The 52,283-nt window shown below is 55.8% G+C and overlaps 5 protein-coding genes across 7 annotated transcripts in view; 4 read left to right on the plus strand and 1 right to left on the minus strand.

The window, feature by feature from the left end:
* The first annotated feature begins 368 nt into the window (after positions 1–368).
* AVPR1B (arginine vasopressin receptor 1B) lies at positions 369–2,570 on the plus strand. Its single transcript, XM_072845033.1, has 2 exons — positions 369–1,347; positions 2,263–2,570. The coding sequence occupies exons 1-2, from the start codon at positions 369–371 to the stop codon at positions 2,568–2,570; spliced, it is 1,287 nt and encodes a 428-aa protein (XP_072701134.1).
* A 2,800-nt stretch (positions 2,571–5,370) lies between these two features.
* RHEX (regulator of hemoglobinization and erythroid cell expansion) lies at positions 5,371–10,639 on the minus strand. Its single transcript, XM_072844829.1, has 6 exons — positions 10,241–10,639; positions 8,419–8,530; positions 7,710–7,798; positions 6,700–6,813; positions 6,259–6,320; positions 5,371–5,929 (listed from the first exon to the last, which is right to left on the minus strand). Exons 1-6 carry the CDS (start codon positions 10,455–10,457, stop codon positions 5,723–5,725), a joined length of 801 nt encoding a protein of 266 aa, XP_072700930.1. The 5' UTR covers positions 10,458–10,639; the 3' UTR covers positions 5,371–5,722.
* Positions 10,640–15,924: 5,285 nt separating this feature from the next.
* Positions 15,925–18,630, plus strand: CTSE (cathepsin E). Its single transcript, XM_072844663.1, has 7 exons — positions 15,925–16,042; positions 16,996–17,114; positions 17,205–17,404; positions 17,673–17,795; positions 17,888–18,029; positions 18,136–18,234; positions 18,466–18,630. Exons 1-7 carry the CDS (start codon positions 15,925–15,927, stop codon positions 18,628–18,630), a joined length of 966 nt encoding a protein of 321 aa, XP_072700764.1.
* A 3,847-nt stretch (positions 18,631–22,477) lies between these two features.
* Positions 22,478–26,342, plus strand: RAB7B (RAB7B, member RAS oncogene family). 3 transcript variants are annotated; one of them, XM_072844929.1, is made up of 6 exons: positions 22,478–22,636; positions 23,727–23,788; positions 23,940–24,066; positions 24,359–24,574; positions 24,963–25,088; positions 25,572–26,341. In XM_072844929.1, the coding sequence occupies exons 1-6, from the start codon at positions 22,625–22,627 to the stop codon at positions 25,650–25,652; spliced, it is 624 nt and encodes a 207-aa protein (XP_072701030.1). In that variant the 5' UTR covers positions 22,478–22,624; the 3' UTR covers positions 25,653–26,341. The 3 variants fall into 3 exon arrangements, with proteins under 3 accessions (XP_072701030.1, XP_072701033.1, XP_072701032.1); XM_072844932.1 differs by having other exon boundaries at positions 22,624–22,734; positions 25,572–26,342; XM_072844931.1 differs by lacking the exon at positions 22,478–22,636 and adding an exon at positions 22,772–23,004 and having other exon boundaries at positions 25,572–26,342.
* A 17,936-nt stretch (positions 26,343–44,278) lies between these two features.
* The window catches only part of SLC26A9 (solute carrier family 26 member 9), a 13,713-nt gene continuing 5,708 nt past the window's right edge, over positions 44,279–52,283 (plus strand). Inside the window, exons 1-11 of the mRNA XM_072844717.1 lie at positions 44,279–44,403; positions 45,415–45,554; positions 45,885–45,995; positions 46,281–46,456; positions 46,911–47,075; positions 47,672–47,824; positions 48,209–48,291; positions 48,573–48,720; positions 49,456–49,569; positions 50,051–50,128; positions 50,460–50,555. Coding sequence (XP_072700818.1) covers positions 44,279–44,403; positions 45,415–45,554; positions 45,885–45,995; positions 46,281–46,456; positions 46,911–47,075; positions 47,672–47,824; positions 48,209–48,291; positions 48,573–48,720; positions 49,456–49,569; positions 50,051–50,128; positions 50,460–50,555 — 1,389 coding nt within the window. The remainder of the gene's footprint in view (positions 44,404–45,414; positions 45,555–45,884; positions 45,996–46,280; positions 46,457–46,910; positions 47,076–47,671; positions 47,825–48,208; positions 48,292–48,572; positions 48,721–49,455; positions 49,570–50,050; positions 50,129–50,459; positions 50,556–52,283) is intronic.

Below are 52,283 nucleotides of genomic sequence, written 5' to 3' on the forward strand. Positions count from 1 at the left end.
GAAATGGGGATTTGGGAACGTTTAGTGCAGACGAGAGGAAGACCAAGGACTGAACCAGGGGCTCTTGCATCTCTTTGCTTATCGGGAATATTTGCACAAAGCAGCCCAGCCAGAGAGGGGAATCGCAGCCACGCAGCACAGGATTAGCGTGATGTTGAGCTGTACAAGGGAGAGGAGGTGACAACCTGCACTGGTGGTGGGGACCGCAGGAGGAGGCATGTCCAGCTCCCCCGGCCAGGGGCAGAGGAGCTGGTGCAGGGTTGCTCAGGGGCAGCACTGACCCCGAGAGCTCAGCCCTGGGGAGCCAGGGAAGGGTTTAACAGGCCATCAGAGACGAGCGTTAGAGCTGCCTGTGCTCCTGCAAAGGGATGGAGCCAGACTCGGGCTGGAACAGCACTCATCGCATCTGGCCTGGGCACAGCCAGGGGCTGCTGAGCCCCCAGACCCTGGCAGGGGACCCCAACCTGACCCTCTTGCACACCCGGGATGAGGAGCTGGCCAAGGCAGAGATCGGGGTGCTGGCCACCATCCTGGCTATAGCGACTGCAGGCAACGTGGGGGTGCTGCTGGCGATGTACCGCCTGAGGAAGAAGATGAGCCGGATACATCTCTTCATCTTGCACCTGGGGCTGACCGACCTGGGTGTTGCGCTCTTCCAGGTGCTGCCACAGATGATCTGGGAGGTGACGTACCGCTTCTTGGGGCCGGACCCACTCTGCAGGGCAGTCAAGTACCTGCAGGTGCTGAGCATGTTCGCCTCCACCTACATGCTCATCGTGATGACGCTGGACCGCTACATGGCCGTGTGCCACCCGCTGCGCACCCTGCAGCAGCCCAGCCGCCAGGCCTACGTGATGATCGGGGCTACATGGCTGCTCAGCTGCCTGCTCAGCCTGCCCCAGATCTTCATCTTCTCCCTGCGGGAGGTGCGCCAGGGCTCAGGGGTGCTGGACTGCTGGGCAGACTTCAGGTACCCGTGGGGAGCCCGAGCCTACATCACCTGGACCACACTGTGCATCTTCATCCTGCCTGTGGGCATCCTCACCGTCTGCTACAGCCTCATCTGCTACGAGATCTGCAAGAACCTCAAGGGCAAGACCCAGAGCAGTGCCCCTGGCACGGGGGGACCCACGGAGGCTGCCCCTCTCGCTCCCTCCTCCTCCGAGAAGAGCAGGCAATGCCCCAGTGGGCAGCCCTCACGGGTGAGCAGCGTGCGCACCATCTCCCGTGCCAAGATCCGCACGGTGAAGATGACCTTTGTCATCGTGGTGGCCTACATCGCTTGCTGGGCGCCGTTTTTCAGCATGCAGATGTGGTCGGTGTGGGATGAGGATGCTCCTGATGATGGTGAGTAGTGGTGGGGATGCTGGGCTGCAGCCTGGAGCAGGCACAGAGCATGCCCATTGCATTTTTAACAAAACAAGAGCTGTCTTATTCTGTCATTTTTAAAATCTACAGATTTTTAGGGGAAGGCTACAGATTTGCTCCCCAGTAGTATTTATAGAAAACTGTTTGCAGAGTCAAATCATCACTTTCACCAGAAAAACTGCTGAAAAGCAATGGCTTCTGACCATCACCTGTAGGGATGTGTAAAGATGTTGTGGGAACATCTTTGCCATGTGTGTCATCTTCCCTCATGTGGGAACTTGCTTCAGGAGCTGCTGTGTTTGGTATGTGACTGCAGGGAGGGTTTTAACTGTGCCTGCTGCTCCCATCCTCTGCCGGGACTGCCTCGCGGAGCAGCCGTGCTGCTGGAGCAGGTTCTTTGCTTATAGCATCGAGTGCCCCTAAGGCTTTTGCTGACTCAGCTGCAGAGGTTTCAGAAGTGGATTTCTGATTTCATAGGTTAACTTTTTCTGGAAATTTTCAGTAGCTTTCCTAGCCTGTTTGTGGGTAGAAGGAACTTTATCCAAGATTTAAAGGCCTCTGGGAGATGCTTTGGCCAGCAAACAGGCTGAAGGAAGGTCCAAAAGCTGCTGGGTCTCATCTCCCGGCACGCTCCCCGAGGACGTGCTCCAGCACATCCTTATTACTGTACATCACCCATCTGCACCCCTCAGCCAAGGGTAGAGCCCGGCTCTGCCTGCCACGCTGCAAACTCTCCTACCCAAAGAAATGCCAGTCAGATGGGACAGGAATGGGACAAAGGACACGTGCCCGAGCCAAAAAGAGCCCCCAGCATCCTGCCCATTGCACACTGGGACCCTGCCCAGACCATGCCCAGCTTGGTGGATGTTTCAGCTCTCTCCCTTGCCTTCCCAGAGTCCACCAACGTGGCTTTCACCATCACCATGCTGCTGGCCAGCCTCAGCAGCTGCTGCAACCCCTGGATTTACATGTTCTTCAGTGGGCATCTGCTCCAGGATGCAGCACGCTGCCTCTCCTGCTGGGGTGGCCCCCGGCCGGGGCTGCGGAGACAGGCCTCCACGGGGAGCCTCTGCAGCAGGAAGACCACCATCCTGAGCCACAGCCACCACACCAGCCCCACCGGCCTCCCCCTGCACGGGGGCAGCACCAAGGACTTCTACCCACCCTGCGAGGAGGTAGCGACCGAGTCGGGCATGCTCTAGGCTGCAGCAGCGGCCAGTCCCCAGGCACATCCCTCCACTGAGGACAGCTGCCACCAGATGTGACACCATGAACATTGTCACTGCAGAGGTGTCTCTCCCCAACTGGCAGCATCTAATTTTGCAGAAAGCTGGGGGCTTAACCCAGAAAGCCTCACTGTCCATCTTGTCCTTGTGTGCTTGCTACTGTGCACACTGCATCTGCTGCGTGCAGCGGGGAAGATGGACAGAGCCCCATCAGCCATTGCCCGACCACAGCATCCACCTCCCTTGTACGTTAGGAAGCGTCTCACGGCCTGGCTGCTCTCCTCCAGGAATGCCTCACAACCCAGGTATCAGCCGGGGGTTGCTGCACCAAGGTGTCTTCCTGGAGGGACTCGAGCGTTGGGTGTTTAACGGATGCCAGCAAAACAGCCTGAGCACAGCGAGAGGCAACGTGGCTACATCTGCTCGAGAGCTCCCTGCAAGCAAGTTACTCATCTCCCATCCTCAGGGCTTTGCTGGCAGAGCAGCAAATGCAGACACAGCTTTCCCACGCCCTGGGGCACAGCACACTCCCTGCTGCGCTGCACAGCATTGCCTTCTGCTGACAGCCAGCTCTGGAGCTGGACCCCCTGCCCACCTCCCTGGGGACAGGGACGGGGCTGTAGCAAAAGCCACGGGGCAGAAACGTCCCCTCCTGTTGCGGACAGCTGTCCTGCTGCCGCACAGCGGCATTGCACTGCGCTGGCGCAAGCATCCGAAATGCAGCACTGACACCAAAGAGCTGCTCGGAGGAGCCCTGGCCCAGCTCCAGCTTGCCCAGGCAGATCCTGCCTTCCTCCGTGCCCCGGCACTTTCCATCAGGTTTACTCGCAGCCCCCAGCCGCTGTGCAGGGCTGCTCCGTGCTGTTCAACAGCTGCTGCATCCCATTAAAGAGCTGCTCTCAAATTGATGCTGCTTTTGTCTTATTTAGCAGAGATCAGAGTGCCGAAACCGCCCAGGGCTCCGAGATGGCTTCAGGGCACTTGGGAGCACAGAGGAAGGGCGGCCGGCAGCCAGGAACAAGCCATGGCCTTGCAGTCCCTGCCCTTCTCCCTGTGTGTTGTGGGTCTCCCAGAAGCTGTTTTGTTTAAGAAAAAAGCATGAGCGAGGCAGGCAAGAGCATCCACTTGCTCTGGGAGTCGAGCTCAAAAGCTGCTGATGGAGGATGTACAAGTGCCCCAGAAAGCAAGGTACCAAATTCCCTGCAAGCAAGGTGTGTTATTCTCTCTATTATCACAGGCTAAATCTGTAAAAATAAGACCTTAAGATTAAAGTATTTTGAAATCTTAAATTGTTTTCACTTTTTAATCACCAAGCATTTGAATCAGTTTTTCCAGAAACTCCCACTAGCTGGTTTTGACCTCACCTCCAATTCCATAAACCCAACTCTCCTGGCCTTTAGCAATGTTTCCCAGAGATTGTTTGGGTTTTTTAACCATTTTCCTTCATGTGCCCTTCAAATTGGGCCAGATCTGCACAACAAGGTCATAAAACCAGAAGTGCCCGACCTCAGAGTCCTCCCCAGGATCAATACCAAATCAATCATCTCACAACCTTTCATTAAAGCACATCACTGCTGAGCCGATTTAAAATGCACTCGGGGCAGCTTCATCCCTGATAAAGGGGGGCTGTACCAGGAGGCAGCAGCTCCAGCAGCCTAACAGAGCTCCCAGCTATTGCAGGGTTCCCCTTCCCCAGCACTTTGAAAGTTTATTTCTTGAAAAATCATAGGTGACAAAATGCAGAGTGATGGGAGGGAACCGGTCCCCCTCTGCAGCAGCAATTTGCTGCAGCAGAGCAAGGACAGCGAGCCCCAGCCGCAGGCAGGGCTGGCCAGGCACCGGCTCTCCAAGACCCTGGGAGCATGAAGGTGACCTGACAAATGTAATCACTGACAAGCAGGGGAAGTAGCACCTCTGAGAAGATAACAGCCTTCCCAGCATATTCAGTTCACAATTCCAAGCTTATCTCTGCAAGCTAGAGAGCCCCCAACTCAGTTTTCTTAGAGAAAATTACAGTGCTGTACTCCAAGTCCCCTGGGAATTAAACTAATACCTAAGGAAAATGTGAAACATGGTGTCAGACCACAGGGGGGACAGTGGCATGTGCCCCAATGAGGGCACTGACCCCCCTGCAAAGCTCTGCTGGGTGCAGGCACCACTTGGCTGGGGAGAGGCCACGGCACCCACGGCATTTGGCACAGGGACAAAGCAGGAAAAGCAAAAGGTGTGAGACAGAGAATAGCATCCCTCCCCACGAGACACGGAAGGATTTGACGTGCTTACGCTCCCATGGAGACCTGTGGTGGAGACCTGTGCCCCTTACAGCCCAGAGGGACCAGCAGCCAGCCCAGAGCCTCCAGCTGAGGAGGGGGGATATAAATCCCTGGGAAGCCCTCGGCCGTTTGCCAGCTGGGCTGATGACTACGGCCTTCAGCTGGGGGAGGAAACTCCCCAGCATGGCCACCCTCCTTCCCCGGCCCTGGCATCCCCCTGATGCGTGGCCGGGGGGTCAAGCCACCCGTGCGGCCACCCCAGCCCCAGGGACAGCTCTGAGGGCAACGGGGACTTGGAAAGATTTTGAGCATCAGAGGAAAAGGGGTGCAGGGGAGGGCGATGAATCAGGGCTTGCCGGGCAGCGCAGGCAAAGCCGGTGGAGGAACTGTATTTAAAAGTATTTTATGACAGCCATCAGCAAAGAAAGCATCGTTTAGAGGAGATGCCAGCCAGTCTGGGTGGATATTCTGAAGACCACTGCATTTCCCTCCCCAAACTACATCCCATTTTGAGGGGCAGGGGGGGATTTTTCATTTGCTTTCACGAAACGAAAAAAGGGCCATCACATAAAACTGGAGAGCACATTTCAGCCTGGGTAGGAGGAACACTACCCTGCGCCGTCCCATGCTCAGCAGCCTTCAGGAACAGTGGTGCATTTAAGTAAAATACCAAGCAAATTGTATTGGCGGGTTAGAGTGTTACAAGGAATAAAAGCTGGCAGGCGTCAGCCTGTGCCAGGCGCTGACCGAGGCGAGGGGAAGGGAAAGCCCTGGTCGCACGGCTGCGAGGGCTTCGGGCATCTCCCCGTCCCGGTGGCCGTCTGACCCGAATCCCCGCCAGCAGCCTCCCGGGAGTCACAGCTTCACCTCGGTGTACTCGATGGACTTGGATGCCACGGGGCTGGAGCAGGTCCAGAAATCTGCTTTCCTCTTCTTTGGGTCCACGTTGACGTAGTCCGCCCCAGTCTTCATGTTCTCGTAGTCCCCGACGGAGCCCGGCCCGCGGCCTTTTCCCGGGAAGACCAGGGACGTGTAGTTGAGGTTTTCTTCTGGGCAAGGGCCCTGGAGAAGCAGACACGAACCCCAGGTCAGGCACCAGCATCCACCCGGGGTGGCTTTGCCCTTGCACCCACACGAAGGCGCGTAGCCGTTCAAGGTGCTCGGGTTGTGCCCAGGGATGCTTCCCTCTAAATGGGGGACGTTGCGTACGGCAGGTGACAGCCATCGCCCCAGCCTCGCTGCCGGTATTTCAATACAGTTCGATGCATTTGCCCCCCCATTGCTGCCCTGTGAGTCTCGAGCCGGGCAGGAGCCGTGCAGACACGGCACCGGCACCTCCGCTGCTGCGGCTGTGGTTGCTTTTGGCAAAGGCTGTCTGCCCGTGGACGTACCTGTGGGCAGGAAGGGCTGCTGTCCGAGTCCTCCGAGGTCTCTGAAGACGTGTCGCTGCTCCCTTAAAAACAGGAAACATTACCACCTCCATCGCTACTTGGGGGGGGTTAAAGGAAAAAAATAATCAGGGAGAAAAAGCAAATGCACTCGAGAGTGAAAATTGAAAATCCAAAAAGCATCAGTGTGATCCCTCCCTTCTTCATCCCCCTGCCCGCAGGGAACTGGGCAGGGAAAGCCCGGAGGAGTCAGAAGGCGACCGGAATTGCGAGGGGCTGTCGCGCCTGCCCTTTGCCCGGCCGCTTGCTCCCTCTTCCACCCCCAGGCCAGCAGGCGAGGGCCTTCACAGCTGGTTAGGGAGGAGAGTATTGCACAAATGCAACGCCATACATTTATATTCACGTGCCAGGACAAAACCCCCTTGCTGCAGGACCCCCCCTTACCTATGTAGGTTGGTCTTTGCACCCCTTCCCCTCCCGCTGAAGAGGTCGGACACTGCTGGGGCTGCGCTGCAGGGCTGCTGCTCGCCGGCTTGCTGCAGGAATGGCTGGCTGCAACTGAGAGGTGAGTTAGCTCCCTGCTCCAGCCCGAGATGCCGGCTGTGTCCGATGCACCCCCACGCACCATGCCACATGGACCCCCCCCCCCCGAGCCCCAGCACTGCCCCACAGCAAAGCCAGTTCAGCGCAAGCCGCTGGCACGGCAGTAATTACTGTTATGTATTGGAGCGGGCAAGTATCTATCAATTCAGTTACTGAGATGATTAAGTGCGTGCCCTGTTCTCCTGTGATGAAAGATTCCAGTGTTAAATCACGCCATCAGGGCCTCTTCCCGTGCAAGTTCGAAATTAGTTTGACCCACGGGGCCAAGCAGGGCTCGTTTATGTATAAATGTGGGCAGCAGTTTTGCGTGAAAGATTTTCCTGCTGGAAATTGTAGCTTCATCTGAATTAATATTTTGCAAATGGATTCTGATGGTATTTTACTAATTTACCAACTTTACTAACAAGAGCAATAACAGAAAATGTTTTTGAACGACAAAAGGCTGTATAACCCTGCCCCATACTGCCCACACCACTTCCAGCTGCTCGCACAGCGGCTGTCGGGGCAGCCTCCCCCCGCCGCAGCCTGGCCCCCGGGCACGGCGCAGCGATGCTGGTGGATGATCCCTGCCCCGACCCGTTCCCGTCCCACGCCGGTGCCCGGCCCAGCCGGGGGTCCGGCGGGTCCCTGGGGGGGCCCCAGCTCCCGCCCTTGCCCTCCGTGGGCTCCGCAACTGCGCCGGTTGCTCCCCGGAGCGGGAGCGAGAACCAGACCCAGAGCAAGGACTTGGTTGTGCTTTACAAACCGGGGGATGTTTAAGCTTTGGGCAAATGACTTGCACCCTCTGAACTGGACAACTGCGAGCGGGAACGAGGAACACAACAGGTAAAGCCGACAAGACAGTAAATTACCTATTTTCCTGCTGAGCATGATGTAAAGTGTCAGCAGGAGGAGAGCATATAGGACCAAGGTGACAGCCGAGATGGCAACAAGCACCCACCTGAACAAGAGAAAATATTTTGTTTAAGTGAAATTAAAAAAACAATTATTTAAATCTTTCAGGTACTGTTTGGCTGCCATTGCTTCAAAGCATGTTTCAGAGCAAGTTTTGCTGGTACAGTTTGTCATTTTGCTTTCTGTCTTTAAGGCAACGTGCCCAAAAATCTCGGGCTTCATTTTCAAAAATGACTAGTGCTCCTTGCACTTCATTTTTGGGTGCCCATCTTAAGAAGGGTTTTCAAAACCCTCATTGCCAGCGGGGGGGTGCGCAGTGCTTGCTGGAAGAGAGAAGTTACCAATGTGGCTCCCGCCACCATCGCAAGCCCTTTCTGAGCCTCGCGCCTGTGTGTCTGCCAAAGGCGGCCATCCCGGGACACGCCGTCATTGTCCCCAGCGCAGCAAAAAGCAGGCGCGGTGTCACCGGCGACGGGGGCTGCAGCATCCCCACACTCGGCCGCTGCTCCCGCACCATCCCCGCAGAGCCCGGCCGAGCGCAGACAGAGAAACCAAGCAGAAAGGTGCCCGGTAGCAGAGGTTATCCTTCCATCTTAGAGCATCTCCCTCACTGCAGGAGGGCTGCGAAGGGCCACCTGCGGCTCTAGCCCGGGGCCTTGTACTCACCACTCGCAAGTGCTCATCCTCCCTGCGAGGTGTCTCGGCGGTCGGCGAGATGCCCGGTGAAGCGCTGGAGGTCTCGGGGCGGGGGGCGGGGAACAGAGAGAGGCAGCTAGCCCTGGTGGCAATGAACCAAAATGGTCCCATTGAGCTTCCCGCGGCTTCGCATCAACTGAAGATCAGGCTCACCACTTGAAAGCAGTGGCCCGACATTGCAGACGTAAAATAAAGGTACCCAGCCTTCCCTCTGCGCGAGGCTCTTACTGTATGTGCGATTCCTTCTCGTACGCACCCCTTACACAGCCACAGACTCTCCCTACCATTATCATGAGCTTAACGGTTTTATACCCTGCCGCCTCAGTCATATCTGATACTTGACTGGAGCTTCTGGGCTCCACCGCAGCGCTGATAGTAACAAGAACTGAAATTTATTCTTCTTGCTTTAATTCGCTCTTGTGTTTCTTTTTTTATTTTTTTTTAAATCCACAAAAAATATTTGATAACTATAATCCGGAAAAAAAACCAAAAAAACCCACAGAAGAAAGTAACCAAAAGAAGGCCACAGGTTTGGTGTTGGCCTCTTGCATGGTCAAGGTCCACCCAGAAAGGCTGGGGGCCCTCCAACACCTCTGCATTTCAAACACCTCGGATTTAATTTTAGGTGAGCGCTTAAATCCTGTTGAAGTTAAGGGGACTTAAGGCACATAATTAGAAAACATATACGCCTGAACTGGGCCCCCTGGCTTGGGACTTTTGGCCATAATATTCAAGAGATTTATAATAAAGGACGGCAATCAGGGGCATGCATTTGGTGAGCTTTCACTTGCAAAAAAGCACTTTAAATTTTCACTCGATGCCTATATACTTACTGTTTATAAATGGCTAACAGGGAGGTTATCTTCAGCTAAAGCTTCGATACGATGATTAAAGGAGCCATAATAATATGACTGATAGACTGATAGATAGATTGATAGTTAGAGCAAAGGCATTATCCATCCTATGGATCAGATTCTATAATTTCTTCTATGACACATTTCTAGGAGTAATTCATCAAAAGCTTTTCCAATAGCCTCACCAATCTCCTGTGAAATTCCACTTACCCAAACAGTTTGGCAACTGCCAAGCTAAAAGTCCATTTCTTGCTGGAATTTTCCCCCTCCCTTATTGAACTGATCTGTCCCCAGATATCCTTCTCAAATGGCTGTCATTCTTAAATGGCTCATTTCCTATTGTGGGGCAGGAGACGCTGCTGCAGCAGATAACAATCTGAAAAATGAGCTGTTCAAAAGGAAATTGCAAAATAAGACCCAAATCCAAATATCAGTAGCAGGCAGCTTCTTTGCTGAGATGGGGTATGGCGAGATTGAAGAGGTGATATGCATATGCGTATTGAAATAATCTGTATTGAAGATAACAGCTAGTAAGATGCTGGCAGCACATGTACTTTTTTGGTGTATCAGGTAACTTGCTGTGAGCCTCCCTCCCTCCAGCCCCCAGGATATTAACCCTTTCTCAAGCAAGATGCCCTATAGAAATCAAGGCTTGTAAAGAGCTCCTACACGGCTGGTTACCGAGTAGTGAATCCAAGACGTCTCCGCTCGATCTAAATGTAAGCAAAATCACGGGAATGCCTCAGATTATTTTAATCCCATTTGAGTCAGGCCTTGCTGCCCCAAGTTAGGGCTAAAGCTCAGGCTGGCAGCGATGCACGCCTGCAGGCATCCCTCGGACGTGGACACCAAACCCAGCTCTCGTCCTCATGACCCCTCTGCTTTCCGAGGCATCGCGTGCAATGGCCGGTGGCGTGCAATATCGAGTAGCGTTTTACCTGGGGGACCAGAGCTTTCCGCACCTTCCCTTTTGCGCAGGACTGGGGCAGCCGGGGCCTCGGAGGGAGCAGGAATTAAGAATGTTTCGGCAGCATTTTCGGTGGCCGTGCAGTCGCAGGGGTCCAGCAGTGCAGAAGCGCTCGCCAGCTCGGTGCCGGATGCGGTCTCGGTCTGCTCCGATGGTGATGGCAGGAACGAGCCCACACGAGGTTCCATGACGCTTCCCCTCTGTCAACTGGCTCATTTAAATAGATTGGGGTGTTTCTCTGCTGTTCTGCAGCCACTTCTGCTCTGGGGTTGGGGACACTGCATCCTCCCAGGCAGTTCTCCCTCTTGCTCCATCTTCCAGCAGCTTTGTGCTAAAATGCAGCTGAGCTTCGGTGGAGCAAAGAGGTCTCCGAGGGCAGAGAGCTCTGCCCAGCAGCACTGGAGCTGGCTCAGCCCTGAGCAATTCAGTTGCCACCCAAAAAGTGCTCTGGGTGCTTCCAAGTAAAAGTCTTCTGTAGGGTAAAACATTTTAAATCATAAGGGACGTGGTCCCAGAGCCTGGCATGGCCTGGTGTCTGCTGGGGGTGAATGGGTCTCCACCTGCCCATTTTCTGGAGACGTTTTCTGGTCAGTAGTAACCTGCGGTATCACTTAATAACAGCGGGGCGCAAACGGCAGACTGGCGGATCCACTCTCATCGGTTCGCAGCAGATTTGGGGAGCGCTGGGCCACGGCTCCGTAGGAACCGATTTTGCAGCTCTCACGCTGAGACAGCGTTTTGGTGCTGGAGATGCCCTGCAGCAGCCCGACCCCTCTTGTGCTCCTTCCCTGGCAGGAGGTGGGCAGGGAGCGAGGGACCCGCTTCTCACGGGGTCCCTGCCTCCTGGGGTCGGTGCCTGCTGGCATTTAAACACCTCCGTCACTCCCACACTCCCGTAGCAATCCTCTCCCGGGGAAATAACCTCGCATCTCAGTGAATCCCCCCGGCCTTTCTAAAGGCAAAGACAAGACGGGCTCCTGAGAAACTCTACGTACCCTCAGCTGCCAGGCGCCGTCGGGGTTCGTCCCTAGGAGCTGCAGCACAAGTTGGGGTCCCCGCCAGGTCCCCGCCGTGGGTCAGGCGCTGCCCACATTTCCCCCCATCCCCTGGGTCTTCGGGGACCACGCCGTCCATCAGCTCCGTCACAGGGGGATTTTAGTCCTGCTTTACCCACAGCTTCTGTGCCACAGGTAAATATTAACTGCAGCTTGCTTGTTTTTATTTTTTTTTTTTTGAAGTGAGTGTTTGCTATTGCAGGGTTTCACTCTTTCAAGTGCTCGGTGATGTATAAACAGATTAACAGGTGGAAAAAGTATTTGATAACAGAAAAAAGGCTTTTCAGAAAATGCTACTTGGGTGTGATTTGAATCAGAGCTAATCGTGGAAGTGGCTAAACTAAAGGAAATACAAAAAAAGAACACAGATAACATATTTTTAGCCTGAAAGCAGGTTTCTTAAAATGAGTGAAGCGCCGTACGTTGAGCTGGCACGAGGCATGTTTTCTGCACAAGGTCATAACCTATTTTCAACGCATCTGAGGGCAAGTTTGTAAAGCTGGATGGGGTAGGATATGCTTTATGACAGCTACTGCCTGGAAGTAATACAGGACTATACATAGGCTATATATTACTTCTAAGACCCGGGATGTTCCGGTAGCTGGCAGTCACGTTTCATTACATTTCTACTGAACGTAAGCGCTTTTTCTACTGTTTTATTAACAAGACGCATTCAAAGGCCCCCAGCCTGATAGAGAATTCCGCATGTTTTGCTCGGTCGCTCTGGGCTCTCTCCGGCTCACCAGGAGGTACCGTCCAGGCAGCACCGGCACCCCGGGCGCAGGCAGACGGGCAGCGGCAGGCAGGGACGGGCAGCGGCAGGCAGGGATGGGCAGTGCCGTGGCTGATCCCTGCCAAGGCGAGGGGCACCCTGCATTGAAAATGGAGCAGCTCCCACGTCTGCGCATGCCGTGTACTTCAAACATTGAGAAACAGCTGAAAGCGCGCACGAAGCAAAGCCTTTTCTCCCAAATTTCTGGACAAATATAGCCGAGCCTTGCATCGGCTCCCAAAAGAAAGAGAAAAAAACCCATTTTGTTAGACTTGAAATAAACCTTTGATTTGCCTTTAAGAGACGGGGTTTTAAAATTACTTTTAAAATAACTAAATAAAAGTAGAACTAGATTTGCTTAACTTCAAAAATTTCTAAATGAAAGGTTTGGCCTCTTTATTTCTTTAAATCTTCATATTTTAATGCTGAATCTACTGTCACAAGTTTGCAGATTATTGTGATCCAATTGGGGATTTTTTTCCACTAAATAAACTATTTCGCTTAAAGTATTCGGCTTGTCTGTGCTACAGCTCATACTCACGTTTATCTCAGAAGCCCAATGACCCTTCAGGCTGGATTTTCTCACAGGATTTTCAGGTTATAAACCATGTCCATAACATTCGACTCGCTGCTTTCAGCTGATCTGGGACTTGCTGCAGTCGGTTTTGTTTTAGGAAGTTGGTTTTTTTAAATCCCTTCTATGAATATATGATTAGGACGAGAAGGGAAGCCGGTACATTAAACTGCATCTTAAAAGGGAAATAGATAATAACTTTGTATAAAAGCTACTCAGTAAAAAATACTGCAGCCACCAACCTGGGCACGGGAAAATGAGGGAATTTGCACTTGACTTGGAAAAAAGGGCTGCATCTGCCATCAAGGCGGACTCTGCGATGCCCCGCATCTCCACGCTCACGCCAAAGAAACCTTTGATGCGATTTTTGAAGCCTAAGCTCCCCGCGAAGCCACGGGCAGGAGGAGCCCGGCAGCAGCTCCCGGGGCTGGAGAGGCAAGACCCCGCAAGAGGGTTCACAAGCCGGCTCTTTCTCAGGCCATTCCTCACTAGCCGGGGTTTCAGGTGGCTGCGTTGGGCTGACGGCCCCGCCAGTACCTGTGCCTCACAGGCGAGGACTTTAATTTCCAGGGGCGAGGACTTTAATTAGATAAAATGGACTAACCGAGATAAATGGAAAATTGATTAGCACAGTGCTAAGGGTAGAAACCCCGTTAATTACATGCACGGTGCTCACTGGGTAAAACACCTCCCTTTGTGGTGCCCGCGACCAGTTATTGTAGTGCCATAAACATGGAAAAAACCCACAAGGACGACACGGCATCATCGCAAGCCTTCAGCCGCGTGTCTGCGAGATGGTGGCAGCGAGAAAATCCTCGCCTCCCCCCACTCATATCTGAAGGCTTTATTTGTTCATTAGCATTTTTCATTTGCATTCACAGAGGCTTAATGAGACGGCCATCCTATGTTAAACAAAAATCAGCCACTGGGGAAGAGCCCATTAGTGGCTGTAAGGCAACATGTAACTGTCTCCCATGCAAAGCGTTTCTTCCAGACCGTGCTTTGATGACACTGACTGCTATTGCAAAGGGAAAGTTGTAGATTCCTGAGCAGTTCATCACTGCTAATTAGTCTTTGCCTTTTAAAGTTTGTTCAGCAGCTGCCCTATGCTACGAACACATCCCTCTCCTGCACCCCCCACCGCAGCCATCGGGGTGTGGGGCACCCCACGGCCACAGGCAGGTCCCCGGGGCGGCTGTGGGGCAAAGGAAAGGGGAAACGCTCCCCCGATGCATTTGGCGGGGATTTTCCACCAGCTCAGCTGGGCCGTGTGGTTTCCAGTGGATAAGGGGCTGGTGCTGGGATGGAGACCCCATTCTGATCCTGCTGCGGGACCTTCACCGCCCCCAAAAGTGGCCAACACAACCCTGTGGCCAGCGCCCGGCAGGTCCCCGTGTGCCGTCCTGCTCTGCTGCTGCCAGCCCCTCGCCCACAAAAACAAACTTGACCCCGATACACTCGCTCTGCCTTGCCTGGGACGTGGCCAGTGATTCATTTCCACTGCCAAAGCCCCGTGTTGACATTGAAAGGGGCGTTATCGTGGGTGCTGGTGCACCGGGGCGAGGGTGTACCTGTTGGTATAAGAACAACACTGTGGTGCTGCCCGCACCTGCAGATCCCGGCCGAGGCCAGCGCTGCCGCCGAGCTGCCGATATGAAACGCCTCCTCCTCCTCGCCATGCTCTGCCTCTCCCTGGCCAGTGGCTTGAAAAGGTAAGGGGGTCCCCAGGGTGCACCCCAGCTCCCTGGGCTCTCGGAGGGGCTTCGTTCCCAGGGTTCTGCCAGCGCCGAGTGATGAGCAGGCAGAGCCGAGCTCCCCTGGCACAGACACTCTGTGGCTGCACGGGAGCGTGGGGACCAGGCGGGGACCACGCGAGGCTTTGCCGGTTTGCTCCCATCGGACCGTCGGCTTCGTGGCCATCTCCATCCCTCTGGGCAGACCCCGCCAGCGGCAGTGGGCTGCGGCGAGATCTGCAGGATGAGCTGCCAGCGGCAGCCGAGGGCTGTGCAAACAGCCAGAGCAGAAAACAAGGGCATGGAGTCCCCTCTCCCAGCCTGAGGGTCCTTTTCCATCAGTCGTGTTGAGCTCCTGCCCGACCCACTGCTGCGAGCAGGCCAGTGCTGGGGAGTGCAGGCTCTCCTGCCAGCTTTGCCCTTGATTTGCTGCCTCCTAAAAGAGACCGAGTCCCCCGTTTCGCTGTGCCTTGGCTAGAAAGCATTGCAGCGGGGGACGCAGGGAAGCAGGCCCTGGACCTGCACGCTGGTGGCACTGGGACCCTCAGGGCGGCCATGGGGGCTGCAGGACATCGCGGCATCCGTGGCCCTGGGCAAGTGACCAGGACCCTTGCTCCCCCAGGGTGCCCCTGACACGGCACCGCTCCCTGCGGAAGTTGCTGCGGGACCGTGGGCAGCTCTCCCACTTCTGGAAAGCCCACAAGCTCGACATGGTCCAGTACAGCGAGGACTGCACTGCCTTCACGGAGGCCAACGAGCCTCTCATCAGCTACCTGGACGTAAGTGTGGCAGAACCAAGGGCTGGGGGGTACTGAGTCCCAGCAACGTGCCGCAGACATCCCGAAAGCACGTTAGTTTGCATAAGTGGTCCCCAATGCCCAAATGCTTCCCATAAAGGCCAGCCCTGCTAATGGAGCCTGCCTGCAGCCAGTGCCGCAGCATGCCAGGGCTCGCTGCCTGCCCGTTCCTGCCTGGTCCTTTGTTCCCCGGGAATGTGATGACGAGAGGGGACAAGGGACTGCATTCAGGGCAGGCGCTGCCTGCTGCACTCCCCGAGCCCGCAGTGCTCTCAGGCACACGGCAGGAAGACAGATTTCCTCCAAAACCAACACGTGTCACACGCATCAGAGAAGACCCCGCCACAAAGGACCCACGGCCAGAGGTGGAGGGTGTTCCCCAGGCTCTTCCCATTCCCCGGCAGCGTGACGGTCCTGTCCCCAAAGCCCCTGCCACTGTTTGCAGCCCACTGACGAGGGTTCCCTCGGGGCCCGGCCTTCTCCCTGAATCTAGCAGGAAGAGGATGGAGCCCACACCCACCATCCTGCCTTTTGTTCTTCCCTTGCTTTGTTGTTCCTTAAATATTTGGCTCCTATATTTCACCTGGCACAATGCGGCCATGACAGATCAAACACTGGCCCGGTGCCAGCCATCCCCTGCACTGAACCCCATCAGTTCTCTGCAGACACCCCTTTGCTGGGATTTCTTGGCATGCCAACGGCTAACAGCTCTGTTCTTTGCTAGATGGAGTATTTCGGGCAGATCTCCATCGGGACCCCCCCCCAGAACTTCACCGTGGTATTCGACACAGGCTCCTCCAACCTCTGGGTGCCGTCCATCTACTGCGTCAGCAAAGCCTGCGGTGAGCAGGGGCTCCTCGACCGGCTGTCCCCGTCCCGGCTGGCTGCAGTGGGACCCTGGGTGACACCCCAGGGTGGTCCCAGGGAGGCTGTGGGATCACCAGCACACACAGTCCAGGGACCTCGGGGTGACCTCCCCACCCAGCCGAGCCCTCCAAGGCACCCACAGATAACAGAAATCCGGGGGGGCGAGCGGGGGGACCCTCAGCGGGTTTGTTTGCTCAGGCGCAGGCGGCGATCGCACCACCAACACCCAGCACCATCAGCCCGTGGGAGGTATCGGACGTGCTCTTTAGGCCATTCTTATGGGAGGGCCTTTAAACAAACAAGCAAAGATGATAGCACATAATATAGCTTGTCAGCAAGGGGCTGGGTGGCAGGAACAAGGCAGGCACAGAGACCACGGCATGGCTCCTGGCTGGTTGCCCGAGGGCTCAGAGGGTGACAAGCACCGGGCTCGTTCGGGCTGTCAGCGATGAGCCGGCCCCAGCGAGTCCAGCCCTGCTGCCCCAGGACACGGAGCATCTCCGAGCAGCCCCAGGGCTCGTCAGGTGCTTCCAACAGAGCCCAAGGGGAACTGGGGAAAATACCTGGATACAGCAGTGCCCGTGGGGCTGCTTCTGTCTGTAAAACAGGAACAGCAGTGCTGATCTTCAGGTCTCATAAAAATATTGCATGAGCTAATCCCGCTCCCCTTAACGAACCTCACACCTTTCAGGCAGATTGAAATGGGGTAAGTTGTATCCCTCCTCAAAACACCAGCATGCCCTGTTGTCTCGTGAGCAGCTCTTTCCCTTGGCAGCGTGCCTGTGTCGCAGGCATTTCGGCGATGCCACGTTGCCCTGTCAGTCTGGTCTGAAGCCGGTCACTGCTGCCGGCCATGGCAGGGGCTCCTGGCATCATGGCCGCGCAGATAAATAGCATTTCTGGTGATAGCTCCCATCTCCTTCCCCAGCTGAACATGCCAAGTTTCAGCCGTCACAGTCCAGCACGTACCAGGCAATAGGGACCTCCTTCTCCATCCAGTACGGGACCGGCAGTTTGACGGGGGTCATCGGATCTGACCAAGTAGTCGTGAGTCATCTTTGGTTTCTCCTGCTCTGGATGACGTGCCTGGGACTTGCCTACAGACTCGGCATCACCATCAAAGCCTCCTCCCCGCAGGTTGAGGGCCTCACCGTGACAAACCAGCAGTTTGCAGAGAGCATCAGCGAGCCAGGAAAAGCATTCCTGGACGCCGAGTTTGATGGGATCCTGGGGCTGGCTTACCCCTCACTGGCCGTGGACGGCGTCACCCCCGTCTTCGACAACATGATGGCACAAAATCTGGTGGAGCTGCCCATATTCTCTGTCTACATGAGCACGTACGGACGCAGCTTTGCTCCAGGCTGTTGCTTAGACTCAAGCATTGCTTGGGGGGGGGGGGGGGGGCTGGGGCTGCTAAAATAAGGATGTTTTACCAAGATAGCAAAGGTTTTTTTGGTACCACGCTGAGCATCACAGACCTGAGGCCTTACAGGAATAAAGCAATGACCCTAAGCGTTTGTGGGAAGAGAGTGGGTATAAATCCAGCCATTTAAAATGCAATGTAAAAGAGAGAAAATCCCTCACATCTTCTCCTCTTCCCTCCAGGAACCCTGAATCCTCCCTAGGAGGAGAGCTGCTCTTTGGTGGCTTTGACCCCTCTCGCTTCACGGGGACCCTGAACTGGGTGCCGGTCACCCAGCAAGGGTACTGGCAGATCCAGCTGGACAAGTGAGTGGTGCTGGGCAGGGAGGGAAGGGTTAGACTGGGACAGGGGAGCAGGGTGAGCCCCTCTGGTCCTTCTCTCTTTCCTCCTCATCCAGCATCCAGCTGGGTGGGACAATGGCTTTCTGCATGAATGGCTGCCAGGCCATCGTGGACACCGGGACGTCACTCATCACAGGTCCCACCAAGGATATAAAAGAATTGCAAAGCAATATTGGTGCCATGCCTGTGGACGGAGAGGTGAGAGCGAGGGTGGGGAGAGGCGGGGGCAAAGCCCTGGCCCCCCACCCTGCCAGGAGGGACGTCCCGTGGAGCAGCACCGCTGAGCAGCCCGGCTGTTTTGCAGTATGCCGTGGAGTGCAGCAACCTCAACGTGATGCCCGACGTGACCTTCACCATCAACGGGCTCCCCTACACGATCAGCGCCCAGGCCTACACCCTCATGGTACGGCTGCGGCTCCGCCGGTGCCACCGCCCCCAGTTCCCATCCGCTGGGTTGGAAAAGTGGCTCTGGAGACAGAGGTGGCCCTGAGCCACACCGGGAGCTAAGCCGCGTGTCCTGGCGGGTGACGAGCCCACTGCTTCGTGCACGGGACCCGTGGTCACCATTCCTGCGTGTTTCCATGTGCACGAGGCTCTCGGGTTCATCCCCAGCTTTGCACTTCTCCTTCCCCAGGAGTCCAGCGATGGCATGGCCTTCTGCACCAGCGGCTTCCAGGGGATGGACATCGCCCCTCCCGCTGGACCCCTCTGGATTTTGGGTGACGTTTTCATCCGTCAGTTTTACTCCGTCTTTGACCGTGGAAACAACAGGGTGGGGTTGGCCCCTTCTGTCCCTTAGGGCTGTGGCATCCTATGGGGCAGGAGGGGAACGGAGCCCCCGGGCTGGTGCCCTCGGGCAGGGCAGGGGATTTCACCACTGCATCAGTGTCCCCGGAGGTGATGAAGACACCCAGGGACTGCAGCTGAAGAGCCCAGCAGAAGTTCGGTCCACGCCAGGAAACCATTTAATAATAAATACAAAAATGTCTTGAGCAGCTCTGTGATCTGCTTCGCAGATTCTCTTTTTTTTAAAATGTGTCAATAAAAGCTCTAATAAAACAAAACCTGCCGTGCTCGTGTTGTGCTTAGCACAGCAGCAACCCTGCAGATCTCATCTGGGATGCACTGGAGGGTTAAATCCTCCTTCCCTGGCCCCTGCCCTCCTCCCCGGCGACCTAAAAGCCCCAGTGCACCCACGGCACTGCCGGGGCTGCATGCTCGGTGCTACCGGAGCCTCCCCGCTTTGGAGGGAGCCTTGGTGGTCCAGGAGGTGCCGCTGGCCCTGGGCAGCGCTGGATCTGAAAGGTCGGCCTCTGTCGTCCTCAGCTGGGATTTCCACACTGGCAGAGGAGGACACTTTGCCCACGTAGAGCAGAAAGTCCCGAGACGCGGCTCTGGGCATCCCCGAGCTCCCTGCCGAGCCCGAGGCGACGGCTGTGGGCAGGGACACGGCAGGGGCTGGGGGAGCAGCAAGTTCACCAGGAAAATGCCATGGCTTCAGCAGGCTGAGCTGGTGCCGATAAACAAGAAGGTGACAGTGAGACCAGAGAGACCCTGGGGCTCTTTCTGTGCCACAAAACTCCTGGAACAACTGGTGATTTCCACTGAATTTTGCTTTGATCCCTGGGGCACTTGCAAAGACAAGGGGGTTGGTGGGTGCGCAAAGCGAGAGAGGGCAAACCAGCTGCCAAGCTCTGCAGCCAGCGGCCAGGGGCTGGGCTGGCTCGGAGGGCGGCGGGGGCTGGGGGCTGTGGGGGGCTGCTGGCCACGGGGCTCCCCATGAATCACTGCAGCGCATGTGACTTGCTGACAGCACAAGGGATGCGGGAGAAAGCATGAGCAATCGCGGCTCATGCATGATGCATCCCGAGACACGCATGGAAGGTAGTGAGAAAGGGAAGCACAGAGAAGGGTTATTTTTATCTGTGACTTTTGCTCAGTTTTCCTGGCTGACACTGAAGCAACGCCCTGCAGCGGGCTGGCATCAAGGCCGAGGTGCCAGGGTCCCCTCTTTGCCAGACTGGAGCAGCCTTCAGGGTTGGGCCTGAGAGCGCTGGAAAATTCAGATCTGGTTGTAAACTTTGCGGCTCAGCCTTGTCGTTTGCAATAAAAGAACATATCCGCCTTACGCAGAAACATTGAGTGTGCCACTGACCAACATATGGTTTCTGTAACCAGTTCCCGTATTGACTTCATCTCAGCTGTGCTTTCCCCAGGCACTGCGCAGATAAGGTGTGGGGGCAGCTGGACAAAGGTCTCCTCTCCCTCTTCCAGCTTAACTCTTAGCACACCGAGGTGCTGCTGGGCACCAGCCCATCGGTGCAGCTGTAGGCACTGGGGGAGCATCCAGCTTCCCCAGCACAACAAGGGATCACCTGGTGTCCCGAACACTGGCCGGCAGCGAGAGGTGGCCCGGCCTGGACTCGACCAGGGCTGCTCCGGTACCATGTGCTCTTGGGATCCCAGAGCATCCCACATCCTCTCGGAGGGTCTCGGGGGGTCCTCTCCAGCCCTCCTCGCCACGCACAGCAGATGCTCAGGGGACGTTGCTCCAGCGAACACTGAGCATCCCGATAGGGAGCAACCGGGCTCCCTCTGTCCCCCGGGGATCGGAGGTGGCCGAACAGCCGTAGGGAACAGTTTAGTCACTTGGACGCCTTTTGCTTTCTCCCCCTTCCCTCACTCTCACTGCCCTGCGAGCCTCGCCGCAGGGAACAGCTCATCCTCTCCTTGTCCACACGAGCCTTTCCTCTGGACGTGGCAGTCCTCAGTCTGTGTTTCATCATCTCCTAGCTGCAAGATCTTCCTCATAGTCACAGGGCACAAAACACACGCTTTTGTCCTCAGAATTGCTGACTTGGTGAAGCAATCGGGACAGGATTGTAGCTGTGGTTGCAGGAGCTGCTGAGCAACGTCTTGGCCATCACCCCCTCTACACCACCGCTCCCACTGCCTTCATCAGGGGCGAAGCTCACACCAGGAGCGGTAAGGAGAGCAGGAGCTTTGGGAAAATCCCTTTTCTTGTGAAATCAAACAAAAGCCAGAGCCGGCGCTGAGCCTGGGCTGGGTGCCCTAATGGGTAAGGCCCCTCCTGCCCGAAAGCAGAAGTGGCTGCAGGCATCAGCTGTAGCAAGGCAACTGTAAACCCCGTCTCCACCGGTGTGGAGAGGCATTGATCATCTGACCGGGTGAGCAATGTCCATCCCACCAGGCTTGGAGGGACACGCAGAGAGGAACGAGGGCAGTAGTCGAGGGGGCGGTTGGACAATGAAGTCTTGCTGCAAGGGCAAAGGTGAAGCAGCACGATGAAAATAGGTTGAAAACAGGGATTAGGAGAGACCTGCTCCAGGGAAACAGCCTTTTACCCACCGCTGGTGAGAACTGGCTCAGGTGCTTCTCCTGCCTCATCCCAGCTCCTCCCTGTGCTTGCCCCGTGGGGGGAAAAAACAGATTTTTCTGGCCAGACAGGTCCCAAAATTACACCTGGGAAGGAGGAGGAGCAAGGTTTGTCCTGCTGAGTGCAGCGATCTTCCTTGAGATCCCATAAGGATGTCTACAGGAAAAAAATATTCTGCAAAAATGAGGGCAGCTGGTGGCAAAGCAAAAGCCGGTGGCCTCAGAGGGACCCCACGCCACCGGCGGCTGTTGTTCAGGGTGAGGGAGCCAGGAGGGTTGACAGATGGGGTCACACCCCGCTCCCAGTGCAAACCCCAAACCCTATCGAATGCTTGGCAAAGGCTCAGGACCTGCACGTGCATGCTGGGGAGCACAGCTCTGCCTTTGCAGCCAGGGCCAAGCAGGCTTTCCCATGCCAAAGAGCCACGGCCACCAGCCTGATGCTCAGAGAGATGGCCAGAGGCTTCCTCGGTTGCTCCATGGTGGCAGCTGAGATAGATACCCAAAATCCCACTTGCCAGATGAACACATCCTCCTCCAGGACATCCCACCGGCTCTGGTTACTGGGGCTCCCATCCTGACATGGTCCCCCCTTTTGGGGTGCCTGCGGGATGCTGGCTCTGGCCGTGGGTGCTGGGTGGGAGCCCCTAAGGACCGGGGGTTGTAGGGATGCGGCACAGGGTACTGAGGGGCTGCAAATGCTCCTGCTTCCCACCCTGCCCCTCTCCTCCTGCCTGCTAAAGGAGACGAAGCCACACAGAGCCTGCAGCCCCTCAAAGGGACCCTGCCCATCTGCTCCCCCCTCTCTGCAGGACTGAGCCCCCAGCCCCACCTCACCTGCCACTGTCCCCCCACTGTCCCTGGCTCCCGAAGCCGCTTATCCCGTCCCTCGCTATCGGAGCTGCCTGAGCAAAGTCCGGGGTGGCTCCCGCGGGCTCCAGGGATGCTGCTGATATCCCCGCCGGGGTTTTGTTCTCAGCCCTAAATAATCCCCTGGCAGAAACGCAGATAAGGGGTCCCAGGGAGGTGGGTAAAGGGTACCGGGGGATCCTGAGCAAGAGAAGAGGCCAAAAGTCAATCCCAAACCCCAGCGGACGAGGGGACCTTGTTCTCTTTCCCCTATCAGCTGGGGAGCGCCCAGCAGAGCCCTGGAGCCGAGGAAAACGCTGTGACATCCCAGCACCCGCCCGCAGCTCCTCCGCCGGCTCCGGCAGGATCTCAGCCCCTTTCTGCTGATGTCACGGCCCGGGGCCCCACGGCCGCCTTCCCCGGGCGGCAGGCAAGCGGGAATCAGCGCCGGGGACGGCCGCCCTTTCCTGGATCCTCCTCTCTCGCCTCTTCCCTCCCCAAGACGCTGGCTGGAACGGAGCCGAGAGCCTTGGCCACCCAGCAGACAGATGCCCCGGCAGGTGAGTGCACTGCCCTCCGGCCCCTCCTGCCCCCGGGGCTGCGGCCGAGACTGCAGCTGAGCCGGGGACCCCTGGAGCAACAGCCAGTACGCAAAAAGGTTGGGAAACTCCATTTTGAGTTTAAAATCGCCTGGCCTCTGAGAAATCTGTCCGGCGCTGGCAAAAAGACTGGAAAGTTTGTGCATGCTGAGACACGATGCTCTGTCTGTGCCAAGGATGCTGCCCGCAGCCGGGCTGGGGTGGCAGAGGGGGTGCGGGAGAGCCTGGACCCCACGGCTGAGAGCCGCCCTGGCAGGGGCGATGTGCCAAGGGGGAACAGCACAGAGCTGGCCAACGCATTGGGGAAAAATGCAGAGATGAGGCTGTCGGTAAGTGTTTCCATCTGCGCCTCGGCCGGTGTCGTGCCTGACGCTGCCACGCGGACGGGGCTGCTGAGACCGCCGGAGGATGCTCGTCCCGGCCCGGGGAGGGGGTTTGCTGGAGGTGCTCAGGGCTCCCGCCTCGGGATGTCCAGGCACAGAGCACGTGGGGACACCAGGACATGGTGGGGATGCAGCCTGTGGGGAGCATTTCGGGGTGCTCCTGGGCTGGGTGGCATCCCTGCGCTGTGCTTCAGGCACCCAGGAAAAGTCCAGCCGGCCGTGGTCTTCTTTAATAAATGTAATTTTCCCCAGGACCCCCGGTGTGTGCCAGGTTTAGGGGGAGGGACTGCACTTTATAGGAAGAGGGAGAGGCAGGGAAGTTGCTCACAGCTGCTTTTAATGGCGATGATTTGGCACGGTGGCGTGTCTGGACGTGCACCGGCACCTCGGGAGCTGGTCCCGGGCGGTGACGTGGGCTGGGCTCGGCACAGGGGTTTCTGCCCCCACCACCACCACCAGGACGCAAGCACGGCAGGGTGCTGTCACGGCACGGACACGGTGCTGGCACTGTGCGGACACGGCAGTGCCTGGGGCCCTGGGACGGCCAGGGTGGGAGTGGGGAGAGGCTGTGGGGAGCAGCGGCTGCTCCCACACCTCCACCAGCGCTGCGGGGCTTGCCGGGAGCCAGTCCCATCCCCGCAGCTGTGTGACCCCCTCTCGTCCCGCAGGGCCCATCCATGGATGCCAGCAAGAAGGTGGATCTGAAGATAATTATCATAGGAGCTCTGGGGTAAGGAGCAGCGCCGGCGATGGGAGGGAAGCCCCACGTGTGTGCTGGCCCGGGAGCCTGTGGGTGCACAGCCCCCGTCCTTGCTGCGACCGACCCCCTGAGCCCGGCTTGGCAGTGCAAATCCTCACCCGCGTCCCTTCCCTCCCACCAGTGTGGGCAAAACCTCCCTCCTGCACCAGTACGTGCACAAGACATTTTACGAAGACTACCGCACCACGCTGGGCGCCAGCATCCTGACCAAAGTCCTCGCGGTGGACAACACCCCCCTGAAACTGCAGGTGAGTGGGTCTGGGACTGCCTGGGGTGCCGGCCCCGACCCCGTGGGCAAGTGTATCCCACCATGTCCTGCTGTCCCCAAATGCCTACTGGTGTCACGAGGTGCAGGGCTGGATTTGCAGGGCTTGATTTCCAGCAGCCTTGGGCACCTATGAACTGTACTGAAATCCCACATGAGTTTTGGGGGGCTCAGCACTCCCTGAAGCTGGATCCCTGAGCTTAACAGAGCACAGGGCTGCAAACACCCGCGCCGCTTGTGTCATGTGTCTGTGCCCGTGCCCTTCTCTGCCCTAGATCTGGGACACAGGGGGACAGGAGCGATTCCGGTCCATGGTGTCAACCTTTTACAAAGGCTCGGATGGCTGCATGCTGGCCTTTGACGTGACGGACAGGGAGTCCTTTGAGTCCCTGGACAACTGGAGAGATGACTTCCTGGAGAAGGTCATTCCAAGGGAGCAAGATTTCCCCATGGTCGTGCTGGGGAACAAAATAGACATCTGTGATCGGCAGGTAAGGGTGGAGGAGAGAGAGCGGGGTGCGTAGATTGGGACGCCTTAGTGCCCCAACAGCTTACGAGCGCTGATCCTTCACCTGCAGAACCAGCCTGCTTCCGATGCTCACATGAAAACCAGGGCTCCCGGGCGAGGAGCTGCTGGGCACCCAGTGCTGCCGCCTCCCCCATGCCTCTCGGAGGGCATAAAGCAGCATTCCTCCGCTGCCCTTCGCAGAAGAGATTGTCCCCACTGAAGGCAGCAGGAATGAAGCATCTCAGATAGCTGCCTGCACTGCCAGCATCCTGCCCTCACCCAGCAGTGCCTGGAGTGAGGGGGTCCCCTCTGCCAACTCTCCAGCGGCCCTGGGCAGGGCTGCGTTGTGACTCCATCCGCCTTTCCCGCAGGTACCCAAGGAGATTGCCTCAGCCTGGTGCAAGGAGAAAGACATCCCTTATTTTGAAGTCAGCGCCAAGAACAACATCAACGTTGCCGAGGCTTTCGAGACCCTCGCGAAGCAGGCGTTAACAACGGTGAGCATCGCTCCCGCACCAAGCCTGTGCCCGCAGCAGGGATTCGGGTGGGAGCCGGACTCAGCCGCTCCCCGGAGCTGATCCGACAGACCCCCACAGCCCACCTTCTGATGCAGAATATCTTCTGTTTATAACATGTAGGAGAGCCCCAGGGAAGAGAAACGCATCGGTGTTTGATTTCTTAAAATAGATCTAAAACAAGTTAGAAAAGAGTAAGAATTGCTATTTCTCTTTGCCCGTGCTGACGGGAACGGGGCACATAGCACCGCACAGCGCGCCAGCACTGTCCTCTAGTGGCCATCCCACGGGGACCTTCGTGTCCCCACGCCAAGCAAGTGGGGTGGCCTCACTCCGGGTGGCTTTTCCCTGGATTTTGTCTTTAATCACGAATCGGGACTGAACCTGCGCTCCCCAGTCCTTTGGTCTGCTCAGGCTGACTCTGAGCTAACGCTACTCACCCCTTCTCTTCTCTTTTTTTTCCAGTATAAAGGGATTTTTGAGAGTTATTTAACCGACTCCATCAAACTCACTCCCAATGACAAGCCCAAGAAGAGCTGCTGCTGACCCCGGGCATGCTGCCGCGCTCCGGGCTGTCCTGCGAGAGCACGGCCCAGCCGAGCACCCCACGATGCCCAAGGCTGGAGCCCTGCCCGGGAGGTCCATGATCTCCTCCCGCCCCAGCCCGGCCACAGAGGTTGGCCAAGCCAGGACACAGGACGGCCACTGCTGGACACGCCAGGGCCAGCTGGCCACGCATCCTGGGACTTGCTGCTTCCCACGTCTCCGGAGCTGCTCTCCCAAACCAGCAGCCTCCCAAATCGCCACTACGTCACGGTGGCCCTGTCCCCCTCCATCTGCTGCCATGTGACACCCGAGCGGGCGATCCCCCTGCGGTGACGGTGCCAGGGAGCAGGCAGTGCTCCTGATGCCTTGCCAGAGACCATGACCTTGGCCCCGCGGGTGACCCTTCCCAGTGCGTGGACCGGTGGCCCCGCGGCACTCATGGTGCTCACGGTGCGTACGGGCTGTCCTGGGGGAGGAGTGGGGCTGGTGGCCACGGCACAGGTCTGAGAACAGACGGGTCCCCTCCCGGGGTCAGCCGCTGCAGATGTAACTGTTCCGTGCCTCAGTTTCCCCTGCTCTCATGCACACCCCCTGTCAAACACCCTTCCACCTCCCACCTCACTGGTAAGGAACCTCAGTAAAGCACTTTGTCAGGGATTCTTTTTTTAAAAAAAGGAAATTAAATATTTCATTTTTATTTATATATATGTGTCGGAAAATGCTCCTGTGGTCTGGCAGCAGGAGGATGGGGTGAGGGCTCCGGGGTCTTGTGCTGTCCCATGGGCCGTGCTCCAGCCTTTCCTCTGGCGAGGCCAGCAGCTCTGAGCTGGAGGATACATTTTGGGTCTGGATTTTTTTTCTAGTGCAAATTTTGGGTCAGGGGAGAGAGGAGGCTTGCAGGGCAATGGAAAGTGGGTGTGCAGTGGAGGCATGGGGGCCTGGCCGGGGCGGCTGTCGGCAGAGGGAGCCCGCTGGGAGCCGAGCCGAGCGACCGCTTCCCTTCTTGCATCCATCCCGCTCTGGCTTGGGCACCTTCGAGAAGCTGCACCCAAGCACAGGCTGGGGCTGGCCAGAGAGGTGGCCGTGGCCACCCTGTGCCACCTTCCCTGCAGCCCTGGGAGCCACATCCCTGGGGCTGCAGCACCCTGCTCGCTGCAGAGCTGTAGGACTGGATGGACCTGGGGAGACGCCCAGCCGGGCACCCTGCCCCGTGGCTGCCCAGGCAGGTCCCCGTGGGACCTCCTGCCCTCTCGCCACCCTTCTCCAGACTCACCCACGCTGACCCCAGTGGTACTGCAGAGCTTCCCAGGGGACGTGGGGGCTCTGCCCCGGCATCACCCGGACCCTCCCATGAGCAACAACCCCATCGTGGCTGTTCCCCACCCAGGACCACCGAGCCGTGATGCAAGCTGGGGACGGCACCCATCTGTGCCAGCAGCAGGGCATGGGGCCAACGGGTGCGTGCGGGCAGGGTGAAACCTGAGCAAGGGCTCGGCATGGGGGGCACGGGGGCTGCAGCCCCATAATTAGCCTGCCAGGCTCCGGAGAGGCACAGAGAGATGTTCCCACCCTCCTTACGCAACACTCAGCCTGTTTATTTGGGCACCACACCGGGGAGCAGATTTGCCCCTTAATATTGGGCGGAGAGGGGCATTAACTATTTCCTCCTCGAGCTCCGCACGCCTTTCCCCCTGTATCCCTGAGGCAGCTGGACAATGGCGTTTCCCCAGTGCTGGCTGGTGCAGCCCCAGCCCCCAGCCAAGCTCCGCAGTCTGCCCGGAGCCCCGCTCGTGCCCGGCATCGCTCGTGGGATGCAGCCCCCTTCCCAGCGCAGCCCTGGGCTGAGCATCAGCCAGCACGCTCGGCCAGGTCTGTTTGGACGGTGGGTGTTAAGCACCATCCATGTCAATAGCGATATTGTTTCTAATTACACCCTTCCTCCAGCAGCTCTCAGTGCTGGAGGCAGATGCAAACTTGATCCATTTTATTCCAGCAAGCAGCAATTTGGACACCCAGAGCTGAGCGGGTCAAACAAACGGACTCAGCGGAGCAGATGCTCCCTCGGCTGGGGCTGAGCAGCCACCGGTGCATGCCCAGGGCTGCCGCGGGTGCTGAAGCCCACGAGCAGCAAGAGCCAGAGCCAGGCAGGAGCTGCAGGCTTGGCTCGGGGTCCGCCTGCAGACCGGGCTGCCCCGGCGAGGCACGGCCAGGAGCGTGTCGCAGCACCCAGTCAAGCTGGGGTCAGACCTTCGGCTGCAAGCACAGCTCACTCCAGAGCCCTCGTTCAGGCTCTGAGATGCTGGGCTCAGACTGAGGAGGATGGAGAATAGCGGGCCTGAGCACTTTGTGCGGCCATGGAGCATCATTCCAGACTTTCCAGGAATTCCAGGAATTAAGACCGCGTAAGAGATTGCGACCCTGGGAGCTGGCAGGATCTCTAATGGCATCACCACCCTGCAGAGACCTCGGCTAACGCACCTTGCAGATGTGCAGCACCGTGCTGGAGCTGACTGCAGCCACCCAGCTTTTCTTCTCCCTCCATCCCTCCCAGGTAGGAGCACCGGCATGGTCCTGCTGGCCCGGCAGCCCTGGGACAGTCGGGATCGCCCTGGGAATCTTCTCTCCAGGAAGACTGGGAGACTGAGTGGGGTGGCACCGCGCCAGGCAGGATGCTGGCAGGAGCGGCCAGAGGTGCTAAGCTGTAATACTATCCCATGGCTGAAACGTGATAAAGGACAGGGGGAGGTTTGTAATGCGTGGGATTAACAAGGTCAGCTCAAGATTTTCTCAGGGTGAAAATCAAAGGGAAAAATATTTGCCTTGTGTGACTCAGTGAGTTCCTGTGCAGCCAGCGGTACCAGCTCACCCCGGCGGAGGGCCTGACCCGTGGCAATAGTCAAGAAACCAAATCAACCTGAGCTCTCGCCCTCCTGCTGTCCTACCCCACACTGCTGTATTTAATAAGTCAAAGATACTTTCCAGCCATGATGCCGGGCTCTGCGCTTCACTCAGCTCGGCCGGCACAGCCAGGCTGCACCTCTGCCTTTACAGGTTTTCATTCACTGATCGAAGCCACGCACAAAAATCCGTAAAACCCCAGCCTGAGGATGCTGATCACCGAACGGAAACCATCCCTACCCTGTCGGCACGTACAGAGGAGAGTACTGCCCTCAGCATTTGCAGAATTAGTGCCTGACACTCACCCTAAATCCTTGACTCCCAGCTGCAGTTTGCTTCAGTGCTTCTGAGGTTTAATTACTCCTAACAGCTCTTCCACCCTCCGCCATCCCATGTGCTCTAAAAATGCAGCGTGCGCTCCATTTTATCTTGTGTAACCAGACTGGTTGAGTTCTGACTGGTTCCAGGTGTGGAAGTCTGGTTAAAGCCTGTGGATTTGCATTGCAAACTGCCTCTTTGCGGGGCTGACAGATAGCGGCTCCTCTGCAGCTCCCTGCCTGCAAACACGTCCCAGCAGTCCAGGGACAGGCAGCGGTGTCCATCCGCCCCAGCCTGCGGCACCTGGCGCAGGGTGGAATTCAATTCTCTTACTCAACTTGTGATAGTTAAAATAAAGTACCCTAAAATCTGCAAAGCAGATTTTAAAACATCGTTTTCCCGTTCCAAAGGAGAAGCCCCGTTAACCTGGAGCTGGGGTTGAGAGTAACGCAGTGGTTTCAGCCACTTCAAGATGTTAGTCTTAAAAGCAAACGTGATAAACCCCAGGGGTTCAAAGTTACAGGTAACCTTTCAAGATCTTCAAACATGAAAAATAAAATCACGGCATCAAGCAAAGCCTTACCTCTGCCCTCTAGTGCCACCGGGCAGCAGGTATGCGACGGCACCTAGAGCACATGTTTTTGCAGGCTCCATGTGCCATGCTGGGATTTGCCCGGTCCCTCTCGCGTGCGGCAGCACCAGCCCCGTGCCGGGCACCGCTTGCTCATTAACGAAGGGTTTGGTGTCGTGGCGTGGCACGTGGCCGGGCATGGAGCAACGCCAGAGCATCCCACAGCGCACTGGCACCTCTTGTTCTGCCCTACACGAGCGCTGCTGATGCTATTAATTATTTGAATGACTGTTCTTTGTTTCCTCGATCACTGCCCCATTATTCCACCTCAACCGACAGGCAGCGAGCCTGTTGTGGGTGACACTAAAGGGATTTGTGTCACTGTCCCCCCTGCGACTGCCAGGGACGCGCAGTTAACCCCTGCTTGAAGCACAGTCAGGCGGGAGCGGACGCCGTCCCCTCGCCCTCTGCTTCATTGTCCACCTATTCACGGCAAATATTGATGCTTTTCCGTCAACCCCATCACGTGGGAGCTTTTGTTACCGTGTCCCAGCTGCGGCAAGCATCCACGTGCGGGGTCGTGCGGGGCCGCGGGGCTCTGCCCAGCCCCAGGGGCTGCGAGCAGTGGGGCTGGGGGACGCAGCAGGTCTGCAAGCCAGCACGTAAAGAGGATTAGGGGCTGTGGCCGGTCCCCCAGTCAGCTAAGGTACATGCTGAAGTCAGCAGCAAGCCTGAGCCTCAGGCGTCCCTCCAGCCGCATGCGGGACAGCAGCAAAGTGCAATCTGCTGCCAGCCGGCTGCTGGGACGGGCAGGTTTGCTCCGGCCAGCATGGCACGGGGCTGCACCGTGGTCCTGTGGGGCACTAGCTAGGGCAGAGTTCTGCTTGGCGGGTTTTCCACCCCTCGCCACAGTCGATATGCATTTTGCAAAGCCCTCCAGAAATGCCGAGTGCCGTGGAGAGGGTCCCGTGCACGGGCCAGACCCACGGGCAGGGCGCAGGCAGGAGTAATCGCAGCAAAAGCAACTCGGAGAAATCCGGGAAGGACTGGTGTCACCGGGGTGGGACTGCTCCCTGTGCAAAGGGCCAGCCCAAAGCCAGGCACGGGCTCGCTGGCCCCATGCCGCAGTGGTGGGCAGCTCGGCGGTGACCGAGGCAGGGCCAAGCGCACAGCGGTGCTCACCGCGGGTGGATGTGGCCCTTTGCGCAGAGGTGGACATTGCCTTCGCTAAGGAGTTTCGGTGCTATCTGCACCTGGAGAGCAGAAGCAGCTTCAGCCTCCTGCTGATGGGTACCTGCTGCCTGGTGAGGAGCTCGCCGCCCCCAAATTCCCTTGCTTTTGGGCTTGAGATGGGCCGGACTCTGTCCTGCACGAACGAACGGCTCCTCAGAGCGTGGATAGATGGGAACCACGGTGACTTGCAACCTTTCCCTCACGCTGACTGAAGGGAACGTGCAGACATACTTATTGCTGAGCACCGTTGGGTCTTGCAAAGCACAGCTTTGGCCATGAGGCCAAAGCTCATGAGGCCACCACCATCCCTGGGGACGTAGCCAGACCAGACCAGGGGCCAGGGCACGTATGGACCAGCACTGCAGCCTCCCTCCGAGCCCTGGGTGAGGTGCAAGGCAGGGAACTGTGCTCCCACCAGATTTCGCCCAGGCATCGCATCTGTCTGGCGTGAAATGATTTATTCAGCTATAGATGCCCGCTGTCCGCCAACTCTTTCGAGGCAGACTGGCAGCCCGAGCTGGCTCCTGGCCTTGTGCCACCAGTGCCCGGCCATCGGTGCAGCGCAGCAACACCCTGCCTAAAACTTTTGAAAAAGGCAAAGCGGGCTGCTGGCTCTTCCATCGAAACGCTTTTCCATCGTTTCTTTCCATCGAAACGGCTCTTCCATCGAAACGCCGGATCCTGATCTCTCTAACCAGGGGCGACAGGACCTCCATCGCAGCCATCCTCACTTTAAACACCTGAGTACTTCTGAAGATATTGACCTCAGAGCCCTGAACAATGAGAGGTTTTATTTGGCAGCTTATCTTCCATCACTGAGGTTTGAGCATTTTGGCTTTAATGAGTTGCCCAAGGCCACAGGGCAGGCAGCAACATACGAACACTGGGGCTCCTGCCCCACGGGAACCACGTTCGCTTTTCACCCACACCCCCCTGCTCCGCGCCTTGCACAAACACCGGCATAGAGGAGGGAGAAGCTGCGTGCTGCTGAGCTTCTCCCAAACTCCTCCACACACCTTCCCACATTTCTGGGGAGAAAGATTCCTCTTTTTTTTTTTAAATTGGAAAACCTCCCTTTGCTGGAATTCAATTGTTTGTGCGAAAAACCCTCATTTCGTTTGACTCTCCTAATTCACAGAGTGGGCAGAAAGCCTCGAGGGGGGAAGCAATGAGCAGCGGGGGGAGGCAGAGCCCAGAGCCAGCCCCCAGCCCGGATTCCAGGCAAGCGGGAGCCCCCGCACCGCAGCCTGCGGGCTGGGGACGATCCTGCCGCCGGTCAGGGCCCCCCGCCGCGGAGCTGCTGCAAAGCCATGCATTTTTGACTGAAGGTGTGGGCTGGGGCTGCTCCCCACCCAGCCCCTGGGAGCAGCTCGCCCCGCTGCCGAGCGCCGTTCGTGTTTCTGGGCCTTGGGCAGACCTTGCTGAGCACTCGTGTGTTCCCCTGGAGAAGGCAGCTATCTTGCACCTATTTTACAAATAAGATAACAGCCCTTGCTCAAGGTCACGGGAGGCAGAGCCGGGAAGAGGGCTGTCAGGAGAGTGCCATCCAGCCTCAGCACTTTGCCGAGGACAAACAGGCCAGAACAGCCCACGCCTGCTCCACGATACTCTCCGGGGGCTGCCCCTGTGCTGGGCAGGGTCTTCTCAGGGGTGATGCTTGCTCTGGAGGCCCTTGCTGTGCTCCAGAGGGAGATCAGAGTCGGTGGGGTTGACTCCAACCAACAGAACGTGCTCTGCTCCCGGAGCCAGGTTGTCTTACGCTGCAAACCCTGCAATTTGGGGATGCACTTGCACGGTGCGCTCGTGCCAGCCCTGCTGTTGTGGCCCAGGGCTCTCCCGTGAGGGGGTCTCCCTCTGAAGACAAGGGCCAGCACCGATGTGATCGGGCTTATTTGACAGACACGTGCAGGGGCCACGGTCTCATGAGGAGGCTGCCCCTTCCCTTGCCTTTGGAGATGTTCCTTCAGGGCTAAGGCAGGTTGTAAAGGCTGTGAGCAGATGAGACACGGCAACTCCCTCCAGTAGATAACCAGAAAGCTGTAGTGTCTCTCCCCAGCTCTAAGTTCACACCATGAAATAAACTGCATGAAATAAACTGAGCCATAGGGGCAGCTTTGAACCTCCCGATGCCTTTCTGCATTCCACCCTTTATTTTGGTGCTGTAAATAATCCTGCTGTCTCCCTCTAGGACATTGTGTTCCTCATTCCTCCCCGGATAAAGCCGTTGACCCCTGTGCCAGCTGGTGAGACCAACAGCGAGTCCTTGCAGCGAAGGGGGAAGCCTGGGAAGAGTTAAAAGTTGGCGGTTCCCTTTCAAGCGAGATCTGTGTCTCCATCGCCTGGCACCACGGAGCCGGTGGCTCAGCCACGTCTGCCAGCGAGAGTGTGGCATCCAGCCCAGGCCCAGGAGCTGCATTCCTGGGCGAGAAGGAAACGATGATAACCAGCCCTGGGAATCTCACCGCCCCAGCCAGGCTCTGTGCGGTGACACACGGCCCCTGCGGGTGACGCTGCTCGCTACGCTGCGGGTCCCCGGCGGGTACCGAGGCCTGCCTGCCCTCTGCTCGCAGCCCGCAGACCAGAGCATCCCACAGCACTGGGCACGTCCAACGCCCTGCTCCAGGAATGGCCACCTCGTTCCTCGTTCCTGTAGGAATTTGGCAGCCCGAGTCTCTGCTTTCCCATCTGGCTGAGGTACGCTACTGATTTCAAAAGCTCCTGAAGGGACAGAGAGACAGACAGGGAAGCAGGACACTCCACCTAACTTCACATGTCCCCTGTGCAGGTGCCACAGCCTGAGCGACACATCAGCCATGCGGACCCTTCAGGACCTTCCAGATCCACCTGGAAGCAGCAGTTTCTCTCCACAAAGGCTGCCTCGCTCCACCTGCAGCATCTCCATCCCAGACCCTGGCTCCTACCCACGCCTGTGGCCGCACAAGCCCTGTTTCTTTGGCAAAACTGTCTGAAAGCAAGAAGCAGCTCTGGCCGCAGGTCCCAGGGAGGGAGGGAGGCTGCCTGCAGGTCCCACCACCAGCAGAGCTCGCAGGAACCAGCCCCTCCGTCCCGGGGGACGCACTGCCTTTCCCCACGGACTCTAACCTCAGGGCTCCAAGGAAGCTTTCTAATAATTTCCATCAGTAAATTACCACTGAATTATTACCCTCATTAAGTGCAATATATCTGCTAATATTAATCATCCGCAAATAAATCCACACATTCCAGCACTTGGTATGCTGTTATCAGACCAGAAGATAAACAGCTCAGCAGTTTGTGCACCCACGGCTCCATGTTTGACTCAGGGGAGTCCCTGTGGTGTCTTTCCATCTTCCAGTGCCTCCCGGCTCTCCGGGCAGCCCCGGTGCTCCCCAGACACTGGTCCGTGCCCTGCACATCGTCCTGGCCGGTCCGTTGGTGGACACATCCCAGCAGAGTGGCTTGGGCCACATGCGGTGAGTTTAGCCGCAGCGGAAAGAGGCAGAATCAGAGTTATATTTATAGTTACTGAAACTGGAATTTGACCAGGACTGCACCTCCCGTTGCAAGAAATGCCAAAGGACCATCGGTGGCTGTACGGGGCTGGTTTCTCCATAGGGCAAGACCTTGTAGTTTCCTGATCACACCCACCAGGACTTTGGAATAGCAGCTCTTGTAATGGGCAGCTGCCAGCCCTCCCCACGAGCTTGCCTGACCCAGTGCAGCGGGAACCGGTGGTGAGTCTGTCTGTGTGGGAGGGACACCTGGATTTGAAGGGTCTCAAGCAAGCCTGAAGGTCTCATGTAAGTCATCCCCTGTGGGCAAATTACCTTCCACAGGATTGAGAACTTCCTCGGGTTTTGCCAATGCTGGGTAGGCAAGAAACCCAACCGGTTGGACTTCTGCCCTGCCAATGTCCCAGCCCAAGCCCCAAGCAACTGCACCACTGGGTCCCTTTGGCTGGTTTGGTTTTGCATCCCAGTGTAACCGCATTTTACCGTGTGTCTGCCAGGGATCAGTGACATTCCCTTGGACCTGGCATCCCCACTGCTGACCTTGCTGGGTCCTACACATCATGCCTGTCCAGGGCCTGACGCAGAGAGCAGACAGCTTGGAGGATGAGCACCAGCAGCCTCCTCACCTGGAGCTGTTCCTGTTCACTCATGCCGTGAGCCAGCTTTGGGATTTTACTTTTCATACCAGCTAGACTGAAATGAAGCTGACGTTCCTCCCAAAGCTCAGAGCTGGGCTGGTCCCTGAGATGAGGCCTGTCCCCTCTGGCCACACAGACTGGCTGCACAGCCTCTCTGCTTGGCAGCTTCTCTTTTTCAAAGGCAGATGGCTGTGATTATAGTGGAAGCTTAAATTCAGGGCTCTATGGTCCTATTCCAAGCTCAGATACTGATCTCAAACAGGTCATTTACCCCCCATGCCCATGGCCACTTCTCCAGCTCCACAGCTCTGCCCACACTGGGATGTCAGTTTAGGAAAGCGAGGGAAAAAAAATCTTTCATCAGTGGAGCTCTGCTAGGAAAAGTGCCAGTTCAATGACGGCAAAAGAAGTCCCTTTCAGCATTAGTTGATTGTCCAGGCAGTTTAGCAACGCCAGCATTGCCTCTGCAGCAGAGATGCTGGTTCCTCTCTTTCTGTGGTGCCTTGCGAGCAGGACCCCCGTGGCTGGGACCTTCGGGTGCTGCTGCCGGGGTTCCCTGGGTTTGCCCCACGGCAGGGACTACTGCACACGCTGTGGACTGGTCCTCCTGCCGTGTCACCTGTTTCTGTTTCAAAGGGCTCCATGCATATCAGGCTGCCCTTTAAAAAATACACTTGATATGGGTTATTAATGATATTTACAGGATAACTGCTTGGCAATTATTACCTCTGTCTGTTAGAGGGCAATGAATCAGCCTTCTTTCCTCTGGCACCCTCTGGGAGGGTGTTCCTTTGGCATGCTCTGGACACAATGATTGATTTCCATAAGATGAAGATTCTTGGTAGTAAACACTGAGGCTTTGTGCATGCACAAGGTACCAGAGATTGTTACTCTGACGGCCTCTGGGAGCAAGCAAAGGCCACATCATTGCCTTCTCCCTTCCTCCCACCCCAGCCATGTCTCCCCCCTCTCTCGGTGCCCTGCCTTCTCTCTCCCCTCTCCCTCTTCCCACCATTTTCACCCCACACAGGCCAACAAATGCTCAGAGATGGCAGCACATCCCACCCGCCCTGCATCTGTGCTTTGGGCTCACACCCGGAGCAGGATGGCAGCAGAGCTGTCCCCTACAAAGAGCTCGTGCCGAGCTGTCCTTGGGGACAACGGGAACATGAAAGATCAGTTCCTTCCACAGCAAATAACCCCCTACAGCTTCCTTCTAGTGGCCTATTCCTTCGGTGATGTCCCCTGCTGATGTCCCTACCCATCTCATCATCTGCGACATCCTGACCGGTTCCTGGCTCCTGCACTCTCGAGTCCCTCTGGGAGGAGAGGAGACCACGAGCCTGGACACAGCTCAGCACAGTAGTGCCAGCGTGGGTCGGGGACACGGTGGCAGGAGGGGACGAGCCCTTTCCCCTAATCTGAGCTGGCTGCTCCCTGCCAACCCGCATGTCACACCAGTGCCTTTTTCAGCTCAAAACGCTGCATTTCCTGAGACATTGGCAAATTCCCAGGCCAGGAGGCTGACTGATACCTTTGGGGGGCGGCCCCCAAGTCTGCAGCTCCCGGACGGGCCATCCAGCACCTCCCCGCTCCATCCCTGTCCACTGCCAGGGGCATCTGAAGAACTTGTCAAACTCTCCTCCGGCCGAGCACGTGGCGCAGGTGTGGCTCCTGCCTGGCCCTGCCTGGGGACCGTGCCTGCAAGGCTGATGACAGATAGCCCAGCCTCATCCACACCGGCACATCCCCGTGCCGCTGAGGGCTTCGACCTCGTCCCCGCGCAGGTGAACGGAGCCCGCGCCCTCTCTCCTGGGCAGGCGGCGGGGGCTTCGCCTCTCTTTCCCACTCCTCTCATCCCTTTGAACCTGGAAATAAGAAAGAAACTGCTTTGCCCTGCCAATCCCATCTTCAAAGCCCGAGCGGCGGGGTCCGGCGCTGGCACAAAGCGCACCATTGTCCCTTCCGGAGGCGGAGAGTCGGCCAGAGCACAAAGGCCGGGGAGACGTTACCCACCGCGCCAGGAAGCTCACCCAGGCCAACAAAAGCATCTTCTCCCGCCCCGAGTCCGAAGCAGGCGAGGGAGGGGGCCCAGGGTGATGGTGAATATGAGCTATTGTCACCGAGAGCCCAGAGTGTGGAGGGGACCTGCAAAGGTGATCAAACGGCCCAAGCCTGAGCGGGAAGGGGTGGGGTGAGGGGGGACATCCAAAAAAGCCCTTGCCCCTCTTCAGATCTCTCCTTATCTCCCCTGGCTATCTCCTGGGCTTAGCCTGGGTGTACTTGCTTGCAATTACCTCCTACAAGCCAATCAGGCGCCGAGCACAGCCCTCGGTCCCCTTGACTGAGGTGATTTATAAATGACTCACTGGCTTATTTGAGCACAGACCTCTGCACACCTCCTTGGGAGCACCGCTCTGCCTGGGCTTTCTTGCCACATCTGCAGCTCCCCTCGCAGAATCGGCCCTTTCTCCGCCGGCGAGGCGCAGGTAACCCAGCTCCAACAATTGTGCTCTTTGTCTGGGTGGGCGTGGGGGATTTACACTCCGGTTGCACAGCCACTGGGTGTGAGTTTCAGTATTTGGAGAACTGGTACTTCTTCCTCCCCCCCCCCCCTCTCTTTTTCTCCCTCCTTTTGCAAAGGGGATTTAGAGCAGCAGATTTACTCAGGAATTAGCAACACCAACGATCCAAGAGCTTGATTTATGAAGAAAGGCTGGAAGAGCCAAATATGTGAATTAATTATTGCTAGAATAAATCCCACCATCTTATCCTGACTGGCTCCTGCTGAGATCTGTAGGGGGATTTGCCTGGTATAGGAGAGGCAATACTGATGAGAGACCCTCTCTTTCTGGATCCTCGTTATGATCAGAACTTTCTGGGCATGGGACTATGTAAAGTGGTCCCTGCCCCAAGGATGTTGCAGCCCAAATTAGGCTTTGCACATACAGGCACAGCGAGAAAGGATGTGGAGCCCAGTGCCTGTAGGCGATGGTTGAGGAGCACTGGTTGTGCACAGGAATCTAACCTAGGCAAAGGGTCTTTGCTGCACGGGACATCCTGGTGCATGGATGCACGGCTGTGGGCACGCAATCAGATTAGGAGGGAATTTTAAAGCTGGGAATGAGAAGTGCTCCCAGACTGAGACCTGTCAGACTGGGTGCAGGGTCTCCAGCTCCTCCCAGTGCCATTTCATGGGACATTTAGGTCCAGTTTGGGCAGGCTCCCTCCCATAATTGGCAAGAGGAAAATATCCCATAAGTCTGCTCCATTGCGGTAAATAAGTTCATGGAGCGAGCATGCCTTCTGCTCTGCCCTGACAAAATTTGTCCACACCTTATTTGTAAGCAAGCTGAAACTTAAGTTAGGGACCTGTCCTTCTTTCCCTTGCACATAAGCCCTTGAAGTGACATTTGTTGATGGCCACACAGTATTTCTGCCCCAGGTCAGAGATTTCCAGTAGAGAAATGCTCTCCCATCCTCTACCTCTGGGGGAGGATGGACTGGGTGACCCCAGAGGTGTTCTTCCTTCTCCAAGAGCGAATCCGCAGGGGCAGGGAGCATGTGCAGGAGCGAGCTCTCAGCAGGCATCCCGGATAAGTGTTCGCAGGCAGTGCAAGAATGCTGCAGTCTGCAAACTTTTTAATTCCTTGGGATTTGCATTGCCCACCTGCTCTTCAAAGGCAGAGGGCAAGGTCTGTGTCAGAGGCATGTGGAGAGCAGAGACTGATGGCAGCGAGGGACGTTTCACTTCTTTTAAGTGCGCTTTCCAACCTTCCCTCCTCCGATCACAATGGCTCTGTATGCCAAGGGAGCGGCAAGGGCACGGGGAGGATGGACACACCACTTTCCAGGGGACAGACTCAGATGCCATTAAGGTCAGGCACTGCTCTCTGCCTGCCAAGGAGCTGGCAACCTGATCCCAGGACCGCTGGGCTACACTCAGCAGGGTGACATCTCCAGGGGACTGCAGGGCAGGGGAGCTGGTGGCTTTCAGAGGACTATGATGGGGCCACATCTGCATCCCAGAAAGCAGCACCCCAGGCCGTGCGCCTGCTGCCTCACCCCAGCCCAGCCCTCCCTCGGCGAGGTACAGCGCTGGATGCAGCTACAAAAGTAATGGAGAGCGAGGGTGGGGTTGAGAACAAGTGGGTTAATCAAACAAATCACAGAAAGAGTGGGCCAAATCTGGGCTCGTTTATCCTGGTGGCAGTGCAGAGCAGATCCCCTGTGCCCACGGCATTTGCTGCGTTTACAACGGCATTAAAAAGAGCAGAAACTGAGCTGCTGAATATAAGCATTTTACTTAATAAACACCCTTTGAGCCAAACGCTTTGGCTTCACCTTCAGTAGCTGGCAGATGTCTGAAGATCTTATTATTCTGGTTACCAAGTGCAGAGCTAGTTTGGTTAGAAACTCATGTGAAGTGGTACATCAAACATTGGCACCGGCCCAGCAACGGCAGAACAAGAGTACAGGGGAGCGCTCCTGCCTGGTGCCTGCACTGGGCTGGGTCGCTTAAAACAAGAAAAGGGCCATCTGCCCTATGGAAATCACCCATTTAACACTCCAAATATTTAATCTAAACAAAAATAAAACATTGATTTAATGCTTGGCTGCTCTGTGGCAAAAGCGCAGGAGTGGAGGAAGGGGATGGCTGCTCCCAAGGGGGACGTTAAAGCCGAGGTCGCAGCATGGTGCAACGCGATGGGAAGGTGGGAGCTGGAGGGAAGCGGAGATGTCTCCTCCCTGCCCCTGCGCCCGCGGCGTACGGCTCCTTCTGTGCCTCAACACAGGCAGGCAGGGCCAGTGAGCACCTCCCGGCACCTCTCTCCCTCCTTCGCCCTCTCCCTCTCTCTCTGGCTTTTATTCCACCAGCCATCACGATGGTCCCTGCGCGCTGCTTGTGGAAAATTGATTGAAACAGATAAGTTTTTACTGAACTTTATGGATGCTGGCATTTTGCCTTCACTGAGGCTACAAGCCGCTTTTGTGTTAGGATATTTTTCATAAGTGATTTATATGCTCTCCTAGCATCAGCCTCTTCTATTTCCAAAGGGCAGAGGTTAAGAAAAAGTTAAACCCCATGGCCAAATGTTGTGTGTATTCAGCGCGCGGCACCGTGCGTGCAGCCGGCTGCTCAGCCCCCTAAAACCCAAGCACCGCTTCCCTGCTTCTGCCTCTTCCCCTTCCCCAGATTACTAGGAAAGATGTTGTTACCAATATACTTGTGCCAGAAATGTGGGACTACAGATCTGGCGTTACCACTGCAAGGTGCTTTCTTCCTGAAGCAGTTCATTGGTAGATGAACTCTATGGCAATCCAGAGCCAAAGGTAAAACAAAACTAAATCGGATCAAGGTGATTTTAACTGTGAGCAAAAAGGTGTGCCCAGTCCCACGGCCCAGCTGAAGGCACTAACCTGAACGAACGTGCCGGGGGTCCCTCGGTGACGAGCTCCCAGCGTGGCCCATCAGCCGGACTTGGTCCTGGCCTGTGCCTGATGCCAGGAGGTCGGAGAGAGTGAACAACCCGGGAGCGCGGGGGCGGATCCGCTGGGCTGATCGGCGCATGATAGCGGAGGTGAATTATACAACATCCTTTTGAAATACCTGAACTGACTGACAGCAGAAACCTCCTTTTCTTCCTGCCTGTGTGCTTTGCGAGCCCAGCTCGACACCAGAGGCGTGAAAGGGAGAGGGAATCGGGTGTGCGGCGGGAGGGTGAGGCAGAGTTCAGTCTGGGGGAGCACCCGGCACCGCAGAGCCCGGCACCGCAGAGCCCGGCACCGCAGAGCCCGGCACCACAGAGCCCGGCACCGCAGAGCCCGGCACTGCAGCCGCCCTGTCCTTCCCCATGCCATGCCCCAGCAAGGAAGCACAGCACAGGTTTCAGGGGAGGAGGTGACAGCTTCCTTGCCTGACCTTGCGAGACTCGGGCCCTTTTACCGTGTTGCCCCAGGGCTCCCGTGGCACCTGCGGCCGGAGCCGCGAGCAGGAGGCTGGGAGTCGGGCAGACACAGTGCTGAAGGCACTGATTCAGGGGAACAGGAGTCAAGACCTTGTCCTGGTGTCGCAACCAAACCCTTGCACCTGTGCTTGCCTTCTCCAGGCAGACCTTGTCTCCTGGGGTAGGGGAGAGTGGCTTTTTGTAACCCTTTCTTGGGCAACGGAGCTGGGAGAGAGATGTTTTTAATGAAGATTCACCCAGGATGTGGAAGAGACCAGACCTCTGAACTCCATCAGCTGAGAAGCAGCAGCAAGGAGACCAGCGTGTGCATCGCCTTGTGCAAGGAGAAGGGGGAATGGAGAGGGGGCAGACAAAGGAGGAAACATTATTTCCAGAGCACTGATTTTTTCTCCCTAAAACGTAGCAGAGGCATTCCCTGAATGTCCAGCTCTTGCGCTGGGATCAGTTTGGGCCCTTACATCACGCATAAGGCAGTGATCAGATTGCTTTCCCACTAAATTTTGACTCACACTCCTTGGGCTGGAGTGCCTTTTCTGTGCCTATGGCAGCACAGGAAAGTGGCTTTATGCCAATGGCTCTTATCAACACTAGTCAGAAACCTCAATGTGACTTTCCTCTTCCCAAACACAGCTATCCCAGCACAGAGACAGAAGATAAGAGCTTAATAAATGCATTTGCAAGATGAACACTGGGAAAAAAGGCCTGTACTTGGCATGCACAGGCTGGTTTGAGAGTGGCAGGGCAGGGATCAGCCAGGTATGAACTGAGGGACTCTTAGCTGATGACCTACTGGGACAATATCTTTCACCCACATCATATTCTTGGAGTGAAGCAGTTCTGCCTTCATTTGTTGCTTGCTCCAAGTATCACATCACAGTTATGTACCCGGTGTGTCACAATTTCTCCAAGACCCCAGGCTCAGTAGACTCATCAGTGAGCACACCAAACTTCACATTTCTCAGCATCATCCACTCTAGCCAACACATTGGAGGAATGGGCTTCCTGAAAAGCTTGTAACAGGGGCTCTGCACTTGGAGCTCTTCCCCCCAGACCTCGTCTTTTATTTCCACCCATGCCCATACTGGAACATACCGGCTCTTGAAAAACCTGGTCCCGGCAACGCAGCAATTTCCTGGCATTCTGCTTTTCTCTCCACACACGTTGCATTGCTTCAGTGTCCTACCCCAGCCGCAGGATTGAAACCAGCTCTGCAGCTTGCTGTGGTCTTATCCCATCAACACCAGGACAGCTGGTTTTGCCTTTTGTTCAAGGAGCAGTCACACAGCTCGTTCTCTTTAATTCCAAAATCTCAAAGGTTTAACCTGCTGTTTGATCTAGGGCAAGGCCAGTGATAAGCCAAGTCAAGAACTTGACTCTGTCCGAGACGCTGACATCATTAGCCTGTTTGTTTAAGATGGAATTTAATCATGGGGATATTTTTCCCTCTATACGTGCCTTGTTTATTATTTTTCCTGATTGCCAGCACTTTTGCTCAGCGGGGGAATTACATTAAAGAGCTGTGATATAATTGGCTGATTCAGTCTGTCTGATGGCAGGCACGCTGCTCAGCAAGTGATGGGGCCGAGAAATAAAGCTGAGAGAGACTTCTTGCACCAGAAACTCATCTGGGTTTATCAACCCTTAGAAGCCTGTCGCTGGGCCTGGACCTGGGCTACAAAATATTCAGGAGGGAGAACTGGAAATCTAGAGCAGAGCTGTGGGGCTGGGTCCTGGAGAAAGGCTGGGCACGCTGGGAACCTGCTCAGCAGCAGGGTCTGGAGCAAGGCTATAAGGCAGGGACAAGACTTGCACAGACTGATGTGGGAAAACCAGGGAATGACCGTTTATCAGATGGGCTTCTGGTATGAGCGTAGGGACTGGGAAAGAGCCTAGGACACTGCGTAGTCTCGGCCTGCACCAATCCTCCAAAAGGTAAAGCTTGTAATTGCTCTTGGAAGGGTATCTCTAGCTGAAAAGGAGCAGCAGGGATGCCAGTGTGTGCGTGCCTGCAAAGGGCACTGGATTAAGCACCTGGTAACGCAGGAAGAGGGGCACGTCTCCTCTTTCACCCAGCTGCCTCTCCAAAGACATAGGCTGGGTCCCTCCCGAGTCAGCATGGGTGCAGATCAGAGCCTGGAATCAGAAACACACCATTGCTGGAGCTGTTTTACAGCAAACTGCACTTGATTGCCCCTGTGATCACTAAAGCATCCACTGCACAAGTGGGGTCGATGACCTTCCTTTCTAAACCCATTAACTCCTATTTGCGTAATGATTCTGTTGACCTAAATTCTCCCAAAAGTTTCGGCTGCCTGCATCATACTTTCCTTCCTGCCCTGGACTGCTAGGCCACTCTGCTACTCGCTACTCATGGCTTCCAGCTTCCATTGCGAGGTAACTGCTTATCAGTGAGGACTAACATTAGTCCTGCGGATGGACATTTTGCTCACCCTGGTTCCACTGAACTCAGGATCAAGGTGTGCACTGACTTCAGCAGTACTCACAGTGCCAAAAGAGGAGAGGGGAGGATCTGGTACGGTCAAAACACTCCATAAGCTCTGAGCAACCTGGATGTTGTTTCTTGATACGTTCTCCTGCCTGAATCACCAGCTTTTTCCACCCCCTCTTCTACTCCTGTGTTGGGCAATGACCCACTTAGATACACGCCATACCACAAATAATTACCAAGAGCCTTGTTTTATATCTGACCGCTTCCTCCCTCCACCCCCAGCCTCTCCAGTTCGTAATGATTCTCCCCTCTTCCCAGGCATCGCTGGTCATAGTAAAATAAGGGCTCTCTCAAGTTCACCATCTTTCTTTGGTGAGACCCAGATACCGGGCAGGACTAGTCCATCCGGATGTTTTGGCATCTTCATCACTGAAATGAATTAGCAACGGTTATCTTTCTGCGCATCACTTCCTAGAATAAACCAAGGGCTCGTCCGCAGCCTCTCACGGCAAGTGAGGAATAGGAAGGCTGCTGAACGCAAATGAGACCACTCAGCAGTGCAGCAGAACACCTCGGGTGGAAACTGCCTTTAATTACGGTGCCAGGATCTGCCATTGCAAACTGTGTCAGGGCTGCCCAACGTTGCAAAGTCTTGCCAACCCCACCGGCAGATGGTGAAACTGAGGCATGAGAAACGTCAGGTGACTTGCCCGAGGCAAAAAGGCAGTCACTGGCAGAGCGAAGATTAACACCCATGCTCATCTGCCAGGCAATCCAGGACGCGGTCCTGTCCCCTTCACACGGCATCACTCATTAGCATCACCTCAAAATAGCTGGTAAATCTCCCTGTGTCGGGGAGCAGCAGCCCCCGGTGCTGGGAGAAGCCACTCCCAGGACCTGCCTCTGCGCCACGGGGAAACTATTTAGGGTGGAGATGTTCGGGGAGGGCTCCCAGACGCTGGAGGTGTCCGGTCTGTTATACTGCAGGTGGGGCCAGCTCCAGTCACATTCTTGGCTTTGCTTTTTCTTTTTTCCGGGAAAAATTTAAATGATCCAGAGATGAACCACGCCAGGCCTCGCTATGTCATCGAACGTCCTGCATATTCGGCCAGCCTCTTCGATGAAGAGTTTGAGAAGAAAAGCAGAAGTTACCCCATTGGGGAAAAACTGAAAAACCTTTTCAGGTAACATAGAATGCTATCGCTAGGGCAAATCTTAACCAGATTTGGTCTGGAATTGGGATATAATTTGGACCTGGGGACATAGTTCCCATTTTTGTCCTGGGAAACCTTCTCCATGATCTCCAGGGCTTTGACGGGTGAAAGGCACAGGAGAAATGCAAATTGTACTGATGCAAGTGAAACTGGTTACTCTTTTCACTGCCTCAGCTGTTACGCTGAAAGGCAAATAAGCAGAACAGTTCGCACTAAGTGCATTTGGGATTTGGGTTTCTGTTTTCCAAATGTTTTAATACTGAAAAATGTATAATTGGTGATGTAGGTATGAGTGTGTGGATTATTTCTTTAAGCTTTCCAGCTGGGATTTCCTTTTATCAGCTTTCTGATTAAAAACAGTAGTGGCTGTCCTTAAAGAAAGATGATTAATCCTGCTGAATGCTGTCTTGGAAATCTATCTCCACTCCTTGGAGAAATGAAGGCAGTAATACAGGAAAGAGAGAACATGTATGTTAGCAGGCAGAGATGTGACATGCTGCATGTGTCAATCCAGAAGCAATCTTCTTCTTTCAGACATACTTGGGGTTTTTTGACCAAGCACCTGAAAAAGTTCATCTTTGTCTCTGTGCAACTGCCCCATCAATCTTTGAGCTGTGCTTCCTCCCTACAGCTCACCTATCCTCCATCTGAAGGGTATTAGAAATTAAGACTCAGGATACTGGGGAGCTAAATCCTTTGCTCTGTGCAGGTTCGCCTTCCAGCTGTGGCAGCATTGGGGACCTCCCACTGAGTCGGGAACATCCCCACAATAACCCTCCGCGGCATGTCCAGCTAGCTAACTGCAAGAGCCTTGCACTTGCACAGAAGGGCTGTGCACCAAATACTGGGCTTAGGATTTGGTGAGGAAGAAATGTTGAGACATACCTAGGAAGATCCTTCCGTGCTTCCTTGCTTGCTCACTTCCCAGCTCACTTGTTTCCTTTCTTCTTTACTCATTCGTGGTTTTTTTGTCTCCTCTAGATGTTCAGCTTCCAGGCTCAAACTCATCCTCTTTAGCCTGTTCCCAATACTCGTGTGGCTTCCCAAATATAAAATTAAGGACTACATTTTGTCCGATGTTCTCGGTGGGCTCAGTGCGGGGACGATTCAAGTGCCACAAGGTGAGACGCAATGACTCTCTGGGTCCCCGAGAGGGGATAGCACTTTGCCAGTTCAAGTAAAGGTCTGCAGATGGCAGCTATGTCCAGTCTGTGGGGGTTAGCTGCCTTTAGCGCTGCCATGTATAAACCCAAGCTCTACCTCCTACCTGGTTGTCCCTATATTTTTCCTCGCAGCCCTTCCCTGCTCTCTTTGGCCTCTGCTGCCCAGAAAGCAGCAGTCTGCTCTGGCCACAGCACCTTCTTGGAGCTGATGGGAGTGTGACCAGGGCAGGGGGCTGACGCCAGCTGCACAGACCTGGGTGACCTGCCCACTTCCCTTGTGTTTTCCAGGGATGGCCTTCGCGCTGCTGGCCAATCTGCCTCCCGTCAACGGGCTCTACTCCTCCTTCTTCCCCTTGGTGACATACCTCTTCCTTGGTGGTATCCATCAGATGGTCCCAGGTAAGGGTCTGCAGGGCAATCGTCTGCACATGGCAATTAAACACTAACCGGCTGGGAATACCTGGTGTGTCCCAGAATAGAGATGTCTGGGCATGTTTGGCTCATCAGGGGTTTACGGGATCCCTGATTCTGGCTGCACAGTAGGATATCACCCAAGGAACCGCTGCCGCATCCTGCCGCAGGGCTGGCTGCGGTGATGGGCTGGGTGTCTCGGTCTGTCCAACTGCCTTCCAGGACAGGATGCTCTCTAGAGAAAACTACTGACATCACTGTGTTGTGCTGTAGGTACTTTTGCAGTCATCAGCATTATTGTTGGGAACGTCTGCAATGAGCTGGCTCCAGAGTCGGACTTCCAGTACTTCAACCATACTACCAACGAGACCAGCGTGAACACCACAGCCCTGGAAGCGGCCAGGCTGGAGATCTCCGCCACGTTAGCCTGCCTGACAGCCATCATACAAGTAAGGACTCGCTGCACCGCCTGTGCTGTGTCCTCTGGCCAGAGCTGACCCACATGGAGTCAGCCAAGCTCTCTCCCTGGAGCAGAGATGTTGGCAGCAGATGCTAGAAGAGGCCCCACTTCTAAGTGGATGATGCCTCAGCATAGAGGTTTTGGGGGAATCCCGCCCCAGCTGCAGTCTTGGTGTGAAATTCTCCGAACGGACTCGCCAAGGGTGAGGCCAGCCCCTGGGGCAGGATCGCAGCCAGCGGTGACACCCCAGCAAGCTGCAGCTCTCCTCTCCCCGTCCCTGCTCCGGGACAGTCTGCTCAGCCCTGCCCGTGCCGCGGCCGCATGGGAGGGATGCGCCCGCCCTCCCGGCGGAGCAGCCTGCCCGACACAGGCACGCTCAGGCTCTGCACCTCGCCCTTCCAGGCTGGCATGCTTCTAATAACACCTTGTCTGTCCTACCCTAGCTGTGCCTGGGATTCGTGCAGTTTGGCTTTGTTGCTATCTACCTCTCAGAGTCTTTCATCAGGGGCTTCATGACAGCAGCAGGGTTGCAGATCCTCATCTCCGTGCTCAAGTACGTCTTCGGCTTGACAGTCCCATCTTACACCGGGCCCTTAGCTATCGTCTATGTAAGTGGGTGCTCTGGACAGGGGCCTTCCCTGCATCTCCTCCCCCAGTGACCACCACACCGCAGGCATCACTGCCACCCATGCAAGGGAAAGGGGGGCTCGGAGAGAAGGAAAGGGTGAAGGGAGGGGGAATACGGCTGTCTGCACCACTCCCAGCCCAGCACACCTACGCTGCTGCCACTGTATTTCCTATACAGTATCATCTGAGCCCTTGTTTGCTAGTTTCTAATTAGAAATAATGAAATGGGTCTGGGATTTGGGGAGAATATGAACTGTGTTGCTTTACAGCAGGAGTCTTGCACAATTGTTAGCAACAGAAACTTTTCCTACGAGCAGGTTTACCCATTCCTGGGCTTTCCTGCATCTTCTATGGATGCATCCTCCATTGAGGCAGCTAGAGCTGCATTCAACTGGACAGCACAGACCCAGGGCTGGTTGCTGATCTCTCAGCAGCAGCGTTTCTAGCACTTCTCACCCTCGTCACATCTCAGGGTGTTTGCCGCTGATTACGGCAACAAGTGTTCTCCATTGTGCTGTCCACGTTGTCCAGAGTCTCTGGTTCCCCATAACACCTTTTCCTCTTCTCTCCCCTCCAGACATTCATTGATATTTGTAAAGGTCTGCCCAAAACCAACGTGGCCTCCCTGGTCTATGCCTTGGTCAGTGCTGTGCTCCTGTTCATTGTCAAGGAGCTCAACCTAAAGTACATGAAAAAGATCCGGATGCCCATCCCCATGGAGATCCTCATCGTAAGTGTCGCATGAGCTGTCCCTCAGACCCTCCAGAAGACCATCCCTCCCCTCACCTTACAGCCCCGGGACACCACTTCTGCTTACAGAGGGCCCATCACGTAGAGCATCTACACAGTGAATATGACGCGATCCCCACATGGCTTGGGGTCAGAAATGGGGCCATCCTCATGGAGGATACCTCTGATTCCCAGCTTGTCCCTGTTAGGCTGTACCTGCATCCTGGTGATGCTGATGATGAGGAACATAACTCCTGCTGGGGAGGTTCTCTCCTTTCCTAGCCCGAATTTGGTGCTAATTTTCTACTGTCAGCCCCAGGAGCACAGCTTCTGAGAGAGCTCATGCTCTTTCTGCTTACTGCTGTTTTATTCTCTGTACTTTCAGGTAATAGTTGCAACTGCAATCTCTGGCAGCTTTAATATGCCCGAGAAGTATGGCATGCCGGTAGTTGGCAAGATCAGCATGGGGTAAGTGCATGTGCAGGTCTGACTCAAATTCCAGATAATTTTCCTTCCTCCTCCTCCTGCAGCCTGGAAAACACCTCACTCTTCCCTGCTGTATGACAGTCCCCTTCCAGGACTGCCAGGCAGCACTGCTGCGCCCTGTTACACAACTGCCGCCATGCACTCATGCTGTCCCCAGTGCAGATATGGATTATGTCATTCCTGAATACACAAGCTCCTCATCCACTTCACTGGCCTCTGGACACTAGTGTCACAACTGCTTCTCGCCTCCTCTCTGAGTGCAGGTTCCCAACGCCAACCCTGCCCCTGGTGAACAAGTGGAAAGACATGATTGGCACAGCTTTCTCGCTCGCCATCGTGAGCTACGTGATCAACTTAGCCATGGGGAGAACGCTGGCAGCCAAGCATGGCTACAACGTGGATCCAAACCAGGTAACGCCTCGTATGGAAGGACGCAGTCAAGGACCGATCCCCTTGCTCTCAGGCGTGAAAGGAAAACCTCGCTGCATGAATGGGAAGCTTTCAAACGTGTTCTGCTTAAAGCAGACGTGCTGCTCCCACGCATGCAGGCTCACGTGGCAGCTTGCCATGTGGGGGTTGAAAGGACACGGCAGATCCATCTCCCATGGACTGGAGAGAGCCTGCGAAAGGGAAGAAAGCTTTAGGTTGAGCTCTCTGCTTTGCTGTCCCTCCAGACCTGAGGCTTCAGCCCTCAGTGCTGGCACAGATGGCATTTTTGCAGGTTGTCGGAGCACAACGAGGCACATGTATTTCTCAGAGAGCAGAGAAAGACCTGGTTTCCTGGTGTGTTACCTCGATACTGTGAGAGGCAGGACATTAAATAATCCTCTTTTGTCATCACTGGCACAGTGGCAGCTTTCAGTAACAGCCACACATACCACATGAAGCCCTGCCCTTAGTGTGTCAACAGATGACAAAGTGTTTATGTGGAATTGTGCTTCCAGGTTTCCCTGCTATACCAGAGCCCATCCCAGCTCTTACTGGGAGGAAAGGGTCTGGGACACACTGCAGGGAACCCAGGTCCCTTCCCTGGCCACACAAACCCCAGGCTCGGGCACTTGCTCTCCTGCCTGGCAGCTCACACGCATTGGCAGGGCAGGACGGGCAGCCGTCCTTTCTGATGACCACGTTCCCCCATCTCCACAGGAAATGCTGGCCCTGGGCTGCAGCAACTTCTTTGGATCCTTCTTCAAAATCCACGTGATCTGCTGTGCTCTCTCCGTCACCCTCGCCGTCGATGGGGCAGGAGGGAAATCACAAGTTAGTACCTCGTCCTTCTCTCTTCCCTACATGACCCTACTTGATCACAAACCCCTGTAGCTGCTGCACGCTGCCAGCCTGACATGGCTGCTGCACGTCTGGAGAAGCTCCATATACGAGTGCTTCACGTTGCTGTTGTTCAAGCAGAATTTCCTCCCTCCCCAACCCCATTTTGCTCCCTGGATGGTTCTTTGGATTGGTCACAGATGTAGGGCTGTAAATCTGCATTCCCAGTCTGGCTCCCCCAGTTGAGCAGAGCTACCACATGAGGGAAGTTTGGGGTTATCTGTGAGATATTATCTGTGAGATGTTATTTTGAGATCTGCAAAATCCTAGCCTATTTCTCAGAGGCAATCGTCTGCTCACATAAAATACTGCAGTCACCAGTTGTGCCGTTGGCTGATGCAGCAAGAGAGGAAAGACCCAGAGGGGTTTAGGAAGACCTTGATGTTTGCTGAAGTGATTTCTTTCTTTTTTGCAGGTGGCAAGCTTCTTTGTGGCCTTGGTGGTTATGGTGACCATGCTGGCTCTGGGGATCTACCTCGAACCTCTTCCAAAGGTCTGTGCAAACAGCGTGGCCATTGCATCAAATGCTCCACACAGCCAAGCGAAGGCACAGTCTTGCTCCAAAAACCCCTGATGCAAACTGCTGCACAGCATGGTTTGTTCCTGGCCTGGTGTCTTGTCTGCACCGAGCCTCTGGAAGCAAGAATAGTCTAAATTATTATGCTCAGATCCAAGTGAGATCTTTGTGAGCATCACCCTTTCCCATTCCCTTGTGATAACTGGACCAAGGAAGAGAGACGCTGCAGAAAGCATCTGCTGCAAAACGTGGCACATCCACACTGCACATCCGCATCCTAGCTGATACGATCCCCTCTCCTCCGCAGTCTGTCCTGGGAGCCCTCATCGCAGTGAACCTGAAAAACTCCCTCAAGCAGCTGGCTGATCCCTTCTACCTGTGGAAGAAGAGCAAGCTGGACTGCGTGAGTGCCTGGGGATGGGTGGGAGGCATCCGCCCGCCTACGCTGGCAGCTCAGCCCACGGCTGCGCGAGGCAGAGGCAGGGCGAGCAGGCTACCCCCCGGCAGGCTTTTGGGGGCAGCAGGGTGGTATGAGTCCCCTGCAGAAGGTGGGTTTCGCTCTCTCGGTGTGGTCGTGCTTCCAACCCCTCATCAACAAGGTCCCGAGCAGCGGCGGAGCCTGTCCTGCCCAGCTGAGCACTCTCATGCTTAGCGCACATATCAGAGAGGCCTGAACTATTACCTGCTCTGTTTAAATGCCAATCAACTGTGGGAGCCTGTTTGCCCAGAACTAGCCAAACCGGCCCTGCTCAATATCTAGGAGTCATGACTTAAAAACTCACACAATAGCCCTCCAGGGTGAGGAGAGCCCTTCACAGCGATAAGGACTCCAGGCACTGGTTGATGTATAAACCCAGGCAGGGGGTGCAGGGGAGTGAGAACGGAATTTGGAAATGTCTGACATAAAAAGACAGTGTTTGAACAGGACTCCCACGGCTGAGTGGTGTGTGTGGACACCGAGCCAATATCCTGTCAGGTCCCGACAAACCGCCTTATCGGAGAAATCAGGAGTCCAAAGGGGCTGACCTGAGTCATCAAGAGCTTTCCCAAAATACTGTTCAAACAGGTGCTGGAGAAGAGACGGTTAGCAGTCCCGGCAGAGATTTCACAGGGGTGTGATCATGACGTGAAGGCACACTCTAGCACAGGGCAAGAGCTACACAAAAATTGGTCCATGCTTAGGATTGAGCCTAGCAGACTGATGGGACCAGGGACGTGCGAGGTCTGAGCTGACACAGTTATACAGGCAAGAACCATCCGAGAGGGAAAGTCGCCGATGAGAAGATGCAGTTCTCTGTTGGGAATCGTTTATGGCAATTTAAGCACATCTCTGTTCTGCTGGTGCCTGGACGGACGGTCTGGCTCAGCTCTGGCAGTTCACCTGAGGGCAGGTGAAGTTACTGCCCGTTATCTGAGCTCGCAGAAGGGAGCACAGTTCGGCCCCGCGGGCTCCACAGCCCCCAGCCCCATGTCTGGGCAGACACCTGAGCGGACGGTGGACTGAGCGGAGAGGCACGGTGCTGCCTGGGGAACACCTTGCCAGCGTGTCTCTGCCAGACATGGTCCCCACGGCAGAGGCGAACAGCTCTCAGAAACCTCTTTGGTTTGGCCTGTGTGAATCATCTGTCCTCCATGGCACTCCCAGACCTGTGCTGTGTTTCCACTGAGCTGCTGGAACAAAGCTCTTGCTACCAGCAACCGCAGACAGCCTACAGCTGCAGGGAGCGTGGGGATGAAGCGGTCACAGCACCAAACCTTTCAGAGTTCAAGGAGCGTCTGGATGACTCGCTTAGTCATATGTTTTAGTTTTAGGTAGTCCTACGAGGAGCAGGGAGTTGGACTTGATGATCCTTATGGGTCCCTTCCAACTTGAGATACTCTATGATTCTATGATTCTATGACCAGGCAGATGCCAACGCAGTGAACTTCATTCCCCTGACCTTAATCTCCCTGGAATTTGAACTAGATTCAGTGTCCTGTCCCAAAACGAGGAACACCATTTCTGGGTGATGTCAGACCATCGGTGTTCATCACCTCACGTCTGATTGTGTTTCAGTGCTAACTGCAGGGATCACTCCACAGATACAGCCCAGTGTGAAGTCTGGATGGAAAGCCCCTACTTGCCATTTAT

The sequence above is a fragment of the Ciconia boyciana genome, chromosome 23, assembly GCF_034638445.1.
Source record: "Ciconia boyciana chromosome 23, ASM3463844v1, whole genome shotgun sequence".
Classification (NCBI taxonomy): Eukaryota; Metazoa; Chordata; class Aves; order Ciconiiformes; family Ciconiidae; genus Ciconia; species Ciconia boyciana.

Bases quoted from the DNA above. Each gene is read 5' to 3' on its own strand.
- CTSE (XM_072844663.1), top strand. From the start codon at position 15,925: ATGGAGTATTTCGGGCAGATCTCCATCGGGACCCCCCCCCAGAACTTC. The intron at 17,405-17,672 runs GTACGGACGCAG...TCTTCCCTCCAG, and splicing joins TTCTCTGTCTACATGAGCAC to GAACCCTGAATCCTCCCTAG. The intron at 18,030-18,135 runs GTGAGAGCGAGG...GCTGTTTTGCAG, and splicing joins CCATGCCTGTGGACGGAGAG to TATGCCGTGGAGTGCAGCAA.
- RHEX (XM_072844829.1), bottom strand. From the start codon at position 10,457: ATGGAACCTCGTGTGGGCTCGTTCCTGCCATCACCATCGGAGCAGACC. The intron at 7,799-8,418 runs GTGAGTACAAGG...TCTCTTGTTCAG, and splicing joins AGGATGAGCACTTGCGAGTG to GTGGGTGCTTGTTGCCATCT. The intron at 5,930-6,258 runs GTACGTCCACGG...CTGCTTCTCCAG, and splicing joins GCAGCCCTTCCTGCCCACAG to GGCCCTTGCCCAGAAGAAAA.
- AVPR1B (XM_072845033.1), top strand. From the start codon at position 369: ATGGAGCCAGACTCGGGCTGGAACAGCACTCATCGCATCTGGCCTGGG. The intron at 1,348-2,262 runs GTGAGTAGTGGT...TTGCCTTCCCAG, and splicing joins TGAGGATGCTCCTGATGATG to AGTCCACCAACGTGGCTTTC.
- RAB7B (XM_072844929.1), top strand. The intron at 24,067-24,358 runs GTGAGTGGGTCT...TCTCTGCCCTAG, and splicing joins ACACCCCCCTGAAACTGCAG to ATCTGGGACACAGGGGGACA. The intron at 25,089-25,571 runs GTGAGCATCGCT...TTTTTTTTCCAG, and splicing joins CGAAGCAGGCGTTAACAACG to TATAAAGGGATTTTTGAGAG.